General features: G+C 33.9%; 5 protein-coding genes and 1 pseudogene across 14 annotated transcripts; 2 read left to right on the top strand and 4 right to left on the bottom strand.

Moving 5' to 3' along the window:
* The first annotated feature begins 13,004 nt into the window (after positions 1–13,004).
* LOC107918599 (myb family transcription factor PHL8) lies at positions 13,005–15,028 on the top strand. Of its 2 annotated transcripts, none has more exons than XM_016848192.2 (6): positions 13,005–13,456; positions 13,583–13,659; positions 13,757–13,793; positions 13,893–13,968; positions 14,062–14,131; positions 14,239–15,028. In XM_016848192.2, exons 1-6 carry the CDS (start codon positions 13,252–13,254, stop codon positions 14,842–14,844), a joined length of 1,071 nt encoding a protein of 356 aa, XP_016703681.1. In that variant the 5' UTR covers positions 13,005–13,251; the 3' UTR covers positions 14,845–15,028. The 2 variants fall into 2 exon arrangements, with proteins under 2 accessions (XP_016703681.1, XP_016703682.1); XM_016848193.2 differs by having other exon boundaries at positions 13,041–13,456; positions 14,065–14,131.
* Positions 15,029–24,373: 9,345 nt separating this feature from the next.
* Positions 24,374–25,447, bottom strand: LOC107920467 (E3 ubiquitin-protein ligase MPSR1). The gene has a single exon (XM_016850195.2). The coding sequence runs from the start codon at positions 25,148–25,150 to the stop codon at positions 24,524–24,526; it is 627 nt and encodes a 208-aa protein (XP_016705684.1). The 5' UTR covers positions 25,151–25,447; the 3' UTR covers positions 24,374–24,523.
* Positions 25,448–25,846: 399 nt separating this feature from the next.
* LOC107919674 (extracellular ribonuclease LE) lies at positions 25,847–27,474 on the bottom strand. Its single transcript, XM_016849078.2, has 4 exons — positions 27,239–27,474; positions 26,982–27,140; positions 26,371–26,569; positions 25,847–26,261 (listed from the first exon to the last, which is right to left on the bottom strand). Exons 1-4 carry the CDS (start codon positions 27,332–27,334, stop codon positions 26,038–26,040), a joined length of 678 nt encoding a protein of 225 aa, XP_016704567.1. The 5' UTR covers positions 27,335–27,474; the 3' UTR covers positions 25,847–26,037.
* Positions 27,475–40,748: 13,274 nt separating this feature from the next.
* On the bottom strand, positions 40,749–43,289 carry LOC107920547 (pentatricopeptide repeat-containing protein At2g02980, chloroplastic). 2 transcript variants are annotated; one of them, XM_016850304.2, is made up of 2 exons: positions 42,713–43,289; positions 40,749–42,424 (listed from the first exon to the last, which is right to left on the bottom strand). In XM_016850304.2, exons 1-2 carry the CDS (start codon positions 43,179–43,181, stop codon positions 41,343–41,345), a joined length of 1,551 nt encoding a protein of 516 aa, XP_016705793.1. In that variant the 5' UTR covers positions 43,182–43,289; the 3' UTR covers positions 40,749–41,342. The 2 variants fall into 2 exon arrangements, with proteins under 2 accessions (XP_016705793.1, XP_016705792.1); XM_016850303.2 differs by having other exon boundaries at positions 40,749–43,289.
* A 116-nt stretch (positions 43,290–43,405) lies between these two features.
* Positions 43,406–46,337, top strand: LOC107920548 (uncharacterized). 8 transcript variants are annotated; one of them, XM_041108765.1, is made up of 7 exons: positions 43,406–43,630; positions 44,045–44,340; positions 44,438–44,500; positions 44,583–44,981; positions 45,437–45,543; positions 45,650–45,696; positions 45,962–46,337. In XM_041108765.1, exons 2-6 carry the CDS (start codon positions 44,112–44,114, stop codon positions 45,653–45,655), a joined length of 804 nt encoding a protein of 267 aa, XP_040964699.1. In that variant the 5' UTR covers positions 43,406–43,630; positions 44,045–44,111; the 3' UTR covers positions 45,656–45,696; positions 45,962–46,337. The 8 variants fall into 8 exon arrangements, 4 of the variants coding, with proteins under 4 accessions (XP_040964699.1, XP_040964698.1, XP_016705794.1 ...); XR_001690663.2 differs by having other exon boundaries at positions 45,437–45,696; XR_005922703.1 differs by having other exon boundaries at positions 45,437–45,696; positions 45,944–46,337.
* On the bottom strand, positions 46,330–48,094 carry LOC107920549 (amino acid transporter AVT1I-like; annotated as a pseudogene).
* Between the last annotated feature and the right edge of the window lie 23,995 nt (positions 48,095–72,089).

Genomic DNA, 72,089 nt, shown 5'->3' with positions numbered 1-72,089 from the left:
ATGTTTAAATCGTTTTTATGAAAAAAAAATTATTACTTCAGAATAAATTATTAACATTGAAAAACATTTAGTCATACATGATTAATTTGAGCAAAATTTTTTAAGATAAATCAATTTATCGTTTTTAAACATTTTAAGAAGGAAACGTGCAATATAAATTTAAAAACATTACTTACAAAAAGTATATATGTAAACAATTTTCAGCGGACTTAATAATAATTTAGAAAACATAATATTTTATATTATTTAAAAATGGGTAAACATTTTAAATTCTAAAACTAGTGACTAATATGTTTAAAAATTCATCGTTTATGCATTCACAATAGTTATTGTACCAAAATTATAAATAACCAAAAACAATACAAAGTCCAATGTCCAAAAATAAACCCAAAGAGTTTATAAAGTACTTTATTAAAATTCACAAATTAATCCAAAACAACATCAATAAAAATTCCAAATAGAAAAAATTCACTCTGATAGAGGGTATGAGAAAATTAATTAAACACAACAAATAATTCAGGGATTTTATCACATAAGAATATAAACAACCTCCTCACACTTAATATGTACATTATCCTCAATGTACAAACAGATATAAGCATAAAAGAAGCACAATATCAAAAGAGAAGGGGAGAACTTAAACTGCCCTGAATTTGGATGAAATTGCCAGAATAGTGAAAACTGAAATTATGAGAAATCTAAATGTAGTGCATATTTCTGAGCAAACTAATAAGAAGATAAACACAAATAAATAAGAAGAGAAAGATATTACAAACTCGAGTAATAACAACCATCAAAATAATAAAAATAACAACATAGTTCAAAATACAAATAAAATTAAAAAGTCTCACAAATAAAAAAAATAAAAACAAAAATAAAAGTTCAACCAAAAATAAAAATTATAATAAATAAACAGAAAAAGAAATCATGTCATGGATCGGCATCGTACGGAGTGTCGGGATCGTAAGGCGCATGATCGGGTGGAGAGTTATGGAAATGCTGACAAACCCTCTACAAATACACCTTAATGGTATCGAGCCTTGCTGACTGTTGTTGTTGAGTACAATAAATATCGTCGAGTGTGATCGAATACATAGGTGCAACAGTAGAGGGAGGTAGAGGAGTGGGAATAGATTACGGTGGTGCTGGTGGTGGGGGATAATTGTCAAGGTGCTCATCATCCTCATGCTGTTGAGTCGCTCGTAGCAACACATACTGATCACTAAAAGGCCCAAGCTGACGAGCGATCATCCTCATGTGTTTCATAATATCCAAACCTTGTGGTGTCATATCCCAACCAAAGTAAGAGTACCAATTTGCTTAAGTGTCTTGAGGAGGCCGAAGTGACGAGCCAAGCGTGTGACATATGGGCCCATACAAAGAGGTCATCTTCGTGATCGCTCACTCTAGTTACAATAACATTGGGCTACGAAGTGGGCTAAATTAATCGGATGTTGCCTGCGCATGCTCCATAAGAAGTAGGCATCTAAAGTTCCCACAAGGGTCGTACTCTCATTCCATCGAGTCAAGGTATGAGCTAGGATAGCGTGAATGTATCACAAGGTTGGAGGAATGCACTGAGCTTTGGACTGACTCTAGTTATATGGAATGACAGCTTCAATGATCTCCAACCATCAGAGAGAGGCCAAATAATGGATGTGTCGTGAGAGGGAGGAGAGCTCGGTCATTGCTAATAAATCATCAGAGTATAGGCCAAGGGCGACACCAAAACCCGCAATACTGAAATGCTGAGTGATACATCTGGGGCGAAATGATATAGCTCGAGGCTCAGCCCCCGACAAAAGCACTAGTTGTAGAAAAAATGTTAAGTAAAACTCCAATGTAAGCTCAGCATATGTCAGCTCCACGATCGCGAAGAATTGCTCCCATATAGTCGCGTTTAGTAAAGTATGAACCAATACAAATAGACCCACAGTTTGAAGGGTGACTTAATCAATGCATCGACCCAAACCCGGTGCTCTATCTTTCAGGTGTTAATACCTTTCCTCATGGGGTGGATGGTAAAAGGTGAGGTATCGGTGGTGAGTGGTCACAGTCCAATAAAATATAATATCTAAATATCAGCACAATATTCACAGTCTAATAAACCGCACAACGAATACCAAATCCAAGCTAAAATGTAAACCAAAAGACTGAACAACGAATCTAATATTAATGTAAGCAATACATAACATGATACAAACAATAGTAACACAATAAGAATAAAAATAAAATAAAGCCTAATAAATAATAACTAAATATAATAATAAAAATAATAATTAAATAATTAAATATAATAAAAATAAATAATAAATAAGAAAAAGAAAAAGGTAATGGACCAAGCGGTGGGGTTTTGGGTAGTCGTCGGCGGAGGTGGAGGGTGGTGGGTAAGGTGAATGGCTGGTGAGAACAAAGACAGAAATGGGGTTATGGTCGGCACAAGAAATGAACAGCGACGGTGAAATGAGATGGGGGAGAAGACCAGTGGATGAACGGAAAAGGAGTGGAGGAGAACACATTGAAATGGATGTTGAACAGCGGTGCGAAAAGAACTATGGTTAATCAGAGGTAGTGTCAAGGCTGGGGTGATCAGTGATGAGAAAGGGGAGAAGATAGGGACGACTAGTGGCGGGGTCAAACGAAGATCGACGGCGTCGGGGTTTTGAGGAGATCGGGGGTAGCGATGGCTGGGGTTGGACGAAAAAGACAAAAGTTAAAAAAAAGATTCAAAACCCTAGTTTATAAATGACATGGGCATGTAGTTGGCCCGTGTTGGGCCACACGGCCATGTCTGGAGACCGTGTAATGGATATATGTGAAATCGATTTTTAAATTGAGGCTCAAAATTAGAAGTTTGGCTATTTTGAATTTTGAGACTAAATTAAATAAAATGTAAAATTTTAGGGGTATAAAAATGAGATTATATAGGTTTCATTCACTTTATGCATTGTCGTAATATAGCTTTTAGCAGTTAGTTATGTAGACTCCTTTTGCATGCTCATAGTTAGGAATTGTTCAATCGCCTCCTATTTCATTTAGGTCTTTTAAAATTTTCAAAATTTTAAATTAATAAAGGTAAATTTACACTTTTGGCCCCTCTAAAAATGATAAAATTTTGATTTAATCTTTTAAAAATTATAAAGATATAGGCTATTAAAATCATGAAACTGTATTTTTACTATTGTAAAAATTACAATTTAACTTCGGCTCCCCTAAAAAAGTATTCTGGCTTCGCCCCTCGGCAATTACATGCCTTGAAACCTTCGATTAATTTCTCACTAGTTTTATCCCCACACACCAATACCAACATCAACTAATGACAGCCATCAGCTATCATGTATGTTGTGTATAAACACGCATTAATATTAGTGAAGAAGTTGAGTTGATTAATCAAGAAAAGAAACCATACTCATTCTGTCAATTTCTTTTGTTCTCTTGTTGTTTTATATGTTCTTTTCTTCTACTCATTCTTGTTTCTTCTCTTTTCTTATCCAAATTTACCTCTATTGATGTTTACTTTCCTAAATTGATTATTGATTGTATATTCTAAGAGGCAGTACTCGGTGTTGGATGTTCCATTCCATCAAATATGACTTTGGCTGAATTATTTGAAGGAATATTACTGCATGCTTTTACTTTGTCTCTGTCTGTAGGGTCTTGGACAAAGATGTTATGCCTTGCATATTTTTATAATTGGGCTTCATTAAGTGAAGCCACTTCCACATTTACTGTCCTACTGTTAAGAAAGCAATCATTTGTAAGCCCTGTACTGTGCTACATTATCGTATATGCAATGCTGCAATATGAACCCAGGATTTTGCATTATTAATTAATCATGTATTTATCCAGACAGTGAAATTTATATATTTAACTTCACCTCACTATATAACTAGCCTTTTGCTTTTCTTTTTAGAGAAAGAAAAATTATAAATTATCATTGAGCTGAACTTGAAATTTAACTCAATTGGTTCATTTTGTTATTATTAATCAACATGACATTTAACATGTAACCTCCCAAACCCGGCCTAGACGTTATGGCTAGATTGAGAAGGCTACATTAGTCACCGAAATTGCAAAGCTAACTTACGTTACTTTTTAAGATTTTAAATAAACTCATTTTACAGAAAACCGTAGTTGTACTTTGAATTAACTTAAAAGAATTCATTCATTAGGTCGTGTATGCTTAGGATTCATTTTATTGGTGACATTATTGTTTTAGAAAACTGTTTGCTTATCGCTCTTCTTTACAAAAAAACTCGAAGTTAAACTAATACAGCGGAAAAACCATTTTTCAAGTCATTTTGGAAAATTAGTTGCCTTATCGATTTGTTTTTCAAAAACAGTTCCTTTGCAATGTAGTAGAAACTAGGGAACAAAATCAAATTTTACTTAAGCTCGATATCATGCATTATCCGGTTATTATGCTTGAGTAATCCATGCATGCAAAAATCCCCAAAAGAAAAGTTATCAAGCCACAGGCCAGAAATAATTAAAAATTACGAGCCAAAACCAATAAAGACTTAATAATACTTAATTAAATAATAATAATAATCTGAGGTCCAAGTTGATTCTCCGAATGCCAAGTCCGGTCCTAATGTTGAGGTTTATCTAAAAAGTTAAACACTATTGGGGGGTGAGCTTATGAAAAGCTCAGTATGAGTCGAATAATTATTTAAACGGAAAAAAACATCAAATATAGTGAAACATATTAGCATTAATAGAAGAAAACAGAACCGTCATAGGAACTTCATGTCATTGCATAACCATTATCAAATTGATGTCCAATGGTGTATGAGCATAGGTCATCATTCATTCAAGTAACAATCATTAATTTAGATACCATTCAATACAACAAAAAATAATGAGTAGCATAAATCAATAACACTTGAATATGTCATGCATATGATGCAATGCAAAAAGGTTCCTACCCATATCATCTGCTACACACCATGAGTTCCCCAGAACTCGTCTGCCAAACTCCAAAATAGTATGAGCTTAGCTCGATGTGGTAAAACCACCGAATAATCAATGCTGTAGAAAATCTATCGGATATCAAATAATGCGATACAATCACCAATAACATATAATATGCGATAAAATTACCATTCCCCTAGGTACTCCAGGTGCAGCGCATTGACTACAAATAATGCAGAATTAATATGCTGCAGGTAGTCTACGGAACTCTTCTGTCAACCACAAAATCTCAACCCAATGCATATGCAATATGTCACACAATCTCATACATAATCATATCTCAATACTTTTCACATTCATTTGACATCCTCAGCATGTCCTTAATAATCACATACTTTTAGTAAATAGAAATAGTGTTTCGATCTTTCAAATTACCATTGTGTTGGTATCAATCAATATCGTTCAATTTCACATACTTTACGGGTTTTTATTGTGCATAAATAGTACCCTTTTCAGTACACAATATAACAAATATATCATGCTTTTAAATCATACATAAGCTTAATATCTCAATACATTATATCATTCAATCAAACATTCTCATATCTCATAACTCAAATATTCAATTACAAACTCAATCAAACATTCATACTATCGAACTAGCAATTTTGCCAACATGTCAATCTTTTAAGGCTCGAAACATACCTGGTTCAGCCACTCACAAAATCAATAATTTGGCTATTAGGCCAATCTAATCAGTTAGCTAATTTATCAAATATAACATGATATTTAACATTTTCAAACAATTTTATGAGTTTAAGACCCACACCTTATTTTTCGCTTCCTCCTAGCACACTAGCGAATATTCCAATTTTCCTTAATAATTCCTTAGGCGAACCTAAACCAAAATTAAATATAAATACAATAAATTTACCATTAAACCATCCCCCAAACACCCACTTATGAGTTCAAACCAATCGTTGGAATTATAACTATTTTACAAATCCAAACTAGTTAGATTCTTTACACTGTATCGATACAAACCGTACGTATAATCGTTCTTCGCCTTTACGGATGATTTGGGGTGTTTGGGTCTAAACCAAAATTAAATATAAATACAATAAATTTACCATTAAACCAGCCCCCAAACACCCACTTATGAGTTCAAACCAATCGTTAGAATTATAACTATTTTACAAATCCAAACTAGTTAGATTCTTTACACTGTATCGATGCAAACCGTACGTATAATCGTTCTTCGCCTTTACGGATGATTTGGGGTGTTTGGGTTAGCACCTAATTCAATAATATAATGAAAAATAAGTATCTAATTAATGATTAAACTCCTTCATTTAATCAATTCATAACCTTTACCCAACAACTATGTCGAAATAACAAACTAGTTACCCTTTATTGCACTTACACTTCACGATTTGTGGAATCTGAATGGCCAATTGATCAAGAACATTTTTCCCTAAATTAAATGGGTTTAAAAGATGATTAGTAGGGTTCAATAACTTAAATTAATTCTGGAAAAATATAGGCAAGAACCAAGAAACAAAACAACCCTCCTTTTTTGTACATAGGCGCACGCACCACCACTCATGGTGGCCAAAATTTGGGCTGAATTTTAAAACGGTTTGAGACCTCATTAAATTATTGAAAAATACCTTTGAAATTATTTTAAATCCCCAAATTTCAGATCTGGAAATTTAGGTTTTTAATGGACAAGATTAATTAAGAAATTGAAAAGAGAAGAGACATTACTAAGCTAGTTGAGAGAAACGACAATGACACTTTCTTGGCAATGTTCCGGATCGATCTTGGAGTTCAAGGTTTCATATTTGGGAAAAATTTAATGAGGAAAAATGACAGTAATATGGTGGAGAATATGTTAACAAATCTTGCTGCAAAAAGAAAAAGAAAAGAAAGAGATTGTAAAACTAAGTGTAGGCGACGACAACAATAGAGGAAAGGAAAAAAATTAAAATCAAAGAGAAGAAGAGGAGGAGATGAACGACTAGGGCAATGAGGAGGAGGATTAAAGGCTGATTATTAGTTAAAAATTAATATTTATACCTAGGCTAACTAGGCTTGGATGACCCACACATTAAAACAAGAGGTTTTGTCAAAAAAATTAAATTATTTGCATGGGAATGGAATTGAAGTTAGGATCTCAAGGATAAATTCACTAATGTTTAACCATCAAACCAATAACCATTCTTGATATGATTTTAAATATTTATTTTAAAAAAAACAAGGCATGTCACATACTAGGGTTTAAGGTAAAATTTGCAAAATAATAAAAAAGATGCGAGATAAGGGATTTAAACTTGGGTTTCAAGAAACGTTACACTAACACTTAACCAACAAACCAATACCTTATTTATTTCCTAAAAATGCATAGATAATTTAAAAAATTAAGGCATGATCACTTTCTCTCGATTCACAAACTCGATTCTACTAACCTCCGATTTTTGGGATGTTACAATTCTCCCCTCCTTAAGGAAATTTCATCCTTGAATTTTTTTTGGTAACAAAATCTGTTAGCCCTTTTTCTTGAAACCAGGCCACCAAGCTTTCGCTGCGCAACTCTGATTCCAACACAATTCCAGACAATGCGTCTCCTTAAATTCCCAACATATATTTTGCATATCTAATTAAGGAAACGTTACTAATAGATTCCTCTACCCCCAATTTCCAATTTTAACAAAAACTCTACTAGATGACGCTGACCATAATATCTACAAATCGAAACCTTAGTTGATCTAACAGTTTCTCCAATAATAACTATTACAACCTTTCGTTGAGGTCTGGATCCTCTGATCCATTTTAAAGGTCACGGATTTGGTCCAGTGGAAGTAGACTCTTCTTTTCTGAACTTTATTTTTTTTCCTTTCTTTTGCACTCTAAGCGTTTAGTCTCTCCATTCGTATTAGTCCTTTCAACCATAATCTTGAAAACATTTTCTAAAACTCCTAATATCGCTTGGGACAGGCAATGCATCATTCCCAGCCTCTTAGTTTTCGCCTTTAGAAGTAGGCGCAATCACGATGTCAGTCTTCTTAGGGTTAGGCACAATTCCTTGAGAAGCAAATGACTCAAATTGGGTAGCTCGACACTGAGCTCCATAGTTCCTCATTCTACAGTTGTTAATTATGTATCCTATGGTCTTAAATTTGATCTACAGTTTCAGAAAAAATAATAACTAGCTAACTTCAGTCAATTTTCAGTTTCCTATCTTACAATTTCAAAGAAAAATTAAATACCAACTATTTCAGTTCTATGTCTACACTAATACACCTCAAGTGTTTACCTATAACTTAACAACATCTTTTCTATGACAACCAGCATTGGAGTCTCGGACCTGATTTTCTTTGTAGAATATCATTTTCAAAATTCTCTGTGGTTTGTTTTCCCCAAATTTCTAACTTACTTAAGTAGATTTAAAAACTCAATCTGAGGTTTTGAACCAAGGCTCTGATACCACTAAATGTAACCTCTCAAACCCTACTTAGACGTTATGGCTAGATTGAAAAGGCTACATTAGCCACCGAAATAGCTAAGCTAACTTATGTTACTTTTTAAGACTTTAAATAAACTCATTTTAGAGAAAATCGTAGTTGTACTTTAAGTTAGCTTAAAAGCATTCATTCATTAGTCATGTATGCTTAGGATTCATTTTACTGTTGACAGTGTTGTTTTAGAAAAACCATTTGCTTGTCGCTCTTCTTTAAAAAAACTCGAAGTTAAACTAATACAACAGAAAAACCATTTTTCAAGTCATTTTGGAAAATTAGTTGCCTTATCGATTTGTTTTTCAAAAACAATTCCTTTGCAATATAGTGGAAACTAGGGAACAAAATCAAATTTTACTTAAGCCCAATATCATGCATTATCCGGTTATTATGCTTGAGTAATCCATGCATGCAAAAATCCCCAAAAGAAAAGTTATCAAGCCACAGACCAGAAATAATTAAAAATTACGAGCCAAAACCAATAAATACTTAATAATACTTAATTAAATAATAATCTGAGATCCAAGTTGATTCTCCGAATGCCAAGTCCGGTCCTAATGTTAAGGTTTACCTAAAAAGTTAAACACTATTGGGGGTGAGCTTTTGAAAAGCTCAATGTGAGTCGAATAATTATTTAAACGGGAAAAAACATCAAATATAGTGAAACATATTAGCATTAATAGAAGAAAATAGAACCATCATAGAAACTTCATGTCATTGCATAGTCATTATCAAATTGATGTCAAACGGTGTATGAGCATAGATCATCATTCATTCGAGTAACAATCATTAATTTTGATACCATTCAATACAACAAAAAATAATGCGTAGCATAAATGATGCAATGCAAAAAGGTTCCTTCCCATATCATCTGCTACACACCACGAGTTCCCCAGAACTCGTCTGCCAAACTCCAAAATAGTATGAGCATAGCTCGATGTGGTAAAACCACCGAATAATCAATGACGCAGAAAATCTGTCGGATATCAAATAGTGCAATATAATCGCCAATAACATATAATAAGCGATAAAATTGCCATTCCCCTCGGTACTCCAGGTGCAGCGCACTGACTATAAATAATGCGGACTTAATATGCTGCCAGTACTCCACGGAACTCCTCCGTCAACCACAAAATCTCAACCCAATGCATATGCAATATGTCACACAATCTCATTCATAATCATATCTCAATATTTTTCACATTTATTTGACATGCTCGGCATGTCCTCAATAATCACTTACTTTCAGTAAATAGAAATAGTGTTCCGATCTTTCAAATTACCATTGTGTTGGTATCAATCAATATCGTTCAATTTTACATACTTTACAGATTTTTATTGTGCATAAATAGCACCCTTTTTTGTACAGAATATAACAAATATCTCATGCATTTAAATCATACATAAGCTTAATATCTCGACACATTATATCATTCAGTCAAACATTCTCATATCTCATAACTCAAATATTCAATTACAAACTCAATCAAACATTCATACTATCGAACTAGCAATTTTGCCAACATGGTAATCTTTTAAGGCTCGAAACATATCTGGTTCGGCCACTCACAAAATCAATAATTTGGCTATTAGGCCAATCTAATCTGTTAGCTAATTTATCAAATATAACATGATATTTAACATTTTCAAACAATTTTATGAGTTTAAGACCCACACCTTATTTTTCGCTTCCTCTTAGCACACTAGCGAATCTTCCAACTTTTCTTAATAATTCCTTAAACGAACCTAAACCAAAATTCAATATAAATAAAATAAATTTACCATTAAACCAGCCCTCAAACACCCACTTATGAGTTCAAACCAATCGTTGGAATTATAACTATTTTACGAATCCAAACTAGTTAGATTTTTTACACTGTATCAATGCAAACCGTACGTACAATCGTTCTTCGTCTTTACGGATGATTTGGGGCGTTTGGGTTAGTACCTAATTCAATAATATACTGGAAAATCAGTAGCTAATTAATGATTAAACTCCTTCATTTAATCAATTCATAACCTTTATCCAACAACTATGTCGAAATAACAAACTAGTTACCCTTTATTGCACTTACACTTCATGATTTGTGGAATCCGAATGGCCAATTGATCAAGAACATTTTTCCCTAACTTAAATGGGTTTAAAAGTTGATTAGAAGGGTTCAAGAACTCAAATTAATGCTGGAAAAATATAGGCAAGAACCAAGAAACAAAACAGCCCCCTTTCTTGCACATAGGCGCACGCACCACCACCCATGGTGGCCAAAATTTGGGCTAAATTTTAAAACGGTTTGAGATCTTATTAAATTCTGGAAAAATACATTTGAAATCATTTAAAATCTCCCAAATTCCAGATATATAAATTTAGGCTTTTAATGGACAAGATTAATTAAGAAATTGAAAAGAGAAGAGGCCTTACCCAAGCTAGTCGAGAGAAATGGCACTTTCTTGGCAATGTTCGGGATCGATCTTAGAGTTTAAGATTTCAGATTTGGGGCTGATTTTAATGAGGAAAAATGACAGCAATATGGTGGAGAATATGTTAAAAAATCTTGTGGCAAAAAGAAAAAGAAAGAGATGGTAAAACTAGGGATTTGAACTTGGGTTTTAATAAATGTTACACTAACACTTAACCAACAAATCAATACCTCATTTATTTCCTAAAAATGCATAGATAATTTAAAATTTTAAGGCATGATTACCCTCTCTCGATTCACAAACCCGATTCTGCTAACCCCTGATTTTTGGGATATTACATAACAAGTATAAGCATTCGAATCTGGTATCTGCAATACTTATTTTTATCTCGCTTGAAGGGTACAACATGGTTTCTAGAGGCAGGTCTTTATCAAACTTGTGTATCTTTCACCCACTGATGCTAATGCTGGAAAAACATTCAACTGTCATTTGAACATGAGTTGTTTCATGCGTTTTTTTTTTTCTTACAGTAAAAAAGACCAGATGATAAGGATAATTTAAAGTTTAATTTGTGACATATTGCTAACATCATTTTCACAACTGTGGGACTGTGCCTTGACATAATATTACATCTGAAGAAATTTTCCATTATTCTTTAGTTGGATGTTGACTAGTTCCTTTTGTTTCTCTTCTTTTTCTAGATTCCTTATGTCATATTCTTCTCATTTTCTTCCTTTCCTTGCCTTTAAATTTATGAGATCTATTTAATGGGGTCCCTTAAAAAACAATAATTCATGAGTCACCTTTGTGAAATTGTATGACTTTTGATTCACTAGACCTTCTACATGTTATGGAATATATTAAAGCAAGAAAGGAGGTTCAAGTACATCAACTAGTTAAAGAGAAAGGTGCTTCAATAACTCTACCTTCTTTACTTGTTTTTCAAACATTCGGGCCACACGCATCATAAAAACTTGTCCATAATTTTTATTCCTCTTTTCTTTCTTTTGAACATGAACTATGAGCTTGCCACTGAGAAATATAGTTTCACAGGTGTGAAATTGGACCCACCACTTGCTGGTTCACCATGTTTATCTCATCGTTAAATCTTCTTTTTTTTGTTGTTGTTGCACAGAGTAATGATATTGACAATCTAATCAGTGGACCTTCCACTCTATGCTCACTAAATTGTATCCAACTAACAGTTTATAAACTTTCTTAGTGAGTCAACTTCTTGGGATCTTGCATTTGTTAAAGGCACCTTGATGAAAACCAACCTTAGACATAGTAAAATAACACTTGATTAGCATCTGATCTTCCTTTTTGCCTTTGAATAATGGAAAACAGGTTATTGATTTAGCAGACCAACTGAATGTATGGCACTGAGATGGCAAATACTTTGAAGTTCAATGATTGGGTTTTGATTCCTTTAATTTAGTCCCCCAAGAAAACTGTAGATTAACCTGCTTGGATGGTATTGGAAGATATTTTAAGGTAAAAACTCAAAGTTACAAATGGAGTCCTATATCAACCTATTGGATCCAATGAAAGTAAGAATGAAAAAAACAAATGACCTGCTGAGATTCCCCTCTAATGGGATAAGCTTACAAAATTGGTGTTCCCTTCTGGTTCAATTTCCAGGGAAGAATTTATAGCATGGGGGGGGGGGGTTGTTTGCATACCTCAGTTGTGTTTGTGGTACCTGTAAGATGGCCTGTTTTGATTCACCTTTTTTAGAGTTTTTCTTCCCCCTCTATAAGAGAAAAGAAAGGGTCAGTGGGGTCCAAAATCTAATATTAGATTCTTTGATTCATTCATCTACTGGTTTAAAGTATTCATTATAACCTTTTCTGTCAAATGTAATTTTCTCATTTCTTTTTTTTTTATTTGAAAGCTTCTCATAGTGTTAGGAAAGTTGCATCCATTATTCATCATGGTGGGGCTAACCTAACTCATCAAGGGAATCAACCAGGGAAAAGAATAAAAAAATTGTGTTGTATGAAGAAGGGGTAAAACATAAAAATAAAATAAAAACAAAATAAATAATAATGCTTTTCTTTTCTCTTCTTTCGAGACTCGAATTTAATTGTGCACCACTCACTTTTATGATCTACTCAAAATAAATAAATACGAAAATTTATCAAATATTCATCTAATATTTACTTATCTAAGCATCGAGAGAGTCTCAAAGCAAAACCTTGTGCCCTCTAAGATAGGCACAAGACAAATAAAAAGGGAAGTTAGTATGAAATGAGGGAAAGGAAAGAGGCACAGCTAATGGCATATATTCCCTCCCCAATACAGCCCCACCAATGTTTCCAGATATGGAGTGAGATCATAGGACAGCCCAACAACTCCAAAATTTATAAAAGAGAAACTCCATCTGCCGCATATTGAAAGCATGGTTTCTACTAAAAAAGGATCAAAAACCACGTATGAAATTCAGTTTCCTGCCTGCCTCTCTTACATAAACTTGGTTCTTCAAAATACTCAAAATCAAAGAATGAATTTGGTTCTCTCTACTGATGCAAAGCCTAGGCTAAAGTGGACACCTGAACTTCATCAAAGATTTGTTGATGCAGTCAATCAACTTGGAGGGCCAGACAGTTAAGTAACACACTTTTTAGATATAACCTTAATCATATTATCATCTTATCTAATCATATTGTTATTTGTAAGAATATAATTTGTTGATTTTTTTTTTGTGTGTGTGTGTTTATTTCTGGGACCAGAAGCAACACCAAAGAGTGTGATGAGGGTCATGGGGATTCCTGGACTCACTTTGTATCATCTTAAAAGCCATTTACAGGCAATTTTCTCTTTCATTATATAATCATATCAGCACTCTTTTTTATCTAAATCCATTAGGGAACGAAAACAAGCTTTTCACTGTATTTTACTTGCAGAAATACAGGCTGGGGAAAAGCCTTGGGAATAATACAGGTGGGATCAAGAATTCATTGCTTGTTATATATATTGTATATTCATATATTGAGTTTTACAACAGTATAAAAAAAATTTCCCTTTCATTCTTGGGGACAGATTACAAAGAGATGCAGAGCAGTAATGGGAATTTCATTAGGGACACAAGTGATGGAATTCACGGGCATATGAATGAGTAATAGTTATAAATTTGGATTCTAATTTCTGTCTTTTAGTAAACTTTTTTATGGAAATTTTAATAAAACAGTCTAATTATTGTGTTCATCAGAAGCTTGCAGATCCCTCAGGCTCTCCAAATGCAGATGGAAGTACAACAGAAGCTTCATGAACAGATTGAGGTATATAATATATATATCTCCTATTTATACCAATTTCAGTTTAAATAGATGGTTTTCTGCTGATGATGCATCAATGCATATCAATCAAGCTACTTTTCCATTTTCAGGTCCAGAGACATTTACAGCTAAGAATTGAAGCTCAAGGAAAGTACTTGCAAACAGTATTAAAGAAAGCACAAGAAACACTGGCTGGATATAGCTCCTCTTCTGCTGGTGCAGAACTTGCTAGAGCTGAACTCTCTCAACTGGTCTCAATGGTTAACACTGGCTGCACAAGTTCTTCGTTTTCGGAACTAACCGAAGTAGGAGGTTCAAGCATAATAGAAAGAAAACCAATGAGGGGTACTATATGTTCCATGGGGAGCTCACTGACATCTTCAGAAAGCTCAGGGCGAAATGACAAGGCACCTCTGGAAAATGGGAATATTTGTACCCAGAATGTTGAACTTTCCTTAATGGATATTCAACCAGAAAAAAAGCCTTTAATTAGTTGTGCAAGCAATCAAGCTAACGGAAAGAAAAGAAGTGTGAGTAAGGTTTCTGATGGTGTATGTGTTGAACAACCACTAGCTAAAAGGTTAGAGCTTCCTGAAGAAGAAACTGGTGGTTGTTTAAGAAAGTCCGGATTCTTGGAATTATTTGATCTCAACAGCCAATGCCACAATGACATCGAATCGGGTCCAAAAGCAATAGACTTGAACTGCAGGGAATAGATCAGCTCAATGGGCATGGTTTGGAACTTTTTAATGCGTGGTTGTTAGTAATATAGTCTAAGCAGCGAATTTGGTTATATTTAGAACCAATCTTCTGTGCATAAACCATGAATATTGTTATCTGTATTGAACTTCAAGAACTTTTTAAAAGACTATTGATATCAAAGGAAGGCATGATGTTATATATTGTAGAGACAACCCGTCCTTTATTCTCTCTTGTAACTCCGAAAACTAACTGCTACATAAAATTCCCTATAATGTTTCGTTGAAGTTGCTTCGGAAACTTAAATTTCTGGTGATCGAGTCAATCACCAAGTTTCCTGAATCTTAAGTAAACTTGTATAGTTCATCTGCATCTCAATGCTTGTGGAATCTTTATGTTGTCCTTCAAAGCCTCAAGGTAAGGGTGTCTCTTTTAATGGCAGAATTTCCATGTGGAAGCCTTGAACACTCATTATAACAATATTATTAAACCTTCTTCATTGAAGGATAACATCCTTACATGACCTCAGATGTAAATAATGTCACTGCAGCTACCCTGCCTGAGAGATTTTCGAGGTGGATCATCTTGGGGCTTCTCATTGATTCGAACTGATGACTTTACATAGACTTCGTATCAACATATGGTGTTAGGAACTGTAAGAGGGCACCAGGTGGTTCCCCAGCTATCAACGGGGCATTTTACAGCAGAGCTAACGAGGATTTTGTCAGCTAGGCAGGCTGGGATTAAATGTTTGTTAAAGATGCTTATACATGGGAGGGATCAAAATCTTCACCCCTGAACCAACACCATGGCGCTCCTGTTGAATTTGGCCTTCTTGAAGCTGGAATTCTACATTACAATGGCTTCGGTTTATAACACATTAAGAGAACAAAGACTGATTGAAGTATATTTTATATATGGGGCATAAGACACCTCAGGTGTTCTTCTCAGGGCATCAAATTCCAAAAATATTGTAGTTGTTTTTTGTTTTTGTTTTTTTTTTGGTGAAAAACATACTGACTAAATTAACTTAACAAAGTCGGAAATTAACAAGTCCATCAATTACAAGATCAACTGGTAAATCTTCGGGAATGACTTCAAACACCTGCAAATTAGTACACCTAATTGTGGTCATCTTTGCAATACAATCTGCAACTTGATTTCTCTCCATTGGAATATGTTTATAGTTTTGTTTGTATCTTTCGTAGCAGAGCTGAAAAAGAATCTGACAAGTGACCATATTGAATGGCTTTTAACTACCTCAAGATTGTCTGAGTAGATCACAACCTTATGATGTCCCTTCTCTTGGATAAGGATCAAACCATCTAGAATACCCAAAAGTTCAGCATCAAACACGAAGCAAGTACTCAAGTATTAGTTAAATCCAAGGATCCATTCCCTTCCTTGCTTGTACATTGCCCCCTAGCAACAGCAGCCCCGTATTCACCTTAACAGATCCATCAGTATATGTTGAATCCAATTACCTGTCATAGGAAAGTCAGGACTAGTTTTAAAATGTCTTGTCAAACTGCCGCTATGAGATAGTGAATATTGTTTTGCCTAACTCACAGAAGACTTAATAGTATTAGTGGGATTCCAAGTTATTCTTTAAAAGATAAAAGAGGTTCTTATTCGCTAAGTGAACCCAAAAGTTACCAACCTTTGGCAACCAAATCGATGAGCATAATTTCATCTCCACCCATTCCTTAAGATCTCTTGTCAAAAACATGCTTTGAAGTTCTGCTAGAACGACATGCCTGCAAACTTCACTAGCTGTCGGACAGTCCCTAAGGACATGAATTAAATCTTCATCACTAAGCCCACAAAACGGACACGAGCCATTTTGACCAATGCGCCTCCTTAACCATTCCATATTAGTTAGAAGACGTTTTGAATGCAGCAATTGAAAAATATCTTCTTTCATGGCAATGGTAAAGACAAGTTGGATAAAAATTATTATTCTTCAACAGTGTAAGATATTGTACTAATTTACAAGAATATAGAACAAATTGAAAAAGATGAAATTACTGAGAAATTGCTTAGTATTCTTTATCTGCCTTAATCAAATACACTGCTGATGTTTATATACTTGAATATGAGTAACTGCTCCAAACCAATTATACACCAGACTCAGTAACTGAATGATAACAGACTAACAGTCTCTAAACTAACCATCTTTATCCTCTAACATTCACCCAACTTCTCAATAGGTAAGACCTGAAGTAAACTTCGAAATCGAGAAAAAATAGAGACAGACAATGGCTTAGTAAGAATATTCGCAACTTGGTCACAAGTTGGCACTTCACTAGCAACTAGTGAGTCACTAGCTACCTTCTCGTGAACAAAAAATAAGTCAAGTTCGACATGCTTGAATTTGGAGTGTAAGACCGGATTAGCAGCAACAGCAATTGTGTTGGAATTGTCACACCAAATAGTAGGAGGATCAATAGAATCGATTTGTAATTCTATTAGCAGAGAGAGTAACCAAGCAACATCGCTGGCAGTTGCAGCCAAGTTTCGATATTCAGCCTCTTCCGTAGATCGAGAAACAACTTGTTGTTTCTTAAAGCACCATGAGACAGGTGTATGACCGAAGTAGACACAATAGCCTGTCGTAGGACGATGGTCATCAAAATCTAGACCCCAGTTGGCATCAGCATAACCAACTAAAGATAGTCTGTCTGATTGACGAAACACTAGCCCATGATTAATAGTACCATGTAAATACCTCAAAATACGTTTTAAGGCTACCATATGAACTGTAGTAGGGGCATGCATGAATTGACACACACGGTTTACCGCATACGTAATATCTGGTCGAGTTAAGACCACATATTGGATAGCGCCAGCAAGACTTCTGTATTCAGTAGGGTCAGTCAGACGATCACCCTCATCTTTAGAAAATGTAGATGAACTAACCATCGGTGTATGAACACTCTTTGCATTAGCCAAAAAACACCTGTCAAGAAGGTCTCAAATGTTTTTGCGTTGGCATAAATGGAGACTTCCAGTAGATGACCGACTAACTTCAATACCTAAGAAATAATGAAGGTTGCCCAAATCCTTTAGAGAAAATTCGTTATGCAGCTACTAAACAAAATAGTTTATTTCGTTAGTCGAATTTCCACTAATAATAATATCATCAATGTAATACCCAATATTCGCCCGGTCCAAAAACAAATGATAAACCAGAGTATACATATACAACTATAGTCCAATTTTAAGTGTCCATTTACAAGCAATGGGCTCAATGGCCAAAATAAACCCAAATCTAATGGCCCAATATAGCCCAACAAAAAGAGAATCAAAAAACCCTAGCATCACTGCCCTCCAGCCACCGCTACAGTGGCCTCCACACACTTCCACGCACGCCTCCGTATGGCCACCTCCGTACCTCCACGTAGGTCTCCGTACCTGTACCTGCACACAACAAACAAGCAGCAAACAGAAAGAGAAAAAGAAAAATAACAAAATAGCAACAGAAAAGAAAAAATATGAGAAAAATAGAAGGAAAAATAGATGTATTTTCAGGGCTATAAAACCCCATTTCTGTATTGTTTCGGGGGCTTCTTCTTCCCTTTTTTACACGAGATTGAATACAAAAAAAAAAGGATTGGAGAGGTATATCAGTTTTTATCTTTTTCGTTTTTCTTCACTCTTCTTTTTCTTTTTTAGTTTCTTTGTTTAGGAATACATTAAACAACAGAAAAGAGAGGGAAAGGAGAAAGAGTTTACCATCGTGGGTGCGCCGATGAAGCCTTTCTTCTCCTCCTGGCGAATCGGAGTTGAATGGGCAGAGGCCTGGGATTTGAAACGGCGGAGAGAAAAGGGGGATTCTTTTTCTGTTTGTTTAGAATAGCTTAGGGTTTAAAATTTTTTAGGATTGCGGTAGCTGTTATATGAGATTGAAATGGCACCGTTTAATGCCCGTTTCGGTGGCTCTAAACGGCGTCGTATTGACTGCAGGACCCATATCCGATGACCCGATCCAACCGCGGCTAGATCCGCACGTTTTGGCATGGGGAGGGTTATTTGCGGTCCAGGTCCTCCACTTTTGCGCCTTGGTTCAATCTAGTTTCTATTGTTTTTTTAAATTGGGCCGCCTATTTTCCTACGGATTTCATCTTAGTCCATATTGCAACACAGCGTTCTGGAGGGTTGGGAATATTTCCAAATTAACCCTCCATATCATTCGCACATTGCACATTGGCCCTTATGTTGTTTTATTTACGTTATTCCCCGATTAATTTCGTTTTAGTTGCAATCTAATCCTTTTTTGTTTTGCTTGTGTTATCCTTTTTATTCTTTTTAATTAGTTTAGTATTTTCATTAGTATTAGGATCATTGTGTTGGTATTATAATTATTATTATACTATTATAGCTATTATTGATAATATTATTTACTTATATATTTTCCCATTATGTATACATTACTTTTTTTTTATGTATTATTGTTTACCTTTTTATATGTATTTACCTTTTTTATAATATACTATTAGTAATATTATTTGAATTCATTTTATTCTACGATATGTCTTATCTATATTCACTCATTACATATTTTTAGATTCGTATAAATATATTTTTTACGTAATACTATTATAATATTGCATAGGTATACGTATTCCATATTAAATTATTTTCATTATAAATACATACATATATATATATAATCTATTGTTAGCTTCAGATTATTATATAGATATTTTATTTCTTTCAAATATTTTAACATCTTTAATTTATTTCAGCTTTTTTCAACATCGTTAATTTATTCAAATTTATTTTAAATTTTAAATTTATATATTATTTTTTATTTCTTAAATTATGTTTAAATTTGTATATTTCAAACATTAGTGTTATATAAATTTGCTTGATTTTTTATTAGTTTCCTCTTATTAGCTAATGTTGATATTTACATAATGTGTGATTGAAATTATTGTCACTATGCTTGTTCATATTATTTGATTATTCATCATTTATTAGTATATATATTGTGGCTTATGAACTATCAATTTGCGTCATCCACTATCAATCCATAACATTTTTCGTTAAAAGGGTTACATCAAATATTATTTAAATATCAAAATCATTTTATACAAAAGTTTTCAAAAATAACGCAATACTCGGCATTTAGGATCTTCGAAAAAATTGGGTCCTAATGTATTGGGTTCCAATTTTCCTCGTTGAATCTAAATAATCGAGGATATGTTTTAATCAAAATATAAACAAAAAGCTCACTCTCGGGAATTTGATACGTTGTGTCCTAATGTATTAGACATGACATGTTGATTCCTCGAGACGAGAATTTTTCAAAAAATAATAAGGACAATATTCAATGCTCGAAATTTTGAGAAATTGTACCCTAACATATTGGGCTTCGACTTTTAATCTGACTTAAAGCAATTGGATATCCTTTTTTAAACTTCACCGCGCGAGTTTTGAAAATCAAAAGACAAGCTTATTCTCGAGGATTAAAAATGTCGTGCCCTAATGTATTGAGTGTGTCATTTTATTACTCTGAGACGAGAAGGTCTTTAGTACTCGCCTCGATTTATCCAAGCATCTTTTATAAAATTAGCATTAATAAAAAAAGAAGGATCGTATTTTAAAATCTTTTCAAATTTTCGACACAAAAACATTAAACAATCAATTCGGTACCAATTTTGGGCGTTACAAGGGTGCTAACCCTTCCTCGTATGTAACCGACTCCCGAACCTATTTTCTCAAAATTCGTAGACCTAAAATCGTTTCCAAGGTGACCTGATCACACCTCTTTAAAAGATCGGTGGCGACTCCCAATTTTTTATTTTTTAGTCGACAACTAAATTTTTTTTTCAAAAAAATGGTTTCAACAATCCACATAGACCAGAATATACACGATGAACATGGTTGTAACTTTAACAAACAATGAAGCATCAGATTTAGATAAGACAACCTAGTAGAGACAAAAAACTGTTTCAATTTGTCAAACCAGGCACGGGGAGCTTGCCGTAATCCGTACACTGCCTTTGTTAGACGACACACCAATGGCTCACCATTTGGCCCATATTGAACATAGCCTAGAGGTTGCTGCATAAACACTTTGTTAGTGAGATCTCCATTCAAAAAGGCATTATTTACATCGACTTGACGGAGTTACCAACCATTTGATACAGCGATAGATAATATGATTCGGATAGTAGCAGGTTTGACCATCGGACTAAACATTTCCTTGAAGTCACATCCAGGTATTTGTGAACATCCTTTTGCCACTAATTGTGCCTTTCGACGATCAACCGACCATCAGGATTTTTCTTTACTTTGAAAAGCTATTTGTACCCAATTGCTTTTTGACCAGGAGGTAAAGGAACAAGTTCCTAGGTAAAGTTAGCCATTAGAACATCAAATTCATCTTGAATAGCTAATTTCCACTCCTTATGAGCAAGCGCCTCCTCAATAGTTCGTGGCTCAAAATCAACAGCCTCAACTGACAAAACCTTGGGTTTAAAAATTTTCGCCTTAGACCAAGTAACCATAGTGTGAGTATTTCCTAGAGGAACATAAGGAGGATTAAAGGCCTCAGTGATCGAACCGGACGGACTAGCTTCACAGGCAGGAGACTTAACGGTGTCCAAAGTAGGTGAAGAAAACAAGAATCAGCGCTCATCAAAAACATGCCGAGATACAATAACCTTACCATCCAGTGTGAGACAGTGATAGCCCTTATGTTGAGAACTATACCCTAAAAATACACATAATTGTGAACAAAAATCCAGCTTGTGATGCATAAACAGACGCAAATACGAAAAACAACAACAACCAAATACCTTAAGAGATCATACATAGGTTTATGACCATGAAGAACCTGATACGGCGACTGACCTTATAGTACTAGAGTAGACAAACGATTGATAAGATGAATAGCACTGCAAAATGCATAACCCTAGTAATCGATAGGTAGATTGGCCTAGGATAATAGCGTAAGATTGGTCTCCACAATGTGTCTGTGTTTAAGCTCAGCAACACCATTCTATTCTGATGTATGAGGACAAAAAAGACGATGAAGAATCCCACAACTAGCCAAAATCGATGCAAAAGCACAAAACTCACCGCCCTAGTCACTTTGAAATTTTTTAATATACTTCTCGAACTGAATGAGAACCATTTTCTGAAACTAGAGAAAACACTCAAGCGCCTAAGATTTACATTTAATGAGCCAAGTAAACTGACTGCACATGTCACTAAACGAAACATAGTATAAACTACCTCTACAAGCAACAGAAGTCGTTCCCCACAAATCAGAAACAACCAAGTTAAATAATTCCATATATTCAGTAATAGAGTGAGCAAAGGGCAATTTATGTGATTTCCCTTTGTGACAGGCAATACAAACATTATCTAGACATTTCTTATTAGAAACAATTTGGCACTTATCAAGCACAAGTTTAACAATTGCGGCAGAAGGATGGCTAAGTCTTTTATGCCACAATGCAAAAACATCATCTACAGGACAATCTTGGATCCCAGTGTTGTGAATAGAAGGTACTATATCAGATGGAACAGACCGATTAGTCGAAAATTGATAGGGACCGCCACGAGCTTGGCCCCGCTGCAAAATTTCCTATGTCTGGACATCCTTAATAACACAATAAGACATATGAAATTCAATAAATACATTATTGTCATTAGCAAACTGATAAACACGACATGAGATGTAATAGCTTTTTCTACCTGGGCAGAACATAATTTCCAATAGACGAGATTTTAATGGGGCCCCATTCCCCATTTCTTACCTGAGTATAGAGTGAACTCATTTAAACCCGAGGCATTTTGGCAAACATGATGAGTAGCCCTTAAATCTGGATACTAGGACGAGGTTCCAATAGGCACAGGCACATAGGAATCATTATTATCAAAGTTGGACCCATACTCAGTGGTGGCTGAAAAATCAAATGCACGAAAATCAAGAATACAGGCAGTCCAATACACGACAAGGAGTCAAAATCAATTACATAAGGTCGAGGTTTAGTCCGGCATGAAACTCTAGAATTATTATTTTGCATGGACGCTGCGCGGCCAAAACCTTGGTCAGACCCAAGAGATTGCACACGAGGACGAAAACCACGTCCACGCGAACCAGAGGCGGAACGTCCACGCACATCACGCAAATTAGACTCTATTACCGCCGTAGTCGAAGAAGATTCAACCAGGTGGGCATGCATCGACGCATCAAGCATTGCCCGCAACTGACGACTTTCAAATTCCATCAAAACATCCACAAGTTTCTGGAAAGAAAGAGGCTCCGACGAGAACGATGCCAAGGTTAGTACCGCGTCAAAGTCCGATGAAAGGCCAGCCAGAACAACCTCCACCTTTTCAGCCTCGAAAATAGTAGATCCGGACGCCTCAAGTAACACACAAATATTCTGGATTTTGGCGATGTACTCCCTTACTGGTAACTCACCTTTCTTGATTGACAGCAGGTCATGTTTGATTCTCGATATCTTAGCACCAGAGAAGGCGGCGAAAAGCCGATTGGCAGTGCGCCAGACGTCACATGCTGTTTTAGCAGTTGTAAAACAAATAACAAAGACGGACTAATTGTAGAGAGTAACCAAGAGGCAAGTAACTTATCTTGTTGAGTGAACAGAGAAGCTTCAAGGTTCGAAGTCAGAGCTCCATCTGAAGACGCCACAAATCGAGGCGGAGTAGGTAACGTGCCTTCTAAAAAACCTTGCAACTCATATCCTTCTGTGATTAATCTAACATGTTGCTGCCATTGCACAAAACTCCCTTCATCTAATTTCACTGTGTCGTGACGAGGGAAAGACTGAATCAAACGCGAGCTGGTCAAAGACGGACTAGACCGATCAACAGACGTGGAATCGGTTGAATTAGCCATGGCTCGGTAGCGAAAACAGACACAAGAGGTTAGGCGACTGATACCATGTAAGATACTGTACTAATTCACAAGAATATAGAACAAACTAAAAGAGATGAAATTACTAAGAAATTGCTTAGTATTCTTTATCTGCCTTAATCAAATACACTGCATACAGTGCTGATGTTTATATACTTGAATATGAGTAACTGCTCCTAACCAATTATACACCAGACTCAGTAACTGAATGATAACAGACTAACAGTCTCTAAACTAACCATCTCTATACTCTAACAAACAGAGACATTAGACTTATCACCACAACCTTCAAACCACTGTCTGCTTAATTTGAAATGTACGTACTTAAAACTTCTAACTGAGAAATGCTGTTATTGAAGGTTATCCGATTGCTTTAAACATAAGCAGGCAATGCTACTGAGAGCACAGTCCATGCCATAAGGTTCATGGAGGGAACGGATGCCAGCAAGGCTCAAACATATGTTGTGTGATTTAGTTTTTTTATGCTGATTGCTGAGAACAATTTCATACTTCAACTTAGTAAAATTAAGTACCCTGTTCTTCAGGGTGCTTCTTTCTTCAGAGAATCACAATTTTCCTGGAATATTCTTGTGCAACAGAGGAAGTACAAAAATTATTCATGTTAAGAATCAATGTGCAAGGGATTGTTTGCACTAACAGAACAAATTTATTTATTTTCATTATAGATTTTAGGAAACGACAAGTATCTCTATGTGCAATATTTTCTCACAAAGATGGAAAAAGAAAATTGAAATGATGGGCAACAAGAAGAAAAAAAAATATCTTACACAAATCTTCTACCCCTCCATTTCATTATCAGTTGAAGGGACTTGATTGGAATCCCCAGTTCTCCTAGTACTATCAAAAGATAGACTAACCCAAATCTCCCTTCTACTCCTCTCCTCATCTCTCTTCTTACCCATATCTTCTTCATCAACAGGCATCTTATACCTGCAAACAGGGCATGATCCATGAATTACAAGCCACTTCTGTATGCACTCATCATGAAACTTGTGCTTGCAAGGCATCTCCTTTACCACCTCACCAGGCTTCCACTCTTCCAAGCAAACAACACACTCCCCATCTTCACTTTCACCAATTTTCACACTTGGCATGGCTTCTATAGATGCTTTTGAAGCAGGCGGCTGGCCATCCTTGTTAACCCAACCACGTAGCAAAGCCTCCAAATTCGAATCTCCTTCAACCACCACCATACCTTGAGTAAACGGGTTGACAAGGATTATCCTTTCACGTTGGGAAGTCGTTTCCTGTGAGGTTTCTTGATCTGGGTTTTCACTGTTTTCTCTGGAAACACTGTTGTTAGAGACACCCAAGATAAAAGGGAGAAAGAAATAGAGGTCTCTGTGCCTCAACAACCTCTCAAACAAAGAAGAAATTTCAGGTGCTTCAGTTTCAGAAGCCATGGGAACTTATGAATCCGAGGGCAAAAAGAGAGACTTTCTAGGAAAAAATGAAACTTGAAAAAAAGGTAAAAACCTCTTTTTAGTCCTAGGATGAATCAATGAATGAAAAGATGAATTTTTTGGGGGATATAATAAGGGATTCAGTGGAAGTGAAGAACTAGGGAGCCCACAGAATTGAGATTGGTGAAGGTTGCCGAAGGATCTGGAATATTGATTGCTGTGTTCAAGATACTAATAATTTTTTTGCTTTTCCTAATGATGCTTATCCCTTCAGACATGTAAAGTAAAAGTCATTTTCAGTTAAAGGAAGATATTTTTAGGAGGCGTAGTTTTCAACGTTGATGCCAAATTCAATGTTGATTGAATGCCACTTGTCTTGTTGTCCACCTTCTCTTTGATATTTTCCCTTAAATTTATTTAACCCAATGAGACCAGCAAAAAGGTTTGTTTTTTATTCTAGTTGTATAAAGATTCTTCTTCAACGATCCAGATTTTTAAGCTTTTGGCATGGTACAATTAGTGTAGAGTTTCTAAATCTTCTTCTGCCTTTTAGTTTGAACTTTCAATAGTTTAGACATGAATTCTTAGAAAAAAGAATGATAAAAAAAAAACAGTTTAGACCATGATTAACCATAAAACTCTAGTAATTAAATTATTAGTTGCTTTAAAAAGGTGATCTTAGACCATGATCAGAGAAGATGTTTTGATTGAATAATTGCATAACCGTAAGTACTCAATAAGGTTTTTGGCCTATGGAGATTTGAAACTGATGTGTATGTCATCTGAACTCTAAAATGTTGGTCCACCTCAATGTAATCACAGGCCTTACATGAGAGGGACAAGATGATAAAATGCTGTAGTTTGAAATATATATATATCATCAGAATCTAAAAGGTAGGAAATTCAATCTCTGAACCACATTTTCCTTTGGGAAATACAGGGCATTCTATGAGGTTTGACCCCGAACTGTCCACACATAAATACACCTCGTAAAGCTGGCTGTTTCCCGATGAGTCTTCATTGCACTCGATCCATGGAGTATAACCAGTTCCATTTTTTGTAGCATCTTTAATGTTGGCAAGGCTATAAGATCCTCCATCTGGAATGATTCCTGCAATGCCCACATTTTCTTTTCCAATGAACTAGTGTTGGACTAAAATTGCAGCAAGTGAAACTGATTTGAGAATGTGATTTGAGAGGTGTTAATTTCATGGATTTACCTGCACTTTTTAGACTTTGGAGGATATTTGTTTGTTGTCTTAAGGTGAGAGCTGTTTGGAAGTAGCTGTGTTGATCAAGGAGGGACTCGGAGCAGGTACCGTGTTTCTCCCATTCATGAGACCAAAAGCTTTCTCCACTGCTGCTTGGACAAGATAGTGATGGCCAATTCCTCCTCATGCTACTGATGAGGTCTGATGTCTGGAGTTTCATGATATGTTAAGTTCAGAGACTTGAGCAGGCATTAAGAGATAAAATTAAGTCATACTCTCTGAACTTTTCATTGAAACACATATTTAGATAAGTCTAAATATTATCTTCCGAATATATGAGAAAACTTCAAACTTTTTAAAATGGCCATGTTAAATACATACTCATAATAATCAAACTTTCAACTTTTGTCAAAAATGTTATAACCCACTTTGAAATTTACTCAATCAAAATGTTGCCGACTTGGTCACAAACTTAGCCGGCCTAGATTCTTTGGAGTTATAACAAGTCATTGGGGTTGACAAAAACAATGTGGTGACCATAGGCCTAGCTAGAACATTCAACATCATCTTCTACATCTCAGTTCAACCAGAAAATGAAGATTTCTAAGATGTTTAAGTACCTCAGATTCATTAAAAGGATTGTTAGGATCACAGTTTTGAGGGTATGATCCATTTCTGTAATTAGGCCAAAGTCCATGAATACTGAAATCAGCTGCAGGCTTCCCTGTTGTAGGGTAGCAACAACTAAACTTGTCTGAATCACAGTATGATCCTGGCCACTGCATCAACAGGGTAATTAAAGTCTGACATGGACGAAGAAAATCAAAAGAATTACCAGAAAAATAAATGACCTCTTATTAACAAACAAATCACTCACTTGTTGAACAAAGTAGAAGAAATCAAAACCCTTTGAAACACCAAGAATTGCCAGACACTGTAAAACTAAAAAATTGATCAAGGCTATACACTTCATTTCCTTTTCCTCCTCTCAGCCTGATTTCCCTTTGTCTCAACTAATTAAAGTTTGAAGAATTTTGAGAATGATATTACGTTGATAAGCTGTTTTCGTAAGTACAAATGGAAGGCTTGTGGACGAGGAATCCGAAGCCAGATATGCTAAAGTTCAAAATGCTTATGTATTTAATGTTTTCCCAATAACTGCAATCTAGCAGCTCAATTACATGTTCATATTAATTCCATTTTTATAATTTTTTCCTTGTTTGGTATGTTTTTAATTACTACTATTTTAATTTAAGTCTCTTGTGTTTTATGTTATTAGAAAATATGGCCGAATGGTTGGAACAATTAAGAAATATTAATGCATTTATTCCATGACAGACAAAATACAAGTCTTAAAGTGTTTATATTACCTTACCTGCAAAACCAAGCAAGATGTGTGACAGTTAGGTGCTTATGGGATATGGCTTATAGTCTTGTGTTAAACATAACAGACGAATTTACATACAAAACCACTCACTTTTTTTATTGGTTTGAATAAATTCAAAGGACTATTGAGATTCATTGTTGAAATATGTGAAACCCATTTATTCTGGGATATATATTTTCCCTTATCTTTTAGTAGTTTATTAGAATAAGAGGATTATTTTCCAAATTAGGTTAGGAATCTTTACTCTATTTAAATTTAGTTCTTCAGCTAATAAAAGACCGAACGATTTTATTAAATGCTCTCTTGAAAACTTTCATGGCATCTGAGCTAGGTTAAATCTCTAGTAACATCATGGTTAAAATAGTCTTCACTAGAGATAAGAGATCCAGCAATCAAATAGAGGTAGAAAGTTCTACCGTTGAACACCTACCGAGAGTACAATGACTCAAGGGACAGAGGCGTCTCACCTCTCTTTTCAGCTAACATCTCACAAGCTGAATGGCAAGAATTATATGGAATGGTCGTAGTCCGTAAAGTTAGAAATTGATGGGAGCGGCAAGCTAGGTCATTTAACTGGGGAAGTCAAGCAACCACAGGTGGGTGATCCAAATATCAGCAAGTGGAGGTCAAAAAATTCTATAATAATTGCATGGCTTATTAATTCCATGGAAGCATCCATAGGTAAACCTTTTCTTTTTCTCCAGACTGTTAAAGATGTTTGGGACACTGTGAAAGACACCTATTCAAGTTTAGAAAACGTTTCACAGATCTTTGAGTTAAAAATAAAACTCTAGAAAGCTAGACAAGGGGAAAAGGAAGTTACTTTTTATTATAATGAAATGATATCTCTTTAGCAAGAACTGGATCAGTGTTATAATGATAAATAGGAGTGTCCTAGAGATGGTGTAAAAGCTATGAAAAAAGAGAATGAACGAGCTTATTTATTTCTAGCTGGTTTATATAAAGAATTTGATGAAGTGAGATCTCGGATCTTAGGAAAAAAGGGCTTCCAAGACTTCGTGAGATTTTTTCTAAGGTTAGAGGAGAGGAGACAAGGAGAAAAGTAATGTTAAGGCTAGAATTTGAAGCTAATGATGATAATTCTGCTCTTGTAATTGTTAGAAAAAATTATGATAGTGAAAAAAGAAAAAAAACCTTGGTGCGATCGCTGTAAAAAATATTAGCACACTCGAGAAACGTGTTAGAAGCTCTATGGAAAACTGACGAATGGAAAAAATAAAAGTGGCAATGGTCATAGTTCACAATCAGGGGATAGCAAAGCTTTCCAAACAACTAATGAAAATTATGATGACCAAAGTTCTCTAGAATGGTTTCCATTCACTAAGGAACAATTAGAGCATCTACACAAGCTTTTTCAATCACCACAATTTTGAATGAATTCTTTTGTTCTTAACTCATCCAATAATCCTTCTTCCGCTTTTGCCCAATCAAGCACTAATTTTTCTATTTTTTTCAGTGTCAAGCCTTGTAAAACAAACACATGGATCATTGATTCTGGAACTAGTGATCATATGACTAATAGTCATTTTCTTTTCTCAACTTACACACCTTGTGCAGGAAATAAAAAGATCAAAGTAGCAGATGGGTCGTTCTCGACAATAGGCGAGAAAGGCACTGTTAAAATTTTGCCTTCCTTGGTTTTACATGATGTTTTACATGTGTCAAATCTAGCTTGTAATCTCATATCGGTTAGTAAATTATCCCGGTCCTCAAATTGTCATGTTATATTTGACTCCTCTATATGTAAATTTCAAGACATTGTCTCGGGGAGGATGATAGGCAGTGCTAAAGAATCTGGTGGAATTTACTTTCTTGATGACGACCATCTAAGTCAACCAACAACTACTTTCTGTTTAAATTCTGTTTCTAGTTTTGATAAGGTTATGATTTGGCATTATAGGCTTGGACATCCCAATTTTTACTATTTAAGATATTTGTTACCTAATTTATTTAAAAATAAAAGTCCTCCTTCATATCATTGTGAATTTTGTGAATTAGCTAAAGATCATCGGTCATTTTTTCCACCTCAAAAGCTTTCAAACCTTTTTCGCTAATTTATAGTGATGTTTGGGGACCTTCGAGAGTTTCAACTTTTTTAGGAAAACGTTAGTTTGTCACATTTATTGATGATTATACTCACATCTGTTGGGTGTTTTATTAAAAGATAAGTTTGAAGTTAAAAATGTGTTTCAGTCTTTTTATGCTATGGTGAAAACACAATTTGGTGTGAGAATAAAAGTATTTCAGAGTGACAATGGTGGGAAATTTTTTAGTGACCAATTAGGTGTTTTCTTAACCAAACATGGAATAGTCCACCAAAACTCTTGTACAAATACACCACAACAAAATGGGATTGCAGAAAGAAAAAACTGACATATTTTGGAAGTAACTAGAGCCTTGATGTTCACTAGTCAGGTACCACGTTATCTTTGGGGCGAAGCCTTGTTAACAACTACATATCTTATTAATAGAATGCCCAGTAAGACTCTAAACTATAGAACTCATTTCCGTTTCTTTAAAGTTAACTTTCTTAACTCTAAATTGGTTACAAATTTATCTCTCTGAGTTTTTGGGTGTAGTGTTTTTGTTCATCTTCACAACCAAGGTAAACTAGATCTTAGAGCAAAAAATGCGTCTTTGTTGGCTATGCTTCTAATAAAAAAGGTTACAAATTTTATGATCCAATTGATAGGAAGATTATTGTTACCATGGATGTCACATTTGTTGAAACACAATCTTACTTTGATTCTAATCTTCAGGGAGGGAATTATAGTAAGGAAGATTCTATAATTGATCAAGAAAAGACTAGGAATATACAACATAGGGATTCTAATAATGAGGAAGACGAATTTATGATTAATAAAGAAATTAATGATGTTAATGTTGTTAACAAAAATGAGTATGCAGGTGTAGAGTCTAATCATGAGAATAAAGAACAAACAAATGAGTTAATTGTTTACTCAAGAAGAAATCGAAATAAAAAAAGTGGAATCAACAAGATTCATCACCAAGAATCTGACTTGCAAGATCTTGTCAAAAGTGTAGATAAAGCTCATATTCCAACCAAAGAATTTTATGATTTAGATATTCTAATTGCTAAAAAAAAGGTGATAGAAATGTTGTCAAATATCCCATGTCTAACTTTGTGTCCTATAAAGCCTTGTCTTTAATATTCTCAGCCTTTGTTTCGTGTCTCGATACTATGAAAATACCCAAAAATGTGAAAGATGCTTTACAAGTTCCTCAGTGGAATGAGGCCATTTTAAAGGAGATGCGTGCTCTTGAAGAAACAGGTACATGGGAAACAGTTTAATTACAAGTAGGAAAAAACAGTGGGCTGTAAATGGGTATTCACAACCAAATTCAAACCGGATGGATCTTTATACAAAGCTCGACTGGTGACAAAAGGGTACATTCAAACATACAGGATAGATTATCTTGAAACATTTGCTCTAGTTGTAACAACCCGATTTTCAGTTGAGTCGAAAATAGTGGTTCGAGACCACCAAATCTGATGAGTAAGCTCGTGAATTTTATTATTTAGTACTTATGAGCCAAATATGATTTTAGGAGAATTTTTGAAATAGTAATTAGTATGTTATAAGAAATTATTAAGTTAAGTGATTTAGAAAACGAGGTATCGAGACCTTGATTTTATAAACAAAGCCGTAAATATTTTTATAAATATTTATGTAATGTAATTAAGGTAGCATTAAAGTTTTGTTAGAAAATTTTAACGTTTTGGTAGTTAATTAATTAAAAATGACTAAATTGAAAAATGTGCAAAACTTGCTAATTAAAGAAATAATGATTAAATAGCCTAAATGGTAAATAAGGGAGGATCAAAAAGACAATTAGACACCCATTATAAGGTTGAGGTGGCATAAGCAGAAAAAAAAACAATGAAATTAGGTGATTAAGGGGTAAATTGGGAAATAAAAATAGAATTTAACTAGATAAAAATGAGATTCAAAAGAAATCTAGACATTTCTTCAAAATTCTCAGCCAAACAATCCATAGGGGATCCTCAAAAGCTGGATTTTCACATTTTTACATCATGTGAGTTCAATTCTTGCTCTTTTCTTGAAATTTTTGTATTTTTAAGACTTTTACAATTATGTCCAACTATCTATTTCATTAGTTTTTTATTTTATGGGTAATTTTGAAAGTCACCATTGATGAATACTAAATGTTTTTGATGAATTAACATGGATTTGGAGCTTTAATTTTGTTATATGATGATTTTATTAAGTGATTTAAATAGATATTGATTTTAGGACCAAATTGTGAAAAGATTAAGTATTAGGGTTTGATATTAAAATTTTGTTGATAAAAGGCTATATGATAGCTTATAATATTTAGATAAATTGTCAATTGAGAAAAATTAGCTCATTTGATAGACTAATTGGTGAGGGACTAAATTGCAAAAACTATAAAAGTTGGCGTAATTGTGTAATTTCAAAATTTTAGGGGTATTAATTGTGAAGTGAATTGAAATTGAAATATATGCTGATGAATGAATAATTTTTTATTTATATCAAAAGCCCATAGATAATTGTGAAAAGGATAAATTAGCAGAATAGTCTCTGAACTACAAATCTTACAAATAAATCCATGTAAGTTCTTATGGTTAAATTTTAATATTTATTTATTAAATTGATGAATGGTATTATGTATTTATTCATATTTATTGTTGAAAATAAAAGTATTGTTAAATTATGAAATTGAATTGATTGTTCAAAACGTGTGGAATGCGAAATTAATCACAATCGTTCTATGGCAAAGGATGACTTGATGGTAAATGCAAAGGATGAATTGACAGAAAATTACCCAAGTAAATCGAGGTTTAGTATTTATTTCAAACATTCGTGTTTACTTTCTGTTTAGTTCTCACGAGCTTCTGTTAACTCATATGAGTTTCTATTCAACCCTAATGGGTTTTCGTTCAGCTCTTTTGAGCTTCAGTTTAACCCTTATGGGTTTCCGTTCAGCTCCTACGAGCTTCCGTTCAACCCCTATGGGTTTCTGTTTAGCACTTATGTACTCCTGTGCAGCCTTTGGCTTCTAAATACGATGTACTCATATCCGTAAATCATTCTCAGATTTGGTAAGGGTTGGTAAGTGACATATGAAATTAATGTTTGAAGACTTAAAGTTATTATTGGTATTGATTTGAAATAAATGGATTCATGAATTGAAAGTGTGATTGGCAGGAAATGTATATTGAATGGTTTATATAAAAGATTTGTTACAGTATGTTTGGTAAGATTTACGTTTAAAGTCATCGAACTTACTAAGCTTCAATAAGCTTACTTGTCTTGTTTAATGTCATTGTAGATTAACGTGGAGTCAGAAGATCGAATCAACACATCAAGCCATACTATCCAACTTAATCTGTTGTTTTTGCGATGTAAACTTTGGTTTATATGGCATGTATGGGGTTGAATTTGGTAATGAAATATTTTGAAATGGTGTGTCCCTTACATCTTAAAATTGAGAAACAAAATACCTAGGTTTTTGCACATGGCCTAGCACACGGGCATGTGGCTTGGCCGTGTGACCCCTGCACCTTACACAGAGCCTAGCACACGGGCGTGTGACTTGGCCGTATGACCCAAGTCAGAGAGTTACACGGGTATGAACACGGGTTGGGACACGACCATGTGCCTCACATCAAATGCCCACACGGCCTAAGACACGGGCGTGTCTCTAATTTGTTAGGCATTCTATCTTTTTTATGTTACTGTATATGCATTGATCGACCTTGGGTCCACACATTCTTATGTTTGCACTGTATTAGTAATAGAAAAGAAATTGTTTGTTGAACCTACCGATTATGATATTCAAGTCACTAATCCATTAGGCCAAAATGTGATAGTTAATTTAATGTGTTGTGATTATCCACTGAAAGTGAAAGGCTATGAATTCCCTGCTAACTTAATGTTGCTACCCTTTCGGGAATTTGATGTTATTCTGAGAATGGATTGGTTATCAAAGCATGATACTGTAGTAAATTGTAGACAGAAACGGATTGATTTGAAATGTCAGACAGGAGCAGTAATTACAATTGAGTTTGAGAATTTGAAAGAAATTGTTAGAATTATTTCAATTTTTTCAGCCCAAAGATTGATACGAAAAGGTAGTGAGGCATTTTTAGCCTACATTCTTGATACTCAAAATTTTGAATCGAAGCTAGAACAATTACCGGTTGTTAGTGAGTTTGTTGATGTATTTCCTGAGGAATTTCCGAGTTTACCACCTGATCGTAAAGTTAAATTTGTAATTGATGTGATTCATGAAATGGCTCCGGTATCAGTAACACTATATCGTATGGTACCGGCACAATTGCAAGAGTTATTAGACAAAGGGCTCATCAGGCCGAGCATGCCTTCCTGGGGTGCACTTGTTTTATTTGTGAAAAAGAAAGACGGATTTTTAAGATTATGCATAGATTGCAGACAGTTGAACAAGGTCACAATTAAAAACAAATACCCTTTGCCACGTATTGATGACTTATTTGATCAACTGAAAGGTGATACGGTGTTCTCGAAGATAGACCTTAGATCCAGATATTATCATTTGAACGTTAAAGAGTGTGATGTACCAAAGACTGCTTTCTGAACTCGATATAGTCACTATGAGTTTCTAGTAATGTCATTCGGTCTGACTAATGCTCCTGCTGCTTTCATGGATTTGATGAATCGAATTTTTCAACCTTATTTGGATAGATTTGTGGTTGTGTTTATCGATGATATACTGATCTATTCCAAGACAGAATCCGAGCATGCACAACATTTGAGAGTTATGTTACAGACTTTGAGAGAAAAGCAGTTGTACACAAAGTTTAGCAAATGTGAATTCTGGCTTCACGAGGTCAGATTTCTCGGTCATATTGTATCAGCTGAAAGGATTTGAGTGGATCCAAGCAAAGTATCTACAATGGTGAATTGAAAAAATCCGAAGAATGTTTCTAAAATGTAAATTTTTCTGGGCCTAGCAGGTTATTACCGACGTTTTGTCAAGAACTTTTTGATGATTGCTTTGTCGTTGACTCAATTATTGCAGAAAAATGTTGAATTTGTTTGGTCTGATGAGTGTCAGTAGAGCTTTGATCAGTTGAAAAAAATGTTAACAGAAGCTCCGGTCTTGACTCAGCTAGAATCGGGTGTATCATATGTTGTTTATAGTGATGCGTCTTTAAATGGATTGGGTTGTGTATTGATGCAGTCAGGGAAAGTAGTGGCCTATGCTTCTCAACAGTTAAAACTGCATGAGAATAATTATCCTACACATAATCTTGAATTGGCTGCAATTGTATTTGCTTTGAAGATTTGGAGACATTATTTATACGGCGAGAAATGTTACGTGTTTACGGATCATAAAAGTTTGAAGTATTTGACGACTTAGAAATAACTGAATTTGAGACAGAGTCAGTGGTTAGAGTTACTGAAAGATTATGATCTGGTTATTGACTACCACTCGGGAAAGGCTAATGTGGTTGCGGATGCACTAAGTCGAAAGTCGTCTTTGTTCGCACTTCGAGCGTTGAACGCCCATTCACTCATAATGAAGATGGTTCTATATTAGCAAAGCTAAAAACAAAACCCATGTTTCTTCAACGAATTCGAGAATTACAAGACGAGGATCTGAAATTGGTGTTGAAACAACAGATGGTTCAGGATAATCTGAGTTTAGAGTTTAGCGTTGATGATAGTGGTATGCTACATTATTGCAATAGAATTTGTGTTCCGAATAATTCGAATTTGAAAAATGATATTCTTTCTGAAGTTTACAGTAGTATGTACTTCATTCATCCAGGTAGTACAAAGATGTATTGTAATTTGAAACGGATGTATTGGTGGCCGGGTATGAAACAGGAAATTTGTGAGTTTGTAGCTAAGTGTTTGATTTGTCAGCAAATCACAGCAGAACATCAGGTACCAACGGGTTTGTTACAACCTATCATGATTCCTAGAAGTGGGAGCATGTCATGATAGATTTTGTATCCGGATTACCTGTGACTCCGAGAAAGAAAGATTCGATCTGGGTGATTGTTGACAGATTGACTAAGTCGGCACATTTTATACCAGTTAAAATAGACTTTTCACGTGAGAAATTAGTGAAATTGTATATAGCAGAGATTGTGAGGTTACATGGGGTTCCGATATCCATTATTTCTGATCAAGATCTGAGATTCACGTTGAGATTTTGGAGTAAACTACAAGAGGCTCTGGGTACAAAGATAAATTTCAGTACAACGTTTCATCCTCAGACTGATGGGTAATCAAAACGAGTAATTCAGATTCTAAAAGATATGTTGAAATGTTGTATACTCGAGTTTGGTGGTAGCTGGGAAAGGTATTTACCGTTGGCTGAATTTGCATATAACAACACTTATCAATCCAATATAAAAATGGCACAATTTGAAGCTCTTTACGGGAGGAAATGTAAGACACCATTATATTGGTCTGAATTGAGTGAATCCAAGCTAGTGGGGGTTGACTTGATTTGAGAAACTGAAGATAAAGTTCGAATCATCCGGGACAGTTTGAAAGCTGCTTTTGACCGTCAGAAATCATATGCAGACTTGAAAAGAAGAGAAATAGAATTCATTGTGGGTGATCAAGTATTCCTAAAAGTTTCACCATGGAAGAAGGTATTGCGGTTTGGTAGAAAAGGGAAACTAAGTCCAAGATTTATCGGACCGTATGAGATTGTTGAAAGAATTGGCCCTATGGCTTATCGATTAGCTTTGCCTCTAGAACTTGTGAAAATTCATAACGTGTTTCATGTATTGATGCTGAGACGATACAGATCTGATCCTTCCCATGTAATTCCTCATAGTGAAATTGAGCTTCAACCAGATATGACGTACTCAGAAGAACCGGTAAAGATTTTGGCTCGAGAAGTTAAAGAATTACGAAATAAACGAGTACCGTTAGTTAAAGTATTGTGGCATCGTCATGGTTTGGAGGAATCTATTTGGGACATAGAAGAATCGATGAGATCACAATATTCGAATCTATTCTGAGGTAACAAATTTCGAGGACAAAATTTCCTAAAGGTGGAGAGTTGTAACAGCTCGATTTTTAGTGGCATCGAAAAGAGTGGTTCGAGACCACCAAATCCACGAGTAAGCTCATGAATTTTATTATTCAATACTTATGAGCCAAATGTGATTTTAAGAGAATTTTTGAAATAGTAATTAGTGTGTTATAAGAAATTATTAAGTTAAGTAATTTAGAAAATGAGGTATCGAGACCTCAATTTTATAAACAGAGCCGTAAATATTTTTATAAATATTTATGAAGTTTCATTAAGGTGGTATTAAATTTCGTTAGAAAATTTTAAAGTTTTGGTAGTTAATTACTTAAAAAGGACTAAATTGAAAAATGTGAAAAACTTGCTAATTAAAGAAATAGTGACTAAATAGCCTAAATGGTAAATAATGGAGGACCAAAAAGGCAATGAGACACCCATTAGAAGGCTGAGGCGACATAAGCAGAAATAAAAACAATGAAATTAGGTGATTAAGGGGTAAAATGAGAAATAAAAATAGAATTTAACTAGATAAAAATGAGATTCAAAAGAAATCTAGACATTCTTCAAAATTCTCAGCCAAAAACGGCATAGGAGGTCTTCAAAAGATATTTTTTCATATTTTCACATCATGTGAGTTCAATTCTTGCTCTTTTTTTTAATTTTTTTTGTATTTTTAAGACTTTTACAATTAGGTCCAACTATCTATTTCATTAGTTTTTTATTTTATGGGTAATTTTGAAAGTTACCATTGATGAATACTGAATGTTTGTGATGAATTAACATGGATTTAGAGCTTTAATTTTGTTATATGATGATTTTATTAAGTGATTTCAATAGATATTGATTTTAGGACCAAATTGTGAAAAGATTAAGTATTAGGTTTTGATATTAAAATTTTGTTGATCAAAGGCAATATGATAGCTTAGAATATTTAGATAAATTGTCAATTAAGAAAATTAGCTCATTTGATAGACTAATTGGTGAGGGACTAAATTGCAAAAACTATAAAAGTTAGGGTAATTGTGTAATTTCAAAATTTGAGGGGTATTAATTGTGAATTAAATTGATACTGAAATATATGATGATGAATGAATAATTTTTTATTTATATCAAAAGCCCATAGATAATTGTGAAAAGGAGAAATTAGCAGAATAGTCTCTAAACTACTACAAATCTTACAAATAAATCCAGGTAAGTTCGTATGGTTAAAACTTAATATTTATTTATTAAATTGATGAATGGTATTATGTATTTATTCATATTTATTGTTGAAAATAAAAGATTGAGTACAATCGTTCTGTGGCAAATGATGAATTGAGGGTAAATGTAAAGGATGAATTGACGAAAAATTACCCAAGTAAACCGAGGTTCAGCATTTGTTGCGAGCATTCATGTTTACTTTCCGTTTAGCTCTCACGAGCTTTTGTTAACTCATATGAGTTTCTGTTCAACCCTAATGGATTTCCGTTCAGCTCTTTTGAGCTTCAGTTTAACCCTTATGGGTTTTCGTTCAACTCCTACGAGCTTCCGTTCAACCATTATGGGTTTTTGTTTAGCACTTATGTGCTCCTATGCAGCCTTTGGGCTTCTGATTATGATGTTCTCATATCCGTAAGTCGTTCTCAGATTTGGCAAAGGTTGGTAAGTGACACATGAAATTAATGTTTGAAGACTTAAAGTTATTATTGGTATTGGTTCGAAATAAATGAATTCATGAATTGAAATTGTGATTGGCAGGAAATGTATATTGAATGGTTTACATAAATGATTTGTTATAGTATGTTTGGTAAGATTTACGTTTAAAGCCATCGAACATGGGCGTGTGATCTGGGCAGAGACACGGGCGTGTGTCTCAGCCGTGTCTCAACCGTGTGTGACACACAACCTAGCAAATGGGCATGTGATCTGGCCATGTGTCCCCTGCATCTTAAAAGTGAGAAACAGAATACCCAGGTCTTTGCACACGGTCTAGAACACGGGCGTGTGGGTTGGCCGTGTGGCCTATGCACCTTATACATGGCCTAGCACATGGGCATGTAACTTGGCCGTGTGATCCAAGTTAGAGAGTTACACGGGTATGAACACGGGTTGGGACACGGTTGTGTGTCTCACATCGAATGCCCACTCGGCCTAAGACACGGACGTGTGTCCCCTGCACCTAGGCAAAATTTTAAAATTTTGAGAAAAATTCTCTGAGTTTCCGGTTTAGTCATGACCTATTTCTAGTGCATATTTTGGGCCTCGAGGGCTCATATAAGGGACAATGTAAGTGATTTGTGATTGGTTTTTGATATGTGTATTAAATGATATGAAATGTTCATATTTGGTCTGAAAAGTCCGGTAATGCTTCGTAACCCTGTTCCGGCAACAGATAAGGGTTAAGGGTGTTACACTAGTAGCCAAATTAAATTCTGTTAGAGTTCTTTTATCAATTGCTGTTAATCTTGATTGGTCTTTACAGTAGCAAGATGTGAAGAATGATTTCCTAAATGGGAAACTTGAAGAAGAAGTTTACATGGATTCTCCACTAGGTTTTGAAGAAAAATTTGAAACTTCAGTATGTAAGCTCAGGAAATCTTTGTATGGTCTAAAACAGTCTCCTCGAGCTTGGTTTGAACGATTCACTCAAGTTTTTAAAAAATAAGGTTACTTACAAGGGCAAACTGATCACACAATGTTCTATCGACACTCACAAAGAGGTAGAATAACAGTTATTATAGTTTATGTCGATGATATCATTCTTACAAGAGATGACGTGGATGAAATAAGGCGTCTCAAGGAGCATCTAGCATTGGAGTTTGAGATCAAAGACTTGGGTCCTTTGAAATACTTTCTTGGAATAGAAGTTGCTCGATCAAAGAAGGGTCTTGTGGTCTCTCAGAAAAAATATGTGATTGATCTTTTAAAAGAGGCTGGGATGAGTGGTTGCCACCCAACTAACAAACCAATTATCCAAATGTAAAATTCGGAAATAAAGAAGGTCGGTTAGTTGATAAAGGACAGTACCAAAGATTGGTAAGTTAATTTACTTATCACATACAAGGCCAGACATAGCTTTTGCAATGAGCTTAGTGAGTCAATCTATGCACTCTCCAATGGAAGAACATGAAGAAGCAGTGTTTCAGATTCTGAGATACTTGAAGAGTTCACCTAGAAAAGGGCTTATTCTTCAAGAAATCCAAACAAAGAGGAATTGAAGCTTATACAGATGTAGACTGGGCAGGCTCAATAACGGATAGAAGATTTGCATCAGGATACTGTACATTTGTTTAGGGAAATCTTGTGACTTGGCGAAGTAAAAAACTAAGTATTGTAGCAAGAAGTAGTGTAGAGGCTGGGTTTAGATCAATGGCTCAAAGAATTTGTGAAATGATGTAGTTAAAAAGAATTATGGAAGAGCTAAGAAAACCAATAACTTCACCAATGAAGTTGTACTATGATAGCAAAGCTGTCATTAGTATTGCTCACAACCCAATCCAGCATGACAGGACTAAACATGTTGAGATTGATAGACACTTTATCAAGGAGAAAATTGAAGAAGGCCAAGTGTGCATGCCGTTTGTTCCTTCAAAATAACATATTATTGACATACTCACCAAAGGACTCTCTAAGACAAGCTTTAATTTTCTTGTAAGCAAGTTGGACACGATTGATATATATACGATTGATATATATGCACCAACTTGAGGGAGGGTGTTGAAATATGTAAAACCCGTATATTTTAGGATATATTTTAAAGTTATTTAGGTAGATAAAAAGATAAATCTTAGAATAAATCATTTCAAATATTCTAAGATTATTTTATTTTATCTTTTAGTAGTTTATTAGAATAAGAGAATTATTTTTTAGGACTCTTTTCTCTATTTAAATTCAATTCTTTAGTTAATAAAAGACAGAACAGTTTTATTAAATGCTCTCTTGAAAACTTTCATTCATGTATCATAATAAGTGAACTACGGAATTATTCATTGTAATTCACAAACTCCTTTATGATGTTATTCATGGAATCAAGGAATTACAACGAATGAAACATAAGAGGTATGCCTTTACATTAGCAACTATATTAAGGAGTGCATACAATGAGAACTTCTGAAATGCAGCAGTCATTGGCAGTCCCAAGAAGTGAAACCACTAGGATCCCTATTGCCATCCTCTATAAAAGTTGTTACTGGAAAATTATTTGGAATATGAAACAAAATGCTATATAATCGGTTTAATACTTGCACTATGTGTAGAAGTAATATTAAGTTGTTGATTATAAATCAAAAGTTGCAACTAAATGCTTTTACCTACTCATAGCCTCGGACTTCAGTAAAACTGCATAATCGTAGCTTAGGATTTCCACTGAACAAAACGGCTTATAGACAGCAAATAACTTAAATCAACCCAGGGAGGTCCTGCAGCTCTTCATCCTTTTTACAAGACACAAATCATGACCAATGAATCGTCAGTTAAAACACTGTAGTAGTTAGCGTGATTCAAGGAATTGTGCTTCGCTAGTGATAATCTGGACATTGAGTTCAACAATCTGTCACCAGAAATCGCCACAAGAGCACTTTCCATTCCTGAAGTGATGGAATCGTTGGACATCTCTGAGTATTATCTGCCTATCAAAAATTTGTGATATATGTTTAGCAGCAGAATGGCAATCCCCGCAAACTCGTAGGTTCTTTACCACGCGAATTGTTGATCCAGGGGGAGTGTTTAGGAGCCCATAAGCAATGGCCAATTTCTCACTATGATATCTAAGTGAAATTTCTTTCTCTGCTTCTCCCATTTCTGCATGAAAAACTAGAGAGGTATCAGGTACATAACCAACCATCTTCAATTCCTTCATTAACTCATCAAGTGCCTTATGAAGAGATGTTGAAACAGTATTCACCCCATCCCCAGAGAAGAATTCATGCACTACATTGTCCACCTCTATGGAACTACAACCAGGAACTTTTACCACCCCTCTATCATTCATCAATTTCCTTAGGAAATCCACATCTTCCCATCTCCCAGCTCTTGCACACAAGTTGGATAAGATCACATAATCTCCACCATGAGATTCATCTAGTTCAAAAATTCGTTCAATTACCCTTTTCCCAAGTTCCACATCACCATGACTACTACAAGCAGCTAATAATGTTCGCCATAATATTGGGGTAGGCTTGATTGGCAATTCATCAATGAACTTATAAGCCTCATCTAAGTTTCCTGTTCGACCAAGTAAATCAACCATACACCCATAATGCTTAATACCCGGAATAATGCTGTATTTATCACTCATACTAGAAAAAAACCTCCAACCTTCATCCACAAGTCCATTATGACTACAAGCATATAAGAGACCTAAAAAGGTGATCTCATCAGGTTGTACCCCTGCCTTTCTCATCTCTTCAAATGTTTCAATAGCTTTATAACCCTTCCCATGAGTTGCATATGCCACAATCATTGCCGACCAAGCTGGTGTATCCCTGATACTCATGTTCTCAAAAACACAAATTGCATCCTTCAAGCTCCCACACTTTGCATACATATCGATAAGTGCAGTGCTTACTTTAATATACTTATCAAGTCCATTTTTTTTAACATATTCATGCATCCACTTCCCCAAATCCAACGCTCCTAACAAAGCACAACAAGACAGAACACTTAACATAGTAACATCAGTAGGCTTCAAACTTTTAACTTGCAATTCACGAAACAGTGACAAGGCTTCATTTGGTCTGCTACATTTAGCATAACCAGTAATAATAGCATTATACGAAATAACACAAGGGTCCAACATCTTATCAAAGACCCTGCGAGCCGAATCCACATCATTACACTCAGTATACATACTAATAAGGCTGGGGCATATGTAAATATTATGATTAAGCCCAAGTTTAATGACAAGGCAATGAATTTGTTTACCTTCTTCCAAGGCTTTAGCACTTGAACAAGCTTTAAGAACAGAAGGGAAAGTGTAGTCATCAGGCAGGAAGCCAAAGGAAAGAAGCTGAGAAAAGAGGGGAATGGCTTGGATTGGGGTATTGGAACGTGAATAGCCACGAGCCATGGTATTGAAAAGGGCAACATCTGGTTGGGATATATTGTCAAACAGCTTGTGGGCATATTCCATGGAGGTAAAAGTTGGGTTCTTGGTGCAGAAATTGATGAACTTGGTGAGGAAATTGAGGTCATTTTGGAGATGGGTTTTGATTGTAAAGGCTTGGATTTGTTTCAGTTCTTTCAAAGAGGTGCACTTGGGTAGAAGAGAAAGAGGGTTTTGTGGTGGGTTCAGGGTCTCAAATCTTGAGATTTTCTCATTGAATTTTGATTTTGGAGGAGAAATTGAAGTTACTGGAGATGGGACAGTTGCCATTGCAACAAACAAATGCATGAAAGTGGAAACTACTTTTTTGGTTCAAAGGTTTGTGGAGGGAAGCCAAAACAAATAAAGATAAGAGCTTCACCTTTTTTGTAATTAAAACAATATTCAAATGCATTCATGTATACTTATCCAAAAGTAACAGCCATTAATTCGATGCCACGTAACTAAAATGTATAATCTTTTGGTACAACTTAACGCACGCTAAACCGTGTGCAAAGACGTTGAATTGAAATGGGCAAAGCTAAATAGGAATCCTTTGACTCCCCTAGACACTCAAGTTTAGAGTGTTTATGAGCCCAAAAACAACAAAGTTTCAAGAGTTTTTAGATTCCCCGGAAGACTCCTTTTTTAGGGTTTTTGGCCAAAAATTTAGGGTTCACTTACAATATTTTTTTTCTTTGATATTTTCCATTTTTCGTCGTCACATTGTCTCTTCATTCTTTAAAAACGTACTTCTGGTAATACCCAGAAATCCTTCTTTTTTTTCTTTTATTCTCTTCTTCCCATTTATCTATATGCATTTACTTGTCTTTTCTTTCTTTAACCCATTTGGGTTTTTTTATAAAATTATTTTCAGATGAACCTTATTATAAATATGTTTGGTCTTGTCTATTCTGGTGAAAATGTTAAACTTGACAATGGTATTTTAAATGCTTTCCTGTTTCTAATGGTTCCAAATGCAAGTGGCATTGTGTTTTATTGCATCTTTAGATTCATATTTTTTGTTTAACCATATCCTTAAACATTGATGTAAGGCTAACTGTGTTTCAACTGTTTTGAAATGCCTTATTGATGCTAGCTAGCTTTACCGTGAGAGTTGCTTTTGTTTTTTGTTTTTTTTTTAACTATGCTTAACCATTCCTGGAAAACAGATGATGATGGATAGTTACTAGCTAGATAGTTTTCTTTCCCATTGTTTCTTGCTGCAAAAAATTGGAAATGACAATCAAACAGAGGCAATATTGTCGTGATGTTTCCCAACAAAAGCAGATTGTGGTGTCTGAATGTCGGAAAGAAAGGATAAGTGAAGAAATGAGCCTTAAGTTTGAAGGAAAATTAACTGAGGGAAGCAATAACCAGTTGTTGATTCTTGCAAACTTTGCTGAACTAATATCTGAATCTGAGTACATCTTACCTACAGCACAAGAAAATCCTCAAAATGATGAAGGTTAGTGCCTCAAAACTTTGGAAAATGTTTTGGTTTGTTTCGATTTAATAGGTATATGGTTCATATTATGTCATTAATAATCCATGGTCCGTGTTAGATTCTACTATGGAGGCTCCACATTTGCAAGAAAACGCTGACGATGTTATGGCTAAGAATAGTGGTACAACTCTCATCCAGCTCCCAACAATCTCATTGCTTTAGTAACATTCTTATCTGATTTTTATATTTTTTTACTCTTTCAGATAAGAATTGGGGTGAAGCTCATGAAATGCCCCCAATTTCTCATGATAGAAACGAAAGGGATGGATCTCATGGTGAAGGGACAGTGCCGCGGTTAAGTCATATTAGACGTCAAGCCCGTCTTAAAATCCAGTCATTCATGAAACAGAGCATCCATGAGGATAGTTATAGGACCTTGCAGGGAAGTAAAATGCGCCTGACTCAAATTCGTCGTCAAGCTCGGTCTGGAAACCATGTACCTCAGCTAAACATTAGTGCAGTATGTTCACATGGCAAGTTGCTAGGAGGGATAACACGGTTGAGTCAGATACGGCGTCAAGCTCGGTCTAAAAACAATTGCTCACGACTAGAAGGAACTGGAGAGCCTACGCATGTGCAATTGGATTGCCAATTTCATGAAGGTAATATATTAGGATCGATATAGAGAGGACAATGAAGGTTTGCTTGTAATGAGTATGCTTTAAGTTTCTGCAATAGCAATTTATTGTTTTTCCAGCTAGACCAAAACAATGCCAAGCAATAGGCCCATAGCAATAAAGAAAAATTGTCTTCAATGACCTATGACCTTTGAGCACCTTGCACTCACAAAGTGTGTCCAGATTTTTTTTTCAGGCAAAGCAGATCTATGATCAAGCTTTTAGAATTTCATGTTAACCGATTGATACAATTTGGTGGAAATGTGTGATATTTCTTGAATGAGCTTCCTCTTGTAATTGCTAGTTTTGTTAGCAACTGGCCATCTTTTTCACAAAATCGTGCACCTGTATGCCACTAGTTGATGATTATTGTGAATTTCACACTTTTCCTTTTAGGTGTTAAACAGTATTTGCACTAATATCCATGGTCATTACAGTAGATGCTGATAATGTGGACAAGATGATGCTTGAGGAAGGACAGCTACGCTTAAGTCAATTAAGACGCAAAGTTCGTTCAGGCAACGTAGATTTGGTTGCACCGACAGATGTGGGGAATACTGGATAACTGAAATCTGTGCATATATATATATATATTGCTTTTAATGCAATCAACATCATTCCCTGATTCTAAGTCATTAATGCATCAATTACAGAACTAATATACAAGTTCAGCTCAGATATTTTGGCTATGAAACTAGAGGTAAATCCTTCTGCTTCCATTTGGAAAAAGGTTCTAATTTTCTCTCCTTTTGCTTTTCCTCCTTATAACTCACTGTATTGCACTTGGTGGTCTGACATGGAATCTTGGCCAATTAATACTTTTTTTGTCATTGGCATGCTCTGAAATCAAAGCCTACAATATTCACTCATTATGGAACCTACTGCAAAACATCTAAACATCAAAAGTGGACAATGTTGGATGCATAAATTTACTAACATCTTTACAGTATTCTTAAAATTTTCAGTTTGATTTCGATGATGGAGCAAACAGCGAAATTTTGACCCCCTAAGTTGCATTACTTGTAAAGAAAGGAGTCATTGCCTTGCTTTTGAAGTTTGATGTTTGAGGTTAGAATATCAACGGGTGTGAAGCTCCATTCCTAGGCCATCCTATGTTCATTCAATCACAATGACCTGTCTCCCCCCCCCCCCCGGGTAAAGCAAAGATATTTGCTTATAGTTTGATTATTATAGATTGGAATGGAACTTATATTTCTTTCTCCTTTTACTTCCTCTGCTTTTTTAGTCTTTTGTTCCATGATCTAAGCTTCTATACCATATTCTCCAAATCATCGGAAAATGGAGTAAACTCGAGAATCCTGAACATTGGAAATGCTTCAATCCTTATATACTCGCATTATTGCTTATCAAACTGTTAGTTCCCATCTTACATAAAGCTTTAGGCTAGTATCTATTTGGGTAATTCACAGATGCTTAACAATTTGCTTTATGGAAGTAAAGGTTCCAACTACACCTATAAATAACCCAGCAACCAAAATTGCTACAATTATTATCAGTTCTAACCCCATTTTTCGAGCAGCTTTGTTAAGTTTAAGATAACACAGGCACGGCAGCAACATAGATGCAGTGACACTCAAGAACGATCCTATAAAGGCCATCACGTAGCCAAAAAATGGGATGGTTAAGGCAACAATCACTGTGCTGCTCACTAGTGCAGTTCTAATGAGGATGCTTAGTGACCTGCTGTTGCAAAAGAGGGATGTTTCTTCGATCGCAGTCGTAATTGGAGCGGTTATGATAGCATATTTCGTCAGGGGATTGATTAGAGTAGTATAAATTGCTATTTTTGTGGTCATCTTTTTTATGGGAAGATTTAATGTCACTTGAGACTTCAGATGTTCTCCAAACATCAGGTAGCCCATGACAGCCATCGATCCGTAGTTGATCGTGCTTGTGATGAAGCAAACAAGTAAAACCTGCAATGAAAAACAGAAAGGTGCATGAGTTTATTTTCCCTAAAAACTTGATGCAACTCTTAACTATCAGTAAATCAGGAAAGAATTGCGTCAATCTTTATGTAGAACTCCATGATATCACTTTCTTACCTTGGAGAATTTGCTTCTATCTTTCATTGAGCTGCATAACGTAGGGAAAACTGCATGGCCACAATAACAAAAAGCAAACATGCTTATGGCAATAGGCATTCCCCTCCAATTCAAATCCAAATCATTTTCATGAAACCCCACTTTATCTACTGCTCCCACCCAAAAGATGCAGATAACAAGAATGAAAGAAGCTAACACCCCACCAGCAGAAACATAGGCAAGTAGCGCCAAACTCTTCAACCATGTAGTTGGCAGAACTATGAGGGAAGTCAACATAACAAAGGCTTGTTTTCCTCTGATTTTCATCCCGGCAACTTTAAATGCCGTGTTTGGAAACAGTTAGTCCAGATTGTCACCTTCTAATATCAGAAACTCAACTGCAACCAAATACAACTCGACATACATGAACACGGATACGACAGCTCTCCCCTTATACCCAAAAGCACGCTCACCTATATCGGGGTAGGTTTTGATGAGGGGATGTGTATCCATACAACGTCGTAGAAGTAATCCTGTGTACCAACAGAGAACAGCTACCAGGAAAAGAAGAAATAAGCTTAGCCATCCCCCTTGAGCAAGTGCGTATGGAAGTGACAGTATCCCAACGCCTGAGTGGTAGAATTCAAAGATATAGGTTATTTAAATGTTAATTGACCAATGGAAATGGATTAATAAAGGATTCATGTAGTAGAGACATTTAATGGAACTGAATCTTTATTTGATCAAGCTGTTATATTTTATTACTAGACTCCTATTCTAAAGATGATTGGTTCTTCAAATTCTTTGGGTTTGTTTAATATACTACAAAGAAGCATGAGAAGAAAACCTTTAAATTACAAAGAGGAAGAGAGGAACCTGATAAGGCATTGAGACCATTGAAACAAGTTCTAAAGAAGCTGGTGCCTTTGGTTGGTTGCTGTGGCTGTTGAACCTCATTTTGGCTCTCTAATTTCTCTGCCTTTGTGAAGTCCATCTTGTGACATTCATAAACCCACATTGTTGGACAATATATATATATATATGACCAACAAGCTATGATGTCACTTGTGGATGGTGACAAGTATATGCAACTGCATTAATTTCTTGGTTTATGAGAGGAGTAAGTGAAGATGACCAGATGGCCATTCAACTTTAATAGGAAAAAGCAGTTCCTTACATTAAGGTGATAAATACATTTCAGCTTTCAAAAGAAAAAACCCACTCACATGCCAACATTTGTGCTTTGACACATTAGTTCCCTCTTTTTGCTTCCTTCAATGTTGTTGTTTAATGAGGTTAGGTTTTTTCCTTTTTGACATGAAATTCATGTAAAGCCTAACTATATGAGAAAAGAGTTGTGTTTAATGGTAACCTTTGTTTCGTGTTTCATTTAAGAAACAACTGTCTGTATCCTAGTTTTTTTTTTTATGACAATAACAAGAATTTATTGACAGTTAAATTGTAAACATTTCCCATCAGGAAATTTTACCTAAAATTGGGTGCTTCGAAGTAAGTTATAACGTAGAAGGGATATCCAGTTTTGTTCTTGTCTTTTTTCTAGATTATGAGATAGCTTCTGAATTGTCAGTGAAGGGTCCTCGTCAAAATTTAAAGCCCTAAGAGACTTAACCACTGAAATATAAACATTAGCCTCACACTCAATCACTTTATATCCCTGGATTTTCTTTTGATCACTGCTTATAAACAATCATTCTTTATAAATCTTTGACTACTTTGCTGCAAAGAAAAAATGATTCCAAAGTAATTGAAATGACATGCCAAGAAAAGCAAGTATATACATCAATGCCAACATGGTATAGTTGGTGTTTAATTAACACCCTCACAAACATCAAAAATCGAGTCTCACCAGCGAGTGATCTGTAAATAAAACTTGACAAAGAAAAAAGTACAGAGGTATATATCAGAAAGAAAAATAAAGTTGGATTTGATTGACCTCAAGTTACAATTGGACGACAAGAAAACATAGACAACTAAAACTCCATCTTTATGAAATGAATCAGATAAGCATTGTAAACTTTTTGCTGTAAAATTTGGTTATCCTAATTAGTAAAGTCAATGAATTTTTTTGATATTTCCCAAAGGGGAAATATAAAAATAAAGTTGAGGTTCTTTTGCTGTGAAAATCTACTCCATCATTCTAATACAATGAAGACCCTAGCTTGACCCTTTTTTAATCAGTCTCTTTTTTTTTTTATATGAAAGTCTTCCATTTCCATTAGTGATAAGATAATATTAGTTGCCAGCTTTAAGAAAAGAGGAAGCAAAAGTATAATCTTTGTGGATCATGACTTTTATCTGATTGGAGATTTTGGAAACTATGAGGAATGCAAAGCAATATAGAGAAGAATAAAATAAAGAAAGCGAAAGCAATTCGAGTTTAGATTTTTGGATAAAGAAAAGGAAAATCTATGAACCAATAAGAGCCTTCTTCATGCATGCTTTCTATAATATTATGAATTAACAGATTCACTGCAATATCTATCTTAACCCTATGTTTAAATTAGGGTAAAAGGAAGGGAAGGATAATTTTTCATTTATTGAATCTGGACAGTTAGATGGAAGAGTTTTTTTTTTTTGTTTTCTTACTGAATTTTGGCCGCCTCTTTTATTAACTTTTTGTAGTCGTTTTAAATATTTTGTGAAGTTAACGTATAAATTATATAAAAAATTTTAAAAATTATAAATAATATTTCATTTCCTTCAATTCAACCTACAATTGCTTTCGTAACTTCGATAGACCAAGGCCAGCTAAGACTACAAAGTTGTGAATAGTTTTAATATTTTACTATATCAAAATTTGTTTATAGTGGGGTTAAGTGTTTAGACTTGAAGGTTGGTCTAAAATTCGGGAGTGTTTAGATAAGAATATTATACCTGAAAAATAGGTTTAGGGAAAATAAAATTAAGTTTATTTAAAATATAGGTCGGGTTCAGACTTGAACATTCAAGGTCTGACCATTTTTAAGTTTATAATATTTTATATTATGTTATTTTTATATATTATGTAATATAGAACATATTAAAAAATAAACCTACACTAAATAGATAATACTACTCTAATGTAAACATTAAAATAATGTTAGGATGATTATATAAAAAAAATTCAAAAAATAAAAAATGTATAAAATTATTAAATATTAAAATAAAATAAATATCCAGATACTTGAGGATGGAGTGGATGGAAGCGTATGGAAATAATAATTTGAAAAACAATAACTTAAATTTTTGAAAGCTAGAAAATTTCGGAGAAACAAATTTCTTTTTATTTCTATATTGAATGTTTGAAGTCGTGCCTTTTATTACAAAATTGATAGTTTTTTAGAGAGAACTTTTGCATTTTTACAACATCTTTGTTTGGGAAATTTTATCCCTTTTATCATTATCAAAATTACATAATTGCTACTTTTTAGAGAATATAGTTTCTGCTTACAATTTTTTTTCCTTTTTTACATAAAATCTTACAGTTAAATTTTGTAATTTTTTTTGCAATGAATATTTACTGTTCATTGCAAAGAATCCTCTTTGTTCATTGAAAAGAATCTTCACTGTTCATTGGAAGGAATCTTCATTGTTCATCGCAGAGAATTTTCACAGTTCATTCGTCTTTTCTTATAAGAAATCTCTCCTATTCGTCTTTTTTCTTTGCTTTGCACGCTTGCAGAAAATCATTCATCTAGTCTTTGCAAAATAGTTTTTTGTCATCATTTTTTATTTTAATTTTTTCTGGTTCTGGTGATAGTCACTGAAGTGGTATCGTGTACAAAATCCATTGTTTTGATCAAAATCTTCCAAAAATGCATCCCTTTAGGATGCACAAGATCCAAATAGAACTGTTTACAAATCAAAAAATGAATTGAGTCTCTTTCTCAATCCCCAAAAGTGGTATTAGCCTTTTCTCAATTAAAAGAGGAAATTCCTCTCAAACAAATTGGTGTTGAAATAGCAAAGATTTCAAAAAAATAAAGAGATTGTTTTACACAAACAAAAATCTCTCAAAAATATTTTAAAAGAAATATCTCTCCAAGATGTTTTCCCAAAAGAAGTAGCATTTTTTCAAAAATATTTCCCAAAAGAAATATTTCAAATTCTCCAAAGAAATTCCCAGCCAAATTTACCACCATAATAGACCACCACCCATATTTCACATATTGGGATTACCAAATGGCCTAGTACAATGTATTCCTAATGAACAATCAACATATAATACATTCCTAGCTCATATATTTTAAATATGGTACCCAATTCAAATTCTCAAATTAGTTTCAAGAATGGTAGAACTGGTATAGATTATCTTTTGATATCCTACTAGAAAAATTTTGAAACTTATAGCCCAAGTTCTTTAACAAATTCTAGCTCGAACCAAATCAAAAACACATTTATCGAACAATCCATTTTTTTTCTCAAAACTGTGTATTTCTTGGATTGTTTCTTGGAATTACTCTTATGAACAAGATCCTTGTGTAGGATTTTCATTATTAGTTCAAAATTTTAAAACGGAATGGTGGGACAAGTTTAATGATGAAAAATATGATTCTGATTCCAAGTATTTGGATAATTTTTTCAACAAGAATTCAAGATTATGTAAGTCTGTGGCCCCGAATCAATCTATAGCAAAATTCCTTCAAACAAAATTGACTGCTAGTGCAATGTTGGCTCAAGCCAAGACTAAGAAAGAATACAAAAAACTCATGGTTAAAATGCTTAGCTCAACGGATTCTGGATCATAAGACGAGAAATTCTCGACATCTTCAATCAAAACAATAGATTTTGCAGACGATACCACTTTTAGAACCAGAAAAAATTGCTTGAAGTCGAGGATTTCTCGTCTTCTGATCCAAGATCTATTGAGCTAAGCATTTCAAGAGATGAATGACTCCCTACAAACATGCAAAGCAAAGATAAAAGATGAACAGATTTCAAGAGTTCTGGTTTCATTGTCTTTATTGATGTATTATTTTTGTTGAGTATTGATACATAGTCCAGTTTTTAAAAAATAATATGAGCAGATTTAAAATTAGTTTGGATAAATCTTTTGCAAATAAAGATGGGTTTGGGTAAAATTTTAAGCACATATTTCGAGTAGGGCTGGGCTTGAACAAATATAAAGTATGTTAATATTATGGTTAGACTTAACCCGACCCGTGAACATCTCTACTTGTTAACCCCTTGAATGTAATTTTTTTTATTCTCTTCATATTTTATATAAATTATTTTATGAATAAAAGTTATAATCGTAAAATATTATTAAAATGAATCTTACATTTTGTTTCGACTATTTAACCAAGCAAATATGGTTAAAATTAAATTATTTTTATTTTTTAAAAGATTAATAATTTTAGTTATATTTTATCTTTTCCTTAATCTCTTCTATTCTCGTTTACTTTTCTTTCCTACTGCTAATCCACGTGAAGGAAAGTAACAACTATTAATGATTACTTCATTAGCAAAGGAAAACTCCACATGAAGCCAAAATTTGGGTTTGAGATTTTAATTTAGATTTAATCTTAAAAATTTAATAATTTATATTCGTCCAATTCAAATTTAAATTAATTTAGAAATGTCTAAATAAAAAAAATTCAAAACTCAAATCTAGACAATTCGAAACGGAAATCACCCAACCTCAATTGATTCAAAAGTTATAAAATCCGTGAGGTATCATGTCAGCCAAAAATCAACTCTGTGGAAATCTAATTCGTCATACCTACGTTTTACCAGTAAATCAGTGGAAATGTCAAGCCCGGTGGCCTGCTTTTCACCTGAATTTCAATCCAATGTTTTCCACTTTCCGAGGCCTAAACTCCTTCCCAGGATAGTGCACGTAGATTCTTCAAACATTGGTTAAGGAAATGAGAGAACATTGATTGGGTGTAAAATCAAATTAAAGAATGAATTCAGTTTGAATCTTCTTCTGCCCAAGAGTTTTGCCGATAAAGAAAAAAAAACTGGACAAAATAATAAAATTGGATTTTTTATTTTTTAAATTATAGGGATTAAATCTCTAGTTTTTGTAAAAATATATGGACTAACACCATATTTTAACCTTAAATAGTTAAGTGTTTAGTATTGCTGCTAAAAAATATTTTTGAAAATATAAAATATTTATTTTAAACATAATATTGTAAATTAAAAAATATATATGCATTTAAATATATTTAAATTTTTTTATATAATGATATTTCAATAAAATTATAAAAATATTCATTGTAACTCATTAATATCAAAATATAAATTTTAAATACTTTTAAAGTAATTAACATGAATTGTCTGTAAAATTTAATTTAAATATATAAGTTATATTTTAGATATTAAAATATAGCCATTACAAATTCAAATATATAAGATTATATATATGAAATAATTTTTTTAAAAATAATTATATACTCAAGATAAATATAACAAAAAGTACATTAGATGTTAAATGAATGTTAAAAATATCATATTAACTCCAAAACTGTTTTTTTTAAAATAAAAAAGTTATAAATTATAACTTTTAATTTTGTATTCAAAAGTTATTTGTTTAGCATTATTTATGGGTTAAAAAAAATTCCATGTCCAAGCCGGATTTACCTAAATGGCATGTTTTACTATTAAATAATGATTTAATTACTATTTGAGGTCTGAACTTGACAATTATTCTCAGAGCTTGAACTTTTTTTGTTCAAATTAAGCCTTGAACTTGGCAGTCATTCCCAAAATTAGAGCCTGAACTAGACTGTTATACTTATATTGGGGCTTGAACTTTTGTTTATCCAAGTTAGCTTCTAAACTTAGCAATTATTCTCATATTAGGGCTTGAAATTGGCAATTATTCTCGTATTAAATCCTAAACTTTAGGATTTTTAAGAAAATATCAAAAACTAACTTGAACCTATAAAATATTTAAGCCTTAATTTGAAAATAATTGTCAAAACTCTTCAAAATGATTTAATTTAAAATAATAAAAATTTATCTTAATTTAAATTTAATTATGAAAATAAACAAATCATTAATGCATATTAATTACTAGGCCTAGGGGGACTGAATCGGCTATTGATTAGGTAGCTTGGGGATATATAGGGGAAATCTTTGGGTTATGTTTTGGGGATAAGGGTTTGAAAAAGCAAAGACATTTTCAATGGGATTCGTGTCATTAATAGTTGTAATGTACTAAAGATATAACTAATCATAAAACTCCAGAAGAGGTTCAGGTATCTGAAAATGGTGATTACAAAGAGATCTCGATAAGTTATGTTACTTCTAGATAAAGATGGAACCGGAAAAATATAGTTGTCAACAACAATTTTGCTTATAATGTTGCTAATGAAATAGCAAAAAAAAAAAATTGAGGATCCTGAGGCTAAATCTATTAAGGAATATAGAAATAGAAAAGATTGACCAAAATGGAAAGACACAATTTAATCAGAATTCAATTCTCTTTCTAAATGTGAGGTTTTTGGAGCTGTAATCCAAACACCTAAAGATGTAAAGCTGGTAGGATATAAATGAGTATTTATGCGAAAACGAGATGAAAAAATAAAGTCGTAAAATATAAATAACGACTTGTAGCACAAGAAATTTCGCAAAGGCTCAGCATTGATTACGATGAGACATATTCTCTTGTGATGGATGAAATCATATTTAGATATCTTATTAGTCTGGAAATACGTGAAAAACTTGACATGCATCTAATGTATGTTGTTTCAACCTATTTGTATGGTACACTTGATATTGAAATTTATATGAAAATCCTTAAAGGATTTGAAATCCTAGAAAGATATAGAGTTTCTCTGAAAAATTGCTCGATCAAATTAAAAAAAAGTTCATAAGGATTAAAATAATATGGATGTATATGGTACAATGTCTTAGTGAATATTTGTTAAAAGAAGGTTATAGAATGATTCAACTTGTCCATGTGTCTTTATAAAAAGGTTTGGATAAGATTTTGTGATAATTGCAGTTTATGTTGATAATTTAAATATTATTAGAACTCTTGAAGAGCTTCAAAATGCAATAAATTGTTTAAAGAAAACATTTAAGATGAAAGATCTTGGAAAAACAAAGTTTTGTCGTGGCCTACAGATCAAGCATTTAAAAGATGGGATTTATGTCCATCAATCAACTTGTACGAAAAAGATCTTAAATAAATTTTACATGGATAAAACACATCCGTTGAGTACCCCTGATGGTTGTACGATCATTAGATGTGAATAAAGATCAATTTTGTCATTGCGAAAATGATAAAAAGTTTCTTGGTCCTGAAGTACCATATCTAAGTGTCATAGGGGCATTGATGTATCTTGCAAACAACACAAGACTTGATATAGCTTTCACTGTAAACTTGTTAGCAAGATTTAGTTCTTCTCTAACACGTAGACATTGGAATGGAATTAACTATGTATTTAGATATCTCAGGGGGACCATTGATATGAGATTATTTTATTCAAATGATTCAAAATCTCCATTAGTTGGCTATGTTGATGCTGGATATTTATCGGATCCACATAAAGGTTGATCTCAAATGGGATATTTATTTACATGTAGAGGTACTGCCATATCACAACGTTCAACAAAGCAAACATTAGATGTCGCCTCTTCAAATCATATTGAAATAATTGCAATGCATGAGGCAAACCAAGAGTGTGTTTGACTAAGGTTATTAACCCAATGTATCAAGAAGATATGTAATTTTCCTTTACAAGAAAAAAATACCAACTATTTTAGACAAAGATAATACAACATGTATAGCTCAATTGAAGGGTGGTTACATCAAAGGTGACAGAACGAAACATATTTCACCAAAATTATTCTTCACTCGTGATCTTGAGAAGAAATGTGACATAGAAGTTCAACAAATTTGTTCTAATGATAATTTAGCACATGCTTTTACCAAGACATTGTCAACTTCAACGTTTGAAAGATATATTATACAAGATCAGAATGCGTTAACTGAAAGATGTAATGTGATATTGCCATTAAGGGGAGTCAAAAACACGTTACATTCTTTTTCTTTAACCAAGGTTTTGTCCCACCGGGTTTTCCTGGTAAAAGTTTTTAACGAAGTAGCTTGTAATAATAAATTATGTACTCTTTTTCCTTCATTAGGTTTTTATCCCCCAGAGTTTTTTCTAATAAAGGTTTTAATGAGATACATTTTTATTTAAAAGACATCCAAGGGGAGTGTTGTAAATACATTAATAATGGATGTCTATAACCCCTTTAAACCCTTATTAAAGTGATGAGATAAAACTCTCAGGTTCATTTATGATCATGATATGTTTCAATGAGGTAATTAGGAAGGCTTAATTTACATTTATTGATTGAATCTGAATGATCTTATAAATAAAGCACATTGTAAGTGAAAATTGAATAATGAAAATTATCTCATATTTTTCATCTACCTTTTACTTATTACTATTGTTTTTTTTTCCTTAACTTCTCTATAACAATAGACACAATTCAATTAGGCAATCAAGTTTATTTTTAGATCAAGTTATGTAATGGGATAAATTTAGATTTTTAAAATTTTTTGGATTATTTATGTTAGGATGATTTTGGGTTTAGATTATTTTGAGTTTAAGATTGTTTTAAATTGAGTTATTGGAAATTTGGATTATTTCGAATTTGAGTTGTTAAGTTTGAATTTTTTTTATTTTAATGATTAAATCAAGTTGAATTGAATTCAGATTTGGATTGATTGGATTAGATTTTCAAGTTGGGAGCAAAATTGACATATGTAATGTATTCTATTATACTTAATTGCCTATGTTATTTTCTTTCATCATAAGTGTGTTTGATATGTTATATATTTGATATCCTTATTAATTTTACATGAGTGGGCAAGGGCTAAGGGAGGGGTTGGTAGGGTCTTGGATTTGGAAATTTTTTTCTTTAGACTTTTAAAATTTATAAATTTCAACATGATAAAATTATGTTTGCCCTAAAAAATTGTTAGAATTTTAATTTAGTAAATAAATAAATCAGTACAAAAGTGAAATTACATTTTAGTTCTCATAAAAAAATTATAATTCAATCTCAACCCCATAAAAAAATTCTAACCCCATAAAATTATAAATTTTACATTTTGGTCTGGTTTTGCTTGATTCTTTATTTGTCATGCTTTGTATTAATTAAATTCTACATTGTAATTAATCAGAAATAAATAAAACAATTTTATATATAATTATTATTTTATACGAGAAATCTTTAACTTTATAGACAAGATTAATATATCATTATATATCTCATTATGAACATCTAATCAGTATATCAAATAATTATATATATATTGTGGACATAAAACAAACATTTATGGCTTCAATGAAGAAATGAAAACAAATGGAGGAATAAGAAATTGGAAAATGGAGAATACCACAAAAGTATGGTGCACTAATCATAAAGGTGAAGCAATCATAACATAAGATGACAAAATCCTTTTAATATCACCACCATCTAAAGAATCATTAAACAAATTAAAAGTAGAATTATACATAGTGGTTGGAATTTGAAACAAGACATCAACACCATTGTTATAATCCTCAACCACTTCTTCTTAGATTGTGTTTCAAAACCAGATTGTAAGAACTGCAATTTTTGTAATGGGAACAGTCCCAAAATTTCTATAATGTTTAGTGTTGTTATGTAGTCATGTTTTTCTATTTTTAGTTTCCCAAAAAAAATTAAGCACTTATTTTGATTTAGTAGTTATTTTAGAAATTAATTACAAGTGTAAATTATGTTGAAATTGAGCCTAAAATCTATTTATGTCTTCTTAAGGTGAAATATTAGGTGAAATTTAATCTAAAGAATAATTTAAATCATCTTCAGACCGTTTGGGCCTTTTAAGCCAACCATGTATATATGAATATTCTTAGTATCCATGATTTCAGTCTTTATATACCCTTTTTCCTTGTTTTTCACTGATGTGCTTAATTGCTTAATATATAGTCTAGCCAAAACTAAGTCTTAGTGTTTAACTTTCTCAATCCTTTTTTTATTTACTTTAAGTATTTGGTGTTTAATAGATACATCTTTGTGACATTAAGGTGGACATTTTCGAAGAGAAAGAGGATAAAACATGATGGTTAGTTCTTTGTAGATGTTTTTATTTATTTCTTTTCATGTATTTTATTTTCTATTCTAAAAGAAAAGAAAAAGAAAGAAAAAAATATGGAAAATATGAAAAAATAATAATGAAAAAAAAGTAAGAAAAAATTGAAAGTACTTATGTTTTCATTAACAAATGAAAGAAATACTTATGTTGTAGTAATCTCTTGTTTCATTTCATTTTACTTTTTTGTTTGTAACTATGCTTTATCTTGAAGGTTGGAGAGATAAAGTAGTTCGGACATGTTTGTTATTTTCCTTTTCTTTTCATTGTATGTATTGGATGAAAAATGAAATATTTGGAGTTTAATGCAAAAATTGGAGAGAAAAAAGTCCTCCACTTCACCATATTTAATTCAGTATGGTGGAGCATACTCTTCAATTCAAAAATTTTGGCAATAAATACATGCGGTGGAAAGATGTGAATAAGAAACTTAAAAATAAGGATAGTGACATTTAAATAAAAGGAGAAAAAAAAAAAACAAGAAATTAATTTAGAGGCAAAAGAAAAACTCTCACACTAAGGGAAATTTCAAACTTGCAAAGACAAGAAAAAAATAGGAGATTCGAAGGGCTCGACATTAATTCTTTAATTATTTTATCTCTAGATTTTTTTTTCACTTTTTATTGATATAATTTTGTTTTGAGTCTTTTTTGTATGTTGTTTTCACAACTCACTATTAGCTAAACTCTATTTTCTTGGAACAATGATGGATCCTAATTATTAGTTAATTTATTTATTTTTTTGTCAATTGTTTTGTTCATTGATAGTGTTATTTAGTTATGTGCTTATTTAATTTTCTTGTCTGATCACTAAGTTGTATTAATTTGATAACCCTAATTTGTCATGGAAGAGAAAATTTAGGTTAAGATCTAGATTGAATAGATTAAAATTAAATTTAGTAGTGTAGACGAACAATTTAATTTACATATAGGATAAGAATATATTTGCGGCCCTAATCAACACAAAAGGTTTGCTCTTAGTGTAACAGCTCGGTTTTAGTTAAATCGAAACAGTGATTTTGGAATCACAAATTCGAGGTTAGAAAATTATTTTAATATTATTTTTTATATTTACAGCATGTGATTATATGTGTGTGAAAGTTTCGTAAAGAAATTTTACTGTTTGAATGCTTAATTCGGTAAAAAGGACTAAATCGCGTAAAGCGTAAAAGTTGTGTTCTATAAGCTAAAGGTGTCCAATAGCTATAGAACATTAAAGTAAAGGTCCTTAAGTGGTAAATAGGCCATTTGTGAGTTAGTGGATGATAGTGGAGTGGCATTTGGTGTAATTACTAATGTTTTTAATGGTAAAATAGTAAATAAGTAAATTAATGATAAAATAAATAAAACCAAAGCTAAAATTTTGTCTATCTTTTCTTCCTTGGCTGAATATTGAAGAAGAAAGACACCATTGATGAACACTTAGGGTTCAGCACACACATAGCTTGATTAAGGTACGGTTTGAGCTCAGTTTTTGATAATTTTTACGTTTTTAAGATCATTGCTTCGTGTTCTAGCTAGCCCATGCCCTAATTTTTGAATTTAGTTGATGAATTTGTGAGTTTCCATTGATGATAGCTTGATTTTTTTGAATGTTGATATGGAAAATGAATAATTGTTGATAGATTAATATGTTTTGTAAAGTGATTTTTGACAAAAATGTCAAATAGAGATTAAATTGTGAAATATGCAAATTGAGTGGTTGAAATGTGAAATAAATGAAAGTTTTGGGATGCTAGGGACACTATAGTAATTCAGCTAAGCTTGGGTTTATTGAATTGTGTGAATTTTGTGTATTTGTGAAATAAGGACTAAATAGAATAAATGTGAAACTTTAGGGGCTAAAGTGTAAAAATGTCCAAATAGGTATTTTTGGATGAAATCGAATGAATAGGTGATTAAATGAGTTAAATTTGAATTCGTATAGATCAAGAAAGAAAGAAATCAGATTTAGATCAAGGGAAATCGAATGTTGACGAGTAGTTGATCTGATTCGTTCGTTTCCGTACGAGGTAAGTTCATAAGTAAATAAATGTTTTTGAATTCAAATGTATATGTTTTATATATTTCCGAATTTATTTACATATAGATATATACATTGCCGATTTGATTTGTATATGTATATATATTGTCGAATTAATTTGAGCATTGGATGACTGGTTTCGTGCATGAATTGATTTAATTATGAAGTCGAAAGCTCCGAAGGAATCTTAGGAAATGTATAGGGTACTGATGTCATGATATTAGGACTTTTGAGGTGTGATTTCGTGTATGACCATGTCTAGGACATTGGCATCGAAGTGAGAAAACGTGTAAGACCATGCCTGAGACATTGGCATCGTATATGATTCGTAAAAGACCCTGTCTGGGACAGTGGCATCGATATGCGTTAACATGTAAGACCGTATCCGGGATATGACATTGTACGAGCTTTATATGATTTTTGTGTGTTCTTAACAATTCCAAATGTGAATTTGAGCTAAATGGTTCAGGTATGTGTGAAGTTTATATTTTCATGAAATAATACGGTAAGTTTTGTACTTAATGTGATAATATGAATTTATATGAGATAGTTAAATGTTTATGTGCTTGAGATTTATTTAAATTCGGCCTAGTTGAATTGAATTATAAATATCATTAAGATGATTTATTTGCTTATGGCTTACTAAGCTTCCAAAGCTTACTTTGTGCATTCTTCCATTGTATTATAGATAATAAAGCTAGCTCGAGCTTGGGGATCGTCAAGAATTATCGTCACACTATCAATCGCCATTTTGGTATTTTGAAAGCTTGATATTATGACATCTGACTTGTATAGACTATGGAAAATTTTGAATTGTATATAAGTTGCCATGCAAAATGGCTTGTTAGGGATACTAATTTTTATGTATATTCGGTCATGTTATAAGCTCTTTTGGGAAGTATGTTTCGAGATATATATGTATGATAATGTTTGGTTGTAAGATTCGGCTTGAGTAACGATTTATTTGGTGGATGTATTTTGTTATAATGTAATATGATTCGATGTATGTTAGTTGGTTCGAAATTTGAATAGAAGAATGGTTATGACTTGGTTAAATTTCATTGTATGAATTGTATTGTGAAATTGGTTTGCACAAAAAAGAAGTATGGTTTGTATAATATATATGATTAGTAGACATGAATTTTGATGAATGACTGTGTTAGACTGTGTTGTGTTAGGTAATGCCTCGTAACCCTAATCTGACGACAGATACGGGTTAGGGGTGTTACATTTTAATTGGTATCAAAACTACGGTTTAGTCAATTTTAGGACTAAAGTAGCGTGTGAGAGTTTAGCTATACATGCCATATTTATATACTGCGATAGTGTGATGAATTCTTGACAACTCAAAATGTGTTTACGTATAGCAAATGGATCCCGATCGAGCCATAGCTGACGATGTTGAAAGTAATGCACCCGCTCCCACTCAAGGGGTAGTGCAATATGATTCTAGAGTTATTGCTAGTAGCCACGAAGGAGAGGCAAAGCAAGTCTTTCTCCCAATGATGAATGAGTGGTTTACAGAGTTCATTCGAACGAATCTGGCTGTTCAACAACCACCACCCCCACAAGTTCCTGTAGCTCCCCAAGTTATTGATCCGATACGGTCGAGTAAGCCACCTGTCGATAAGATTCGTAAATATGGGACCTAAGAGTTCAGAGTTACTGTTGATGATGATGCTAAGAGAGTTGAGTTCTAGTTAGATACTACTATCCGAGTGTTTGATGAATTATCTTGCACTCCTGATGAATGCATCAAGTGTGTTGTTTCCTTGCTTAGAGATACCGCATACCATTGGTGGAATATCTTAGTATCTGTGGGTCTTAAGGAACATGTTACTTGGGAGTTCTTTTAGACTGAATTTCGGAAGAAATATATCAGTTAGAGATTTATAGATCAGAAACGTAAAGAATTCCTCGAGTTGAAACATGGTCGCATGACAGTGATAAAATATGAGAAGGAATGTGTAAGGCTCAGCAGATATGCTCAGGAGTGTGTATTGACCGAAACAATCATGTGTAAGAGGTTCGAGGATGGTTTAAATGAAGACATCAAGTTTGTGGAATCAAAGAGTTTGTGGTACTTGTCAAGCGAGCATGCAAAGTTGAAAAACTCGGGAAAGAGAAAAGAAAATCTGACTTTGAAGCTAGAGATTCATGAAAAAGATCATCGAGTAAGTCATTTTAGTCGACATCAAAGAAGTTTCGAGATGATTTTAGCCGTTCAAAGACTACTGTGGGTTATTCTATACGAGATCGAGACAGACCACCTGTGAGTTTGAAAGCGACCTCAATAGCTAAAGTTGGTAACATCAGACCTAATCGACCCGAGTGTAGAAATTATGGTAAACGTCACCCCGATAATTGTAGATTGAGTGATCGGGCCTATTTTAAATGTGGATTTTTAGATCATTTCATTCGTGATTGTCCCGAGTTGGTTGAAAAAGACACTGTGCAGAATACGAGACTGAGTAACACGGCAGCTAGAGGTAGACCACCCAGAAACACGTGAAATGTGAGTAGTAGCCAAAAGGGAACTAAAGACACTGTTGTTAGATCTGAAGCTCGCACACTTGCCAGAGCTTATGTTATTCGCACTCGCGAAGAAACTTCATCTCCAGATGTTATTATAGGTACTTTCACTCTCTATGATACTACTGTAATTACATTGATAAATCCAAGATCAACTCATTCTTATATATGTATGAATTTAGTATCTAGTAAGACTTTGCCTTTAGAGTCTACTGAATTTGTGATTAGAGTATCGAACCCTTTAGGTAAGTGTGTATTGGTAGATAAAGTGTGCAAGAACTGTCCGTTGATGATACGAGATTTTTGTTTTCCGGCTGAACTGATGTTGTTACCATTTGATGAATTTGATACAATTCTGGGTATGGATTGGCTAAAGTTACATGATGTGATTGTGAATTGCAAATGGAAGACGATCGATTTGAGATGTCAGAATAATGAGATTATCCGAATTGAGCCAAATGATCTGAATGGGTTGCCGACTGTGATTCATCGATGAAAGCTCAGAGTTATGTGAGAAATGGGTATGAAACTTACTTTGCTTATGTTCTTGATACAAAAGTGACTAAAAAGAAGATTAAATCTGTGCCATTTTTGTGTAAATATCCAGATGTATTTCCTGAAGAGCTACCGGGATTACCACCGATTCGAGAAGTTAAATTTGGTATTGAACTAGTGCCGGGAACTACTTCGATATCAATAAATCCATATAGAATGGCTCCAATCGAGTTAAAAGAATTGAAATCTTAGTTACAAGAATTAATCGATAGAGGATTTGCACGACCGAGTTTCTCTCCCTGGGGTGCTCCAGTATTATTTGTGAAAAAGAAAGACGGAACTATGAGAATGTGCATTGATTATAGACAGCTCAATAAACTGACAATTAAGAACAAGTATCCTCTACCCAGAATAGACAATTTGTTTGATCAGTTTAAAGGGATACAGTGTTCTCAAAAATAGATCTAAGGTCTGGTTACTATCAGTTGCGAGTAAAAGAATCCGATGTGTCAAAAACCGCTTTCCGAATGAGGTATGGACATTATGAATTTTTAGTTATGCCTTTTGGATTAACGAATGCTCCTGTAGTCTTTATGGACTTGATGAACCGAATTTTCAGACCATACCTAGACTAATTTGTTGCCATATTTATTGATGACATATTGATTTACTCACGAGATGAAACTGAGCATGCCGAGCATTTGAGAAACGTGTTGCAGACAGTTGAAGCCGCATGGAAAGAATTATCCAACACACGATTTAGAGTTAGCAGCCATTGTGTTTGCATTCAAGATTTGGCGCCATTATTTGTTCAGTGAGAAATATCATGTGTATTCTAATCACAAGAGTTTGAGATATCTAATGACTCAGAGAGATTTGAGTTTGCGACAACGAAGATGGTTAGAGTTGCTAAAAGATTATGAGTTAGTAATTGACTATCATCTGGGAAAAGAAAATGTTGTTGCTGATTTATTAAGTCAGAAATCTTTGTTTTCTTTACATGCAATGAATACTCAGTTGACTCTATCTGACAACGACTCGGTTGTAGCTAAGTTGAAAATAAGACCATTGTTTTTGCAGCAGATTTGTGAAGCTTAGAAAGTTGATAATGAAATATTAGCAAAACGAGCTCAATGTGATTCAAACCCTGGTTCAGAGTTTCAAGTTGATTCCAATGACTGTTTAAGATTTAAAGGTCGATTATGTGTTCCCAGAAATTTAAATTTGATTCAGATGATTTTGAATGACACACATAGTAGTCGTTTATCTGTTCATCCGGGAAGCATGAAAATGTATAATGATTTGAAACAACTCTATTGGTGGCATGGCATGAAACGTGATATTTCAGAATTTGTTTCAAAATGTTTAATCTATCAGCAAGTCAAAGCTGAGCGTCAGGTACCGTCTGGGTTACTGTAGCCGATTATGATTCTCGAGTCGAAATAGGATAGAATCACGATGGATTTTGTATCGGGTTTGCCTCTGTCACCGAGTAAGAAAGATGCAATCTAGGTAATTGTCAATAGGCTAACTAAGTCGGCTAATTTCATTCTGGTATGCACGGATTATTCACTTGATAAGTTAGCTGAGCTATATATCTCTCAGGTTGTGAGTTTGCACGGAGTACCTATGTCCATTGTTTCAGATAGAGATCCGAGATTAACATCGCGTTTTTAGAAGAAATTGTAAGATGCATTGGGTACAAAGCTGCACTTTAGTACTGCTTTTCATCCGCAGATAGATGGTCAATCTAAACGAGTTATACAGATACTCGAGGATATGTTGAGATTTTTCATTCTTGAGTTTGTAAGTACGTGGGAAAAATATTTGTCGTTGATTGAATTTGCGTATAACAATAGTTTACAATCGAGTATAAAGATGGAACCATACGAAGCTCTATACAGTCGTAAGTGTCGAACACCATTGTACTGGAATGAGTTAAGCGAGAATAAGATTCACGAGGTTGATCTAATTAGAAAGACAGATGAAAAAGTGAAATTAATTCGTGATAGTTTGAAAGTGGCGTTAGGTCGACAGAAATCTTACGCAGATTTGAGATGGAAAGATATTGAGTTTCAGATCGGGGATAAAGTGTTTTTAAAAATGTCACTGTGGAAGTAAATAATTCGATTTGGTCGTATAGGCAAATTAAGTCCGAGATTCATCGAAGCGTATGAAATTATTGAACGAGTTGGACCAGTGGATTATTGATTAGAATTACCGTCTGAATTACAAAAGATACATAATGTATTTCATGTGTCGATGCTTCAACGATATCGATCCGACCCTTCACATGTTATTTCCCCGATCGAAGTTGAGATTCAGTTAGATTTATCATATAGTGAAGAACCAATCCGAATTCTAACTCATGAGATCAAAGAGCTGAGAAATAAGAAAATTGCATTAGTGAAAGTATTATGGCACTGACACGGGGTAGAAGAAGCTACATGGGAACCTGAGGATGCTATGAGAAAGTAATAACCAAACCTATTCACTGGTAAGATTTTTGGGGACGAAAATCCCTAAGGGGGGAGAGTTGTAACAACCCGGTTTTAGTTAAATCAGAACAGTGATTTCAGAGCCACAAATCTGAGGTCAAAAAAATATTTTAATATTATTTTTTGTATTTACAGCATGTGATTATATATGTGTGAAAGTTTCGTGAAGAAATTTTACTGTTTGAATGCTTAATTCAGTAAAATGGACTAAATCGAGTAAAGCGTAAAAATTGTATTTTATATCTAAAGGTGTCTAATAGCTATAAATTATTAAAGTAAAGGTCCTTAAGTGGTAAAAAGGTCATTTGTGAGTTAGTGGATGATAGTGGAGTGACATTTGGTGTAATTACTAATGTTTTTAATGGTAAAATAGTAAATAAGTTAATTAATGATAAGATAAATAAAACCAAAGCTAAAATTTTGTCCATCCTTTCTTCCTTGGATTAATATTGAAGAAGAAAGACACCATTGATGAAAACTTAGGGTTTGACACACACATAGCTTGATTAAGGTACGGTTTGAGCTAGATTTTTGATAATTTTTACGTTTTTGAGATCGTTGCTTCGTGTTCTAGCTAGCACATGCCCTAATTTTTGAATTTAGTTGATGAATTTTGAGTTTTCATTGATGATAGCTTTACTTTTTTGAATATTGATAATGGAAAATGAATAATTGTTGATAGATTAATATGTTTTGTAAAGTGATTGTCGAAACGACTTTTTGACAACAAAAATTAGTGTCAACTTAAGAAAATGAAAATTGGAGTCGCCATCGATCTTTTATTAAGGTGTGATCGAATCACCTTAAAAATGATTTTGGTCTACAAATTTTAGAAAGAATGGGTTTGGGAGTCAGTTATATGCGAGGAAGAATTAGCACCCTCGTAACGCCCAATATTGGTACCATATTGATTAGTTAATGTCTTAAAGTCAATTTGTCGAAAGTTTTAAAAGATTAAAAATGATTCCCCTTTTATTAATCACATATTTTTAAAAGGAAAAGAAACGTTTGGATAAATTTGAACGAGTGTAAAAGGCTTTCTTTTCTCGAGGCAACAATATGTCGTACCCCGTAAGTTAGGATGCAACATTTGAATCCTCAACAATAAGCTAACCTTCAAAAACTTTATTGAAATTTAGCGATTTTGAAAAAAAAGAAATGTTTACCCGTTTTAGTTCGACGAGAAAATTGAAACCCGTAAGTTAGGGTACGATCCCTCGAAGTTCCAAAGACAACATGTAGTTTGCTTTTAATTTTATTAAAAACACATGTTTTTTTAAAATAAAAAGGTCATTTTAAGTTAACAAGAAAATCGAGACCCCGTAACTTAGGGTACGATTTCTCGAAACTTCGAAAAGCATTATAAAGCCGACTCAAAACGTGTTTAATTGATTGACTTGACATAAAGAAAAACAATTAATAATAATCACATACATTGGAATTTGGCTCAGGATATGATAACGAGAAATAAGAGCGTAATTGTATACAAGGCATAATAATACATAACAAGAATATAAATAACATGTAAATACAAAAGAGCAAATTAAGGTATACATATATATTAGTCTAAATAAATAATACATATGGAACGAAAGACTCAAAATAGATAATAATATATATAATAATATGTGTAAAAAGTTGAAATAAGTAAAATAAAAAATAGAGAATTTAAATAAAGTATATATATATAGAAAAATAGGTAAAAGTATTTAATTTGAAATCAATAGTATATTATGTATGTATGTTTGTATAATGAAAATAATTTAATATAAATTGTGTATATATACAAAAGTAGTATTCTATAAGAATATTATCATATAATCTTTACATATGAAATATATAAAAAAGTGGATTTTAAAAGTATATTATAAAATAAAAGTTGTTAAAAATATATATTATATTCGATTAATAGGAAGAAAATAAAATAATTCATTATAAAATTAAATAATAATGTATGATAATAGTATATATAAAAAACAATTTAAAATATTAATAAATAATAAGGTAATACATATATATATAAATAGGTAAATAGAAATATAACCAAATATAATAATATCAATAACAATAATAATAATTAATTAATAGCAAAAATATCAAACAGGACTAAATTGAAACGAAAACAGAAATTCTGGGGCAAATCTAAAATAAATACAAATGAGAAGGACCAAATCGAGTGCAAGAATAACAAGGAGGGGCTAAAGCGGAAAATATCCCCACCCTTCAAAATGCAGCACCTTACATGGGGTAAAAATGAAATCAAAGCAAAAATTTAGGGCAAAATTAGGAATAAAAGAAAACTTAATTGCAAAACCATTAAAAGGTGGAAGGACCAAGGTTGTAAATAACCCATTTAACGAAAACACGCGGATCCCCAATGGAGCAGGTCGAGTCGCGCACGGGTGGCCCTATACGTCATCGTTTCGGCGCTGAGGGCACTAACCCAAAACGGCAATGTTTCCGATTGTTATTTAAACCAAAAAAACTGTTTTAAAAAACATTTTCATAAGCTATTTAAAAAAAAAAACAAAAACAAGGGCTCTTCTTTGCTAGGGTTTCACATCCCAACTAGCCCACCGCGCCTCCATCGCGATTCCACCGTGAATGGTGGTCGGAGCTGCACCACGAAGGGCCTTTCGCTCCTTTTCGCGGGGATCTGAAGGCGTCCAAGGTAAACCCTCTTCTTCCCTTTTTAATATATTTTTTTATTTTAAAAAAACAAATCGAAACTAAAAAGAAAAAAAGAGAAAAAAGGAAAAATACAGAATACTACCTTTTATCTCTAAAAAAACTCAAATTGCTAGGAAATCATTTTTTTATTGATTTTTGTCCTCCCTTTCACAATATCAAGTTTGCTTTTTATAGCATAGAATGGAAAAGAAAAATGTAAAAAAAATCTAATTTTAAATGCGTTATTTGCTTGTTGCCTTTGGTTTGCGATTTTTCTGATTTTCTTACTATTTTTCCATGCTTGTGTTGTTTGATGCCATTTTTGTTGTACAGGTACAAGCTTGGAGGGGGCGCACGTGCGCAGAGGCGCTTCACGCGCGGGAGCTTGGGTTCGGCTGCGACACAGAGGTAGAAAGCTGCTGTTGCTACTAGGGTTTTAATTTTTTTGTTCTGTTTTTGGGCTAGAAATGGATTTGTAATTTGGTTATTGGGCTGGGTTGAATTAATAGATTGGGCTTTGTGTTTAATTTTTGGCTTTTAAATTTTGGCTGTAATCTGGACTGGACATTTAGTTTACTAGTTTGGTTTTTTTATTTATTAATTGGGCCCGGGGAAAAATTGGGTATTACAGCTGCCCCCTTTTGCTCATTGTCGTGTAACAGGAATAGAGCAAATATTTTAAAAATATCCAATTTTGCCCAGTCATTCTGGATCTTGGTGTTGCTCTTCCTCAAGCAGCCTCATTCTACCCTACTGCATCTTCAGAGGTATTGGTGCTTCGATCCACTCCACTGTAATGACAGGGAAATAGGATTTGTAGCTCTTCAAGGGAATATTTGTTATCTTCATTTTGCTCCACTACAACTTCAGGGAGATAAGACTTGTAGCTTCCACTTATTTCACTGTAATTTCAAGGAAATAAGGTCTGATGCAATCTGCTCTACTGCAACTTTAGAGAGATAAGATCCATCATTTTAATCCACTTCACTACAACTTTAAGGAGATAGGATTGGTTTCTTCAATCTGCTCCACTGTAACTTCAGGGAGATACGATTGGTTTATTCAGTTTGTTCCACTGCAACTTTAGGTAGATAAGACTTGTAACTTCAACCTGCTCCACTGCAACTTCAGGGAGATAAGGTTGATTTATAGCTTTAATCAGTTCCACTACAACTTCAGCGAAATAAGATTCGCTATCTTTAGTCAGCTCCACTGCAACTTCAGGGAGATAATGTTTGCTATGATCTGCTCTACTGCAACTTCAGAGAGATAAGATCTGTAATTTATAGCTTCAATCTGTTCCACTGTAACTTCAGTGGTATAGGATTTGTAGTTTCACCAATCTGTTCTTTGGGGAACATGACCTGTAGAATCCATTGCATGGAACTATTTATGCCTAATGATTAGGATGTTCTGATCGAAATGAGTCAAAATTTACTAACTAGATGTTATGAATGAATGTAGAATGAGGATGATCCGTTTTTTTTAATGATTGGGTTGTCATTACTCATTATTCGTTAAGATTTCATCACTGATGTGTTATAGAGTTGTCTTGTTCAGCTGGTGCCTTCGAAAAAAACCCAAAGAAACACTCAATCAGTTTGTCTCACTGTAACCTCAAGGTTCAACTATTCTTCTGATACCTGAGTTTTGGGCTATATTTCGTCCATTGTAACCCAGGGGTATAAGATCTGACTCTTTTAAACCTCTTCTATCGCAATTCAAGGGCATAGTATAAGAATCTTCTTCCCTCATTTTGGTCATTTACACAATTCCTAGGATGTCGTGACCAGGTATTTATGCACGAGTATAGAAATTTTTCCAAGAAACTTCTTCTTTTTGCTTGTCGATCGAAGCTTTATCACTGGTACGATATTTTTTCTCAATCAATGTTTTTGACAACATAATCTGAAGAGATAGTCTTAATTTAGACTTTTCTTTTTTAGATATTTCAACCTTTAGATTTGGTGCGTTCTAAACAATAGTCCTATTTCAGTTTCCTGTATTATTTAGAAACTTCTAGAGTAATATGCAAAACTTCCTTTAAGAAAGTATTATTAGTCCATTAATCATTATTCCAATGCAACATGCTTGCAAAAGATCATATCAATGGATAAAATTTGATTTGGGAGCACAACCCGAAATGAATAAATCATCAAGGATAGTAAAAATAAAAGAGGAATTAAGTGGGAACATGTGTTTAGGAGATCTAAGTATTTTGTCGATGCTCCAAGATATCGCCTACCCTTTCCTGTTGATTCAAGTATAGCAAAATCACCACATGTGCCAATCTGATCAGAATTTGCTACTCTGATCACCTCATGTCCCATTCTGATAAAAATTTGAGCTGCCCTTTTTGGGTTTTCAACTCAAATCTCCTTTGGTCTCAAGGTGCCCTTTCTGGGTTTTCACCTTAGCCTCTCTTTTTTTGTTTCAGGACTCAAGGCGCTCTTTGTGGGTTTTCACTTTAATCTATTTTTTTTCTTAATGTGAAGTATTTCTTGACTGAGTCTGAGTTTACAGGATTTGGCAAGTTTTTACCATCCATCTCACTCAAAATCAAAGCTCCTCCAGAAAATGCCTTCTTTACAACATAAGATCCTTCCCAATTTGACATCCACTTCCCTTTAAAATCCTTTTGTAGAGGAAGGATCTTTTTCAACACCAGGTCCCCCTCGTGGAATTCTCTGAGATGAAACTTTTTGTTACAGGTTCGTATCATTCGTTTTTGGTACATCTGACCATGATGAATAACTTTTAGTCGTTTTCCTTCTATCAGGTTCAACTGATCATAACAAGATTGGATCCATTCGGCCTCATCCAATTTTAGTTCAGCTAATACCCGGAGAGAAGGGATTTCAACTTTAATGGGTAAAACTGCCTCCATCCCGTAAACCAGAGAAAAAGGCGTTGCTCCGGTAGAAGTCTCGATAGATGTTCGATAGGCAAGGGGAGAAAATGGTAATTTCTCATGCCAGTCCTTGTAAGTTTCAGCCATTTTCCCCACAATTTTCTTGATGTTTTTTTGGCCGCCTCCACTGTACCTTTCATTTTTGGGCGATACGGCGACTAATTATAGTGTTTGATTTTGAATTGACTGCAGACTTCCACTATTGTGCTATTATTCAAATTCAACGCATTGTCAGATATGATTCTTTCAGGCATTCCTTATCGACATATGATCTTTTTTTTAAGAACTTACTGACTGCTGACTTCGTGACATTAACATATGAAGTCGCTTCCACCCATTTAGTGAAATAGCAATAACCACAAAGATGAAAAGATGCCCATTAGAAGCCTTCGGCGATATTGGCCCGATGACATCCATATCTCACATGGAGAAAGGCCATTGAGAAGTCATAATATGAAGAGGTGAAGGTGGTGCGTGCATTTTGTTCCCCTAAATTTGGCATTTATGGCACTTCTTGGCACAATTGATGCAATCTCTTTCCATGGTGGACCAGTAATACCCAAATCTCATAATCTGTCTAGCCATCGTGAATCCGCCTCATAGACTTCCTCCAAGATTTCCTTAGCCTCCACAGCATCCACGCATCTCAATAGTACTTGATCCTTTCCCCTTTTGTATAAAATATCTCCATCTAAGACATAGTCAATGGCTAGTCTCCTCAATGTCCTCTTATCATTCTCCGTTCCCTGATCAGGGTACTCGTGATTCTTCACATATTGCAGTATATTTTGGTACCAATAATGGTTATTATTT

The sequence above is a fragment of the Gossypium hirsutum genome, chromosome D13, assembly GCF_007990345.1.
Source record: "Gossypium hirsutum isolate 1008001.06 chromosome D13, Gossypium_hirsutum_v2.1, whole genome shotgun sequence".
Lineage (NCBI taxonomy): Eukaryota > Viridiplantae > Streptophyta > Magnoliopsida > Malvales > Malvaceae > Gossypium > Gossypium hirsutum.
This window is presented reverse-complemented; position numbering and strand designations above follow the sequence as displayed.

What these genes read in the sequence shown, in the direction of transcription:
- LOC107918599 (XM_016848192.2), top strand. Translation starts at nt 13,252, where the DNA reads ATGGTTTCTACTAAAAAAGGATCAAAAACCACGTATGAAATTCAGTTT. An exon ending in TCAACTTGGAGGGCCAGACA is followed by an intron (nt 13,457 to 13,582) that starts GTTAAGTAACAC and finishes TTCTGGGACCAG; the next exon opens with AAGCAACACCAAAGAGTGTG. An exon ending in ATCTTAAAAGCCATTTACAG is followed by an intron (nt 13,660 to 13,756) that starts GCAATTTTCTCT and finishes TTTTACTTGCAG; the next exon opens with AAATACAGGCTGGGGAAAAG.
- LOC107920467 (XM_016850195.2), bottom strand. Translation starts at nt 25,150, where the DNA reads ATGGCTTCTGAAACTGAAGCACCTGAAATTTCTTCTTTGTTTGAGAGG.
- LOC107919674 (XM_016849078.2), bottom strand. Translation starts at nt 27,334, where the DNA reads ATGAAGTGTATAGCCTTGATCAATTTTTTAGTTTTACAGTGTCTGGCA. An exon ending in TCTTCTACTTTGTTCAACAA is followed by an intron (nt 27,141 to 27,238) that starts GTGAGTGATTTG and finishes CTGTTGATGCAG; the next exon opens with TGGCCAGGATCATACTGTGA. An exon ending in ATCCTTTTAATGAATCTGAG is followed by an intron (nt 26,570 to 26,981) that starts GTACTTAAACAT and finishes ATGAAACTCCAG; the next exon opens with ACATCAGACCTCATCAGTAG.
- LOC107920547 (XM_016850303.2), bottom strand. Translation starts at nt 43,181, where the DNA reads ATGCATTTGTTTGTTGCAATGGCAACTGTCCCATCTCCAGTAACTTCA.
- LOC107920548 (XM_016850305.2), top strand. Translation starts at nt 44,112, where the DNA reads ATGACAATCAAACAGAGGCAATATTGTCGTGATGTTTCCCAACAAAAG. An exon ending in AAATCCTCAAAATGATGAAG is followed by an intron (nt 44,341 to 44,437) that starts GTTAGTGCCTCA and finishes GGTCCGTGTTAG; the next exon opens with ATTCTACTATGGAGGCTCCA. An exon ending in TGTTATGGCTAAGAATAGTG is followed by an intron (nt 44,501 to 44,582) that starts GTACAACTCTCA and finishes TTACTCTTTCAG; the next exon opens with ATAAGAATTGGGGTGAAGCT.